At 33.6% G+C, this 53,746-nt stretch overlaps 6 protein-coding genes and 1 pseudogene across 7 annotated transcripts; 3 read left to right on the top strand and 4 right to left on the bottom strand.

The window, feature by feature from the left end:
* The first annotated feature begins 7,417 nt into the window (after positions 1–7,417).
* LOC110645504 (auxin-responsive protein SAUR72-like) lies at positions 7,418–8,336 on the top strand. Its single transcript, XM_021798704.2, has one exon. It carries the CDS (start codon positions 7,642–7,644, stop codon positions 8,161–8,163), a length of 522 nt encoding a protein of 173 aa, XP_021654396.1. The 5' UTR covers positions 7,418–7,641; the 3' UTR covers positions 8,164–8,336.
* A 6,770-nt stretch (positions 8,337–15,106) lies between these two features.
* LOC110645506 (omega-hydroxypalmitate O-feruloyl transferase) lies at positions 15,107–17,406 on the bottom strand. The gene is made up of 3 exons (XM_021798706.2): positions 17,223–17,406; positions 16,642–17,101; positions 15,107–16,270 (listed from the first exon to the last, which is right to left on the bottom strand). The coding sequence occupies exons 2-3, from the start codon at positions 17,080–17,082 to the stop codon at positions 15,413–15,415; spliced, it is 1,299 nt and encodes a 432-aa protein (XP_021654398.2). The 5' UTR covers positions 17,083–17,101; positions 17,223–17,406; the 3' UTR covers positions 15,107–15,412.
* A 2,579-nt stretch (positions 17,407–19,985) lies between these two features.
* On the bottom strand, positions 19,986–26,793 carry LOC110645497 (DEK domain-containing chromatin-associated protein 1). 2 transcript variants are annotated; one of them, XM_021798698.2, is made up of 11 exons: positions 26,082–26,793; positions 25,942–25,975; positions 24,731–24,810; positions 24,443–24,502; positions 24,180–24,290; positions 24,012–24,092; positions 23,839–23,910; positions 21,943–22,459; positions 20,767–20,864; positions 20,641–20,671; positions 19,986–20,549 (listed from the first exon to the last, which is right to left on the bottom strand). In XM_021798698.2, the coding sequence occupies exons 1-11, from the start codon at positions 26,535–26,537 to the stop codon at positions 20,383–20,385; spliced, it is 1,707 nt and encodes a 568-aa protein (XP_021654390.2). In that variant the 5' UTR covers positions 26,538–26,793; the 3' UTR covers positions 19,986–20,382. The 2 variants fall into 2 exon arrangements, with proteins under 2 accessions (XP_021654390.2, XP_057995111.1); XM_058139128.1 differs by having other exon boundaries at positions 21,907–22,459; positions 26,082–26,790.
* A 4,006-nt stretch (positions 26,794–30,799) lies between these two features.
* LOC110645502 (SWI/SNF complex subunit SWI3A-like) lies at positions 30,800–34,652 on the top strand (annotated as a pseudogene).
* Positions 34,653–38,420: 3,768 nt separating this feature from the next.
* On the bottom strand, positions 38,421–39,546 carry LOC110671903 (uncharacterized). The gene has a single exon (XM_021834526.2). It carries the CDS (start codon positions 39,372–39,374, stop codon positions 38,775–38,777), a length of 600 nt encoding a protein of 199 aa, XP_021690218.2. The 5' UTR covers positions 39,375–39,546; the 3' UTR covers positions 38,421–38,774.
* A 5,330-nt stretch (positions 39,547–44,876) lies between these two features.
* LOC110645486 (HVA22-like protein e) lies at positions 44,877–46,336 on the bottom strand. Its single transcript, XM_021798678.2, has 5 exons — positions 46,010–46,336; positions 45,885–45,911; positions 45,657–45,779; positions 45,399–45,568; positions 44,877–45,171 (listed from the first exon to the last, which is right to left on the bottom strand). The coding sequence occupies exons 1-4, from the start codon at positions 46,054–46,056 to the stop codon at positions 45,400–45,402; spliced, it is 366 nt and encodes a 121-aa protein (XP_021654370.2). The 5' UTR covers positions 46,057–46,336; the 3' UTR covers positions 44,877–45,171; position 45,399.
* Positions 46,337–50,145: 3,809 nt separating this feature from the next.
* Positions 50,146–52,325, top strand: LOC110645490 (palmitoyl-acyl carrier protein thioesterase, chloroplastic). Its single transcript, XM_021798682.2, has 6 exons — positions 50,146–50,813; positions 51,082–51,215; positions 51,324–51,437; positions 51,524–51,701; positions 51,791–51,859; positions 51,936–52,325. The coding sequence occupies exons 1-6, from the start codon at positions 50,418–50,420 to the stop codon at positions 52,164–52,166; spliced, it is 1,122 nt and encodes a 373-aa protein (XP_021654374.2). The 5' UTR covers positions 50,146–50,417; the 3' UTR covers positions 52,167–52,325.
* Positions 52,326–53,746: the final 1,421 nt, after the last annotated feature.

Raw genomic sequence — 53,746 nt, forward strand, 5'->3', positions numbered from 1 at the left:
GCACGTAAATGCCAAATATCCAAGATTGATATATGGACAGTTTAAGTTCATATCCATTACCAATTAGGAAGCTGTTAATTAATTTTCTTTGTGTTAAATAATTATATATGTAGGTAACTGTTCTACCCGAGGTGATGAGAATCCGTTTGTTAGATAAAAAGGGAAATCGGACTAATATACGTAGACATCATATTTTGACCGACCTTCGAAGTCAAGGAATTTTTAAACTTTTAACTTTCTTATCCGCTCTCAACCGATGTCCCCAATCACGAATAGCTTTTCCGAACTCGCCGATAGCTTGTCATTGGAACAAACCGACCTCAAGCTTAAGTTAGATTATTCTTCGATCTCTTGGTATTTGTCAGATGAGTTCAAAACAATATCCGGTCTCCAAACCATCCAATCTTGCCTACTGATATTCTTCGATCTCTCTGTACAAATATTGCGAAACTTCATTTGGCTAATGTTATGATCGGACTTCTCACTTGAATGCCCCAGATATTCCTTAAAATGAAGTTAAGGTTTCTATCCGGTCTAATGACGATTCCGGTCTTAAGAATTCAAATAAATGTCAAATCTTTGCAATTCTAATGTTCTAAAGTTTAACCCGGTATTTGGTCATGACTTAGTCCGATTTCATATTTACGTGTAATATTTTTCTGATATCTTATACTCTGATTAATAATCGCTTTCAAGTTTAATGTTCAAATACGTTCAATCAGTCAAGTACTTAGACAATTTGGACGCTTTCCGATCTCATTAAGAAATTGAACAAAAGAGGATTTCTATTCATTTCAAAATAAAATATATACAAGTCATTCAGCAAGTGGATCTCCCTCACCCTGCTCCCCAGGTACATTATCAACTCTCTGATCCCCTCCCTCTCTCTCCGGCTCCTCGTCACTCTCCTCTTCGGCCTCTGGAATGAGTTGATTCATCCAGGAGAAGTCCTCCTCGGGATAACGCTTCCTCAGCTCGGCCAGAAGGTCATTATGGGCGTTCACGCACCAGCCTCTTTTATTGTGCTTTCCTCTTCTTTGGCCTGGAACTCCTCTTCCTTGGCTTGGAGCTCCTCCTCCTTCGCCCGAAATTCCTCAGCAAAACGAGTGCAGTCGGCAGATCGACCAGCTCGGGTGACTTCAAGCTCCCGCTCCACTTTGACTACCTTCTCTTTGCAATGCTTCATCCGATCTTCTAGTCTGGTGATGTAATCATTGGCAAAGGAGAGTTGAGCTTGTGCAGTTGAGGCATCCTGAACCACTTTAAAAATCTCCCTCCTTAAGGCGTGGGCTTTCTCTCGGATCACATGTTGATTGGCAATAGCCTCCAAACCCAAGCTCATCGTTTGAGTTAAAATATCGTCGATGCTCTCCTCTGCCAACCTGTTCCGATCTTCTTGGAAGCAGATGGAGGCGCCCATGACCTTAGCTAGGCCAGGATTCCCTAGGGTGGAGCGGTTCCTTTCTAGTAATTGGATCAGGAGTTGAGCGCCCCGGGAAAGTGTCTTAACCGTAGGACCAGAAGACTCTCCTTCCACATTGGAAGAGATTGGAGGAGGAGGGGGAAGTGGAAGTTCGATCTGCTGAGGAGGAGGAACGACAACCTCTACTTCTGGAATCGGCTGCTCCTGAGGTCGGGGAGGGGAGCTCGGTACCTCTACCAATTCTCGCTGAGGAGTCTGAGCAGCAGTAATAGTGGCCTCCTTCATCGCCCGCACCTTTCGAGACTCCTCCCTCTTTCGCTTGCAGCTCTCCTTAGAAGTGTCGCCATCGACCATACCTGTACAGAGAAGAAGTTAGTGAGTTCTCTAAGATTCAGAGGCTATAGATATGGATTGTACCAAGACCGAGGTCAGAGAGCTGAAGCTTGTTGTCTTCATCGGTGATCAGCCGCATCATCCAATACTTCAGTTCGGCCATAACCGCGTCTAAGCATGAGAATTTCTGGGTCGATGCCTGAGACTTTAACTTTTTCACCATGGCATCTTCGTCCTTATTTAGGGTGATCTTCTTCAAAATCGAAGCGACCAGGTGTTGCCAACTCCGTGGGATACCCTCAAAGCCGTTCGAAATCTTGCTTCTCAATATAAAGAACTGGTTCTTCCAGTTCTTCAGCTAAGAGGGGAGATCGGTGAAGAGCCCGCAGTTCAGCTTTGTCTGAAAGAACCAAAATTCATCATCCTTCCTTCGGGTAAGCCTATGTAGCTCGGCAAAGACTTTAGCCGTTGGCTCCAGTCTCTTAGCTCTGCAGAGGCCACGGAAGGCTACTAAAGTCCGCCAAGAGTTCGGATGCACTTGAGCTACTGAGATATGGTGGAACTTTAGGACGACCTTGTAAAATTCGTCTAAAGGAAAACGGAGCCCAGCCTTCAGCTGCTCTTCATATAAAATGATGAGATCACCTTCATCAAAAAAGTGATTGGCCCGCTGTGGGCGCTGTGGCATTTGATCAGTTCAAAGGAGTCGATCCACAGATTGTATTCTTGACTTATGGATTGTAGATCGGTTTCTCTCAGGATGGACGGCAACTCATCAATTGGCAGGTTTTCTCTTTTCAAAGACGCTCCTCGCCTCGGTCTAGTGGCCGGACCAGTAACCGAAACGATGGCTGTATTGGGACGTCCGCTTGGCCTAGTCGCATCGCCTTCTTCTGAGATCCATGAAATATGGATGGAAGATAGGCTCGCAGCTCTCTGACCCTCGGCACTGCTCATTTTAGAAAAAAAACAAAAGAAATTAATCAAGAAAGGAAATCAAAACCCTTACCGGAGTATGATCGGTGCCTGAAAACTTGAGAAAATGAGAGAAAATGCTAAGACTGCTAGGGAAGTTCTGAAAATGATATAAGGAAACAACTAACTCACCTCTCCCCTATTTATACCCGTTTGAGCATTAAATGCTCGCAAAGTCCCAAGTGACTCATCGATTAGCGGAATCGAGTTGCTTTCTTGACACGTCGTGGGAAGGTTCCAGAAACATAATAAAAAATCGGATAAATGAGATCAGTTAACCAAAGGTCATCAAATTGAATAAATTCCCAAAGCAGGGATCAGATCGGTTACACTTATCAGAGATCAGAAAAATAACTAATTCAATAACAAAACAAAAATATTCAAATAAAATTTCATTTCATTTCCAAAAGATCGGATTACATTTGGGCGATCACAAAAGATCGAGTTATATCCTTTGGGCGATCTCTCAAAATCAGCATTACATTCTCCTCCGAATGTTGGCCTATGTCAAAGCCTAGTCTTGTGGCTGAATCAAAAGATGTATTTGATCAGAAAGCCAGCCACAAATTTCGGATAGATGTGTAGCTCATATAGGGTGACTATGACTCTTATGATATTGTGCGGAATCATCGTCGATGTCATCGGCCAGAACCAAGCTGCAGTCAGGACACTCGATGTGGATGGAAGCCAAATGAGCTTCAAGAGGCGATCACTAATATTAAGATTGAAATTAGTGGTCCTCTTGCCCGAGATCGGTCCACCGATTATATCGGTAGACCTATTCGAGATCGGCACGATCGTCACTTTCTATCTTGATTGGTAAATTAGTCTGGTTCCCTCACTGTCATTAGATGATGTCCTCATGGTTCTCTGATCGCCGGGGTCATCAATCTTCAGGCGAAGGACGAAGAAAACAGTCGAAAAAAGATCAAAAATAGCCACCATAATCAGAATTATCATCGAAGAAGCTAGAATGGGAGAAATGGGGCATTGAAAACAAATTGGAGGAGGAAAAGTGAAGTGTGAAGGGGATTTCCCGTTGGTACATATATATAGAGCCTGGGCATTTATTGCATACAGAAACCGAAGCGGATGCATCGGTAACTGAAGAATTAATTGCGTTGACCAATGCAAGTAAGATAAAAAGGAGAAATCTAGAATGGGAGAGATCGGGAAATAAGAAGGGACCCGATACGAGAGAGAGATCGGAAAAGGAGAGGGTCATAATAGGGAGATCGGAAAAAAATAAAGATCGAAAAGCACGTAGAGATTAAATAACTTTCAATCGACTCTCCTCATTGTCAGATCCGAGTTATTTAAAGCGTTACAGGCATGATCAGATCCTCACCACACACCTCATCTGCAGAAATGCCCACCTAGCCGCCAGACGCCAAAATAGTTAAGGCAGTCCAGTACATATCGGTCTCCACCATTGATCATAATTGTAAGGATGGAACCTGAGCCGTCGGATCAAAAAACAGATGACAGGTTCGGCACTTTTTATTCCCAGCCTTCAAATCCATCTTGTAAGGCAAGACCTTTAGCCGTTGGATTAAGAGAAGAAAGGACGGATATTCTGAACGGAATCCCGACCCTCCATTTTGATTCTCTTTAATTCCCAGAAATCAGATTATGTCATTTTGAATCTAAACCCTCCGTCTCCCCTGGTGAGATCCTGACCCTTCATTTTGGGCACCCGTTCCCTATAAATACCTGCATGCAATATTGTAGAAGGGACAAACAAAAAAAAGTTGATGGTGATTATAGTGGAAAGACTCTGAAATTTAATTCAATCTTGCTACTTGCCATTCTGAGCTTTCGAAGTGTGGAAAAACTTTAGAAACCAGTTTTCTTAAGTATTTTCATCAAAAGGAGCTCTAAGTCATGAAACTTCCATTTCCAGATCCTTTGCAATTATCTTTACTCCACCTCATTCCCACCGCTCTAGTATATGACTTTACCTTCCAAACTCAACTTCGTCTCGACCTGTCCTTGTTGTAAGTTCGAGTTTTTCGGTCGTCAACTTTCACCTTTGCCGGATTTGTGGGTACCGGAGTCAGCTCATCGGTCTCCTCAACTTCCCACAGGTAAGCGTCTAAACTGTTATTTTGTCGAATATCTTTGTTTTGTTTTCTCCAGTTTTCTTTTGAAATTTCTTTTTTATCCAAACGCACTAAATCTCAAAATAGATTATCTAAGCCAATAGTTATTTCCTGGGTCTTCTTTTTCTATTCATTCGTAAACTCTATTTATCATCTCTTAGTTTTCATTTTCTCCGAGAATAGATGTTCAAGTCATAGGCAACTTGTAGATACTCTAAAGGATATAGGCAGAAGTATCTTAACATGAGAGCTTCGGGCCTGAATAAATAAAAAATGACAAAAAAGATAAGTGTAGCAAAAGGTCGAATAGATCAGAAACAAGAATAGGTCAAATAAACAAGTTATGAGATCGGGCCTTAGAACGAAACTAGGCGAAAATATAATAGATCGGGAATTAAGATAAGATCAGATCTCGGGCGAGCGACTAAAAGAGATCGGATGTCGCAAATCAAAGAGTTTGGATAAAGTGATCACGTGGAAGGTCGATAAGGAGTTCGGTCTTTCATCCTCTATCTAGTTATGAGGTCCTGTAAGCTAGGAAAAGTTTACATGGGTTTCCTATGTAGACGGTACTCCATTCCCAAAAAAGAGGGGTCAAGAGAGACCCTTTACCTGAATTCTTAGTTTCAAAGTTCCTACAAACGTCATTCTAATAAACACATTAAAAGTTCGGGGGAGAGTTCTTACCCGAACTCAATCTTAATTTCTAACACGACACATTAAGAGACCAGGGGAGAGTTCTTACCCAGACTCAATCTAATTTTTAACGCAATAAATTAAAAGATCGGGGGAGAGTTCTTATTTGACCTCAGCTTAATTTTTAAACGCAAAATATGTGAAGATTGGAAGAGAGTTCTTATCCGAAATCTCTCGCTTAAATTTTAAACAGAATATACTAAGAGATCGGGGGAGAGTTCTTACCCGAGTTCTCAGCCAAAGTCTTAATAACATATGTGGAGATCGGAGGAGAGTTCTTATCCGAAATCTCCCATTTAAATTTTAAACAGAATACACTAAGAGGTCGGGGGAGAGTTCTTACCCGAGTTTTCAGCAAAAATCTTAATAAAATATGTGGAGAACGGAGGAGAGTTCTTATCCGAAATCTCCCACCTAAACTTTAAACAAAATACACTAAGAGATCATATGAGAGTTCTTACCCGAATTCTTGGCAAAAAATCTTAATAAAATATGTGGAGATCAGAGGAGAGTTCTTATTCGAAATTTCCCACTTAAATTTTTAATAGAATACATTAAGAGATCGAGAGAGAATTTTTACCCGAATTCTCTTAACTTAAAACCAAATTAAAATATAAAAAATTCGATATACGAATTAACCCCCTACAAAAGGTCATCTCATGTACTTATGTTCTTGGACAACCCTAAATGGTAAAATATTAAATATTCATTTAATCCGAATAAATGATGGACATCATCATTCCAACCCCCTAATTATCAGTTTTAAAGAGCATAACATTAAATCTGCTTACCCTCGTTGAGGAACGAGGTGGGGTGCCCAACACCTTTCCCACCCGTATGCAAATCCCGAACCTAGAATTTCTGTTTTTGAAGTGGTTTTTAGTTTATTTTTACAAACGGTTTTTTTTTAATTTCCTTCAAAATTAAAGTGGCGGTTCCTCACTTTTCCCAGTTCGGTGAGTATCCATCTAGGCGACCGCAAAACTCTTGCGACAATATGTATAGCTTAATTATTAATGAATGGATATATTTTTTAAAATTTCTAAATTAGAATTAGCATATAACACGAAAAAAATGCTTATTCAAAAAAAAAAAAGCATTAAATAACTGATACATAAGAATCCATTAATTAATATATTTAAATTATTGTTGGACTCATGAAGGATGTCTCATCCATTTACTTTATTACTCTCTAATTTATAGACTAAAATGATGAAACAGATTAAGTATTCAAGTGGCATCTGTGATGATTGAATGAATGTTACTGTGTGCGAAAAGAAACTAATTTAATTAAGGTAGAATTAAAATAATATAATAGAGTGAATGAATACAAAGGTTGTTCCCCATTTATAAAAATCAAGTATATATTAGTTAATTAATTAATGGCCCCTTTTCTTCTGAACCACAGAGATACAAAGTGGCGACTTCTAGGGAAGTTCACTATACCTACTCCCACTTCTGGAGCGATTTCTTTCCATGGAAAGAGCCAGTGAAAAGGCTTGTAGTGGGATTTCATTTTGGTTTTACCTGGTGCAAGTTCTCTCCAAGAAAGCTCCTCTGTTGCCTTTCCATTCAATTATATATCATCCCCCCACTGCATATATATTTTGACATAATTATTTAATCATATTAAATTTGTTGACATAAAATTATTTACTAATTTTCTTCTCCCTTATCTTCTTTTTCATTGCGCGCAGCAGGCGTTGAATAATAAATTAAAGATTAAATACTCAACAAGGAAGCAAGGAAGTGGGAGGTGGCCCCCTTAGTTTGCCATGATTGGTTTATTTAGACCAGGTTTATTCAAAATCTTGGAGCAGTTAGTGGCGTTGACAAGGCCATATCACTAGGAGTCGGTACGTGGGTATGGGATTATATATCACTGCCTCCTTTCCTTGCAAGCTACTACCCAAGTTGTGAACTCCTTTCCCCGGGGTTCTCTTGTCTTAGCATTTTTGTCCCTGCATTATTGAGAGTTGAAGATTTATAATAAAGACAAATTCTACGTTCATCGGTTTCTTCTTGTCTTGATATATCACTTCAATTTTTCTTAGGATATATAAGAGAGCTTTAATTTGGTATCTTTCTTTTGCCCATCTTGCTCCCCAAAGAATGGATATTGGAAAGGGTAACTGGAAGAGGAACCTGTTTCTCAAGGCATGGGAAAGGTGTCGATCTCTCGGTTCTGTTAGCAAGAAATCTGCAAGAAATATTTGCAACTCTTTTACAAAGAGCAAGTCATGGCACTGCACCACAAGATCAATCGAAGGAAATAATGAGAAGCAAAAAAAGAATTGCCAGGTAGCTCCAGATGGCTGCTTCTCAGTCTACGTAGGACCCGAGAAACAAAGGTTTGTAATCAAGACTGAGTTCGCTAACCATCCATTGTTCAAGTTGTTGCTAGAAGATGCTGAACTGGAATATGGGTTCAATAGCGAAGGTCCAATATTGCTTCCCTGCGATGTTGATTTGTTCTACAAAGTTTTAGCAGAGATGGATAGTGAAGAAGAGATGAGCATCCCTAGTTGGAGTCCATTAATCCTCTGCAGTCCTTCTCATCGCTCCATTAACAAAGGCTATGGTGCTTATAGACCATTCCATCGCGCGCGGTTGCTAAAGTTGAATCGATTATAACTGTATATTCAACTGTTTGTAAAAGAATAATATTTTCCCTCTTTGTAATTCTATGCACACATATATATACTTATATGTACAGCATATAACTGAAGTTTATTCTCGATTTTGGTTATTCAATACAGCAAATTACACATGCAATCTCTTTAAAATTGTGTGATATATATGCAGAATTTGACTGGTAATTATATTTGCAAATTGTAATTAAGGTATAATTAGAACAAATATTGTGATAATCAATATCAAACACTTATCAGATTTTTTTTCTTTTTAATTTATCAAATTTATGTATATACAAAGTAATTTAATGTCTGAAGTCTGAATGTTTCAATTATGTCAACTTTGGTTAGGTCTGGCGTAGAGAGAAGGCAACAAGCCTGCGTATTGGTGCTGGACTCCATCTGCCATCGATGTTTTTCAGTTCAGCTGCTCATGCAAGATAATGATGAGGGTGACAGGATTATACATCCTTCTTTCCCTGAAAATTAGTAAGATCAGGGAGGATTGGAGTTCACTCTTTGAAAGATTGCACCAATATATGAGTGAATTGCTTATGATTTTCCTAATAAATAGGGTTCTTCCTCATTTACATGAGCCTTTAAAATTTTTTTTCGTAGATGTCTAATACAAACAAAAATTAAACCCAATAATTACCGGAAGAATGAATTCCTGGAACCCATTTGAGTCCATTGTTAGCAATCGCATATGTTTTACATTGGCCTCTCTACAGTCAATAGACATGTTAGTAAATAGTAATTGCGATAAGATCGGTGGCAATCTGGATTGCGTAATTCCTATATTCGTTGCTACTTCAATCGCTTGCTACCTTTTAATTGGCGTTCATTCATTTTATGGACCTGTAGTACGTATAGTTCAGAGTTTTAAAAGAGAAAGCTTCACACATCAGGCAAATCTTGATATCTGAGGACATAGAAACCTCCCGTACTGCATATTCAATCTTATTGAAAACACAGGACAATCTCAGCATGAAGCTTGCTGAGATTGAAGATGTCAATCTCAGCAAATTCATGGTGTGAGAAATGAGAACTCAATCTTAGGTGGGTTTCGGGCTTTTAGGACGCTCCTATCAAGAAATGGAGGGAATTTTAAGGGCATGCCCGTCGCGGTTTCTGCCCATGAATTTACAAATTGCACGGCACTAATTCCGTCAAACATATAGTGATTCGTGCACAGTAATGGATAGGAACGACTGATTAAAAACTGAAATTATAACATTTTATCTGAAAATTTTCACAATCTGAATGAACATCTCTTTACCTCCTTGCAAAACGGACTTTAGGAGAGTATCATATCCGCTGAGAAAGTAAAAAAGTGGTGAAATTCAAGAACCTGCACCACCAAGGAACCTCGGGAACTCTTTTTACTCCAAGAATTTCATAAACAAGCAGGCCAAGAGACCCAGAATTAGTCTCTATTGCTTCTTCTATCACACCGTCCCCTTCAGCCTCCACAAAACAACCCCCCTCTCCGGTGCAATCCAGTGATTCACCATAATTACCTTTCCTCGAGAATTAATTCTTAGCCTACCGGCCAGTGGATAATAGTGAACAAGAACCTTTGGTAAAGAATTTTTGATGACTTCCACCGCGTCCTTATTGCCCTCAGAATCTGATTTGAAGCAATAAACAGTACGAACTAACATTGGAAACTGATTGGGTGTTTCCTCCGCAGGAGGAACCAGAATGGGTTCTTTTCTCTCAAAACTGCACTGGAACGCATTGCTACCACAAGCACTCGCCAATGAAAAGGACTCTTTCAGGTCTGGAACCTGGCAGGCATGGGATTAAAGATTACTCGGAAAGAACAAACTTTTTTTTAAGCTTAATTAAAAAAAAAAAAAAAAAAAAACTTAAAGACTCAGCGTGATTAGTCTAATAAAGATGAGATTTTTTTTATTAATCAGGATTTATGCCTGAAAAGAGATAATCTCGCGTACAAAAGTTGGCATGAGAATACTGACTCTCTAACCGTAAATACTGACTTCAACAGAAATATTGCCGATATATGTAATGTCAGAAATTCAAAATCAGAGATTTGCAAGTATATCTACAGAGGCATTTTATGGGTAAATTTTAGCGAGGGACTGAACAGAAAAATCTGCATAACCCAATTTTATCCAATATCTTTACATACTATCATATATATCTAATTGAATTATCATATGTATTTTTTTCCTTGAAAGATCGATATAATTCATTGAAGAAATGCCATTCATGTTGCATCACAGTAGTTACAAACATAACTTGTTCCATGAGATTAAATCTAAAAGAGTCTTCATGTAGAGTCTTTTGAGCTAGGGCATAGACTGCTCAATTACAATCTCCAGGCACGAAAGAGAAATTAACCTGCTGTAAAGAATTAGCTAAAGAAGCAACATCTTTGATAATTCCATTAATAATATCATTATAAACAACCAAGTTCTGCATTGCTTAAATAACAGCAAAGCATCCTCTCAATTGTGACCATGAAAAACCTTCACTCAATGTAAGACAAACAGCTTCTCTATATGCGAGAGCGTCTAAAATAAGTGGATATATCACAGACGCTCGGATATTTCTTACAACACCAAATCTAGTGATTGACCTGCATCATTCCTGATAATTGCTGTCACCATCCCCACCATTTTTCTTTTACTTGATGCTCCATCAAAATTAATCTTATAATAGAGTTCGAAGTAGAAAAGAACCATGATTGGGGAGGTGTTATATCCGAAATCTAAACTAAATCGATAGGAGAAATTACATCTTTGAATCCTTCGAAGGCATCCAAAGAGCAATGATTTTGGTTTGTTTTTGTATAGAAGTATATATATCAAGAAGGACAAGTTGCTAGATTGGTTCTGAAATTTATAACAGAATTAATTAGTCCACCCATTAATATCTGTTAGGCAGATTTTGGAATTTCAGTACGCCTTCTATCATCATTTCTTGATTATTTTAGATAATAGGTGTAGTTAATAGGGTTGCCAATAATTCATAACTAATTAATACTTTTTTTTTTGACAAATTAATATTATTTGCTGTTATTGATACGTTAAATATTCATTAAATAATAGTTTTAAAAGAAATACCCACTAAATCAATAAATTAATATCTGTTAATAAAATATAATCATTACCCATGTTATAAATAATTAAATCAAATAAAATTTAATATGGAAAATAAAAATAAAGATTTTAAACCTCAACCAGCGTTAATGATTGAAATTAGATAATTTTTTAATATTATAAATTAAAATAATTTTTTTTGGATTAAGCAAATAAAATAGCTAATACGATTTTACTGAGTAACTCTTTCAAAGATCAAAGATTTTTCCTTTTATAAACTTTATATTTTCAAATTGATGATTTTTAACTCTTATTAAACAGAAAGAAGAGTATAATGTAGAGTGGGCAGAACCATCATCAGACATAGGCTTTTAACTGCTTAACTTTCTAATATTCTCCTTTGGGCTTTCTTGGATTGGGCCATCCTCAGCCTGATAATTTGTACAGTTTTAAATGGGCAATTTATAAGACTACTCCAAAGCCCACGTGTTGTACAAAAACTTTTTTGAAAATGAAGACCAATTAATTTTTGACCAAATAAGTCCATATATTTTCTATCAATGTCAAATAAGTCCGTACTTAATAAAATATTATTTTTTCATAATTTTTCAGTTTAAAAATTATTTATTAATTTTAATTAAAATAAAATTAAAAACTAAAAAAATTATAAACAAAAAAATATAAAAATTATCATATTTAATATTTTATTATTTAAAAATTAAAAAATAATATTTTATTAATTATAAATTTATTTGGTCTTAATTATAAGGTACATAAGTTTATTGACTCAAAACATGATTATATTTTTTTTTGAAATTTTTATAGTATATATTAAAAATATTTTAAAAATATAAAAATAATCATATTTGAAATTATTCAACATTTTTATAAATAATATGGCATTTTAAATAAATTAAAAATAATATATAAATATATATAATTCAAATAAAAAATTATTGCAGAAAATTTAATTTATATATGCACTTCTCATATATATTCAGCTAACTGTATAGTTTCACAAGCTATTTGTATTTCAAAATCAGATCCATCCTTTGAAATTATTAAAAGACTTCTTGAATTTCAAGATTTTTCATTTTTTTTTACCTTATTATTGTGCGTTTTCTCTTTTTTTAGACTAAATTAAACTCTGTTTGACGTTTCAGTTTTTTTTTTTTTTTTTAAAAATCATTCACTTGATTAATTTGAAAATGCCACATAAATAAAACGACTGAAATTTATATATTTTTTTTGTGATGAAGCTTAGGCTTGAATTCTTGTTTTTAGTCCATGTCAAGTCATTTGCAAATTGGCTGGGACTGCGTTTGATATTAAAGCGCACCCAACTTTCCAAAACGAAGCTGCCAGGCAACTGCGACCATAAAATGAAGACAATTAGACAAATAATGTTGTACTTACAATTTGATAGCTAATTGCAGGCGGTAGTCGTGAAGGGGAAACTAACTTTGCTCTTCAATTCCGAAAGAGTAGCTTCATGAACTGCCGACAAAGTGGAAGATTGGCATCAACATCTGCTGATTATCAGAGCATTCATTGTGCTCAGTGACATCTTTTTCCACATATTACAAATTGCCTGGGATCAATATCAAGGAGTTGAGGTTTTTTAATTATCCAGGATCATATAAGTTGCATTTCTTGGATTCTTTTCTAGCTGTCCTTACTCCTGATGTGAGAGAATTGAATTTGTGGGATCTGTCTGCCTATGTTTAACTTCACTCCATTCATCATAATCAAATTAACAAAGCAATTTCCTTTTTTTTTTTTTTTCCTTTTTTAATAAAGAGAACTTTATTTAAATCAAATCAGAAGATACAACTTCACAAATAAAGAACAATTATCGTAACTACTCCGGAAGATCAGGACTAGAGCTAATTATCATAACCAATAAATTGACAATAGAATTTATTGACCGACACACGAATTGCAAAGAACAATTATTAAGCTCTCGAAGCATTAGCTTACTATCTTGAATGATACTACCAAAATATGAAAAGTCCAAATGGGAACAATCTACAGCATGAACTCTCTAACTTGGGAGTCAAATTTGAATACAACATTTTGCAAAGAAGCATGCTGACCTAGGAAAGAGCACTTGGAAGAGCCAAAGCTTCAGCGACACCAGTTTTTGGAGGCCCAAACACAGCCACTCGACGCGCATTCAACAAAGAACAAGAAATATCTCTAATAACTCATCCAGCTCCCAAATAATCTTCTCTTCGAAGCACAATAGCATCACAGTTGCACTTCAAGTATCCTGGCGGTGGTCTAGACCACTTTGAGACATTTGATGTGAAGGAGCAAGAGTAGTTCTAGTTGGACCTCTGACCTGAGCCTCTTGCCAATTGTGCCAAAAAGTGCGAGCAATACATATACAGGATTGGACAGGCACCTGATGATCATTGCACACAATGTCGTTCTTGTGCTGCTAAATGGACCATAAAGCCATGCAAACCATATAGAACTCATTTAACGAAAGATGCTCAGTGACATAACGCAACCAAGATACCATAAGTTGGACTGAAGTCGCACCACCAATCGGGACCTAAAGAGTCACAAGAAAGAGAACTTGTCAAAATTGCTCAGCAACACATAAGAAATAAAGAACAATGTCTCTCATTAGCAATATGACATATGCAAAGCAATTCTCTCGTAGGAACACAGTCATTGCACAAGCGCCAAAGAAAATTTTTCACTTTGTGAGGAATCTTCAAAAATCACAATTTCTTCCAAAACTAACTTAGTTGATGTCCCTAGTAGGCCTATTACATTAATAAAAAGCTTGTAAGCACTTTTGATAGTAAAAATACCCTTCCTTTCACCACTCCAATACCAACCATTAATACCAACACTAGTAGATATAAAAGTTTGGAGGATTAGGCTGCAATCCCATTCATTAAAAAATGAATGAATGAAACTCAAATCCCACGATCTATTATCATGAATCATAAGGTCAAAGACCTTCAGATTCCCAACACATTCGGCTTTGGAGTTGTGACATAAGGATTGTCCAAATCAACTAGTCATGGTTCATCCCAAACTAAAATAGAATCCCCTTGCCCAATACACAAAGGACAACTGTTCCGAATAAATGGTAAAGCCTTAACAATACTCCTCCATACATTATTAGGGTTGGATCCTAATGCAACCTCAAAGAGATGTGAGCGAGGATAATATCTCACCTTATAAATTTGGGCAACTAAGGACTGCGGATTAGTGAGCAGTCGCCAAGTTTGTTTACCTAACATAGGCAATATTGAACTGATGCACTCTTCAAGAATTGAGACCACCCAAATCCTTACTGGAGCACGTAAAAGATCAGAAAATATGCTTCTGTAAATATATTTATTTAAAGAACTTGAAACATTCTGTCTTGGAGTATTCCTGGTTTTTAATGAAAATGTACTTTGAATTTTAAACCATTAAATTTATATTCTCCGATGTTGATTTGGAAGACATTCTCTACAATGTTAGGACCTGTTTTTAGCATTGCTGTTAAAACTGCTATTGAGAAAATCACTTTTTTTAAATATACTAGTTAGAGAGTATTAAAAATAATTTAAAATTAAATTTGATAAATTTTAATAATAAGAACACTAAAATAACAAAAAAGTTTTTTTCAAACTGTTTTTTTCAACAGCGTCTAAAATAATTACTTTAACTCAATGTCAAACAAACACTTAGTGAAAGTACTTCTTTAGTTATATATTATGTGCGGAGCCTTGAAGTTCACTTTTAGATGATGCCATTTTATTGCTGGTGGTGACTGATCAACCAAATTCACTATATTATTCAGTTCATTATTATTTCAGCATAATTGATTTAAAAAAAAAAAAAACACAATGCAAATACTCCATTCAATTAATAAAACAGCAGCTTGCTTTATCATCGAAGCGTCAACTTAAGACTACAGACATAGATAAACAGGTACATATGCAGGTAAGAAATGCTAGAAAAGAAGCAGGAGACTTGAATTTGCACTTCATCTGTTATTTTTTTCAGAGCCCAACTTTACCATTGGCATTTCTTCCTCCAGCAGATATCATTAGCATGAAGAAGTGCATCTTTTGGCAACTGAAAACACATAATATACTTCCATAGAAAAATAAATAATAAATCAGGAAGACCTTTCCATTGGTATGAGCATCAAATGGATCTTTTGATTGTTCAGATCTGCATTAGTTCTTCGAAGATTTTCATGGCAGAAGCTGGCAAACCCAAAAGAACGTTTATGCTTTTCCTCTCTTCCCCATGAGAAAGGAAAAGAATTACTTCCTTCTCAGGCAAAGCAACAGGCCCTGATAAAATAGGCTCCCCGTAGCCGAAGTCTGTTTTGTGGAAGGATAGCCTAGACCAAGTCGTGATTAAAAGAGTTGCAGCCAGAGAAGGTCTAGCTCTTGTAACTTCAAAGTAGTCTATAGCCGATCTCATATAACTGTCATTAACCAATTTAACAGCCTCCTGAACTAATCCTACTGCAAAAGACAGATGATTATCCTGTAAATCGCCTGCTTTACACAAAGAATTTGTTAACACAATTCCATTGCCAAAGTACCCCTCAGGTATTGGTGGCACAAATCTAGACCGTCCATCTACAGCAAACAGCAATTTTGTTTGTTGATCAGGAAGCATCCTTAATGCCTGACATCTAGCTCTCCACACAAAGGCTGAAAGAGCTTCAAATGTAGTGCACTTGGCTAGAACTCCATCTTCCATGGCTTTTCTTTTTAGTTGTTCAAGCTTCTCAGGATCAAAACAGAATGATCTAAAAAGCATTTCTTCTTCATAGAGCTTGCTGGTATTTGATACATCTTCAATCTCAGCAAATTCATGGTGTGGAAACTCTATCTTAGGTGGGTTTCGGGCTTTGAGTATGCTTCTATCTAGAAATGGAGGGACCTTCAGAGGCAAGCCCCTTGCAGTTTCACCCCATGAATTCACAAATTCCATTGCACCAATTCCATCGAACATACAGTGGTTCATGCATAGTCCAAGGACAAATCCTCCACATTTGAATCTCGTCACCTGGCAGTTTTAAATGGGAACTCTTCAGAATTTCTAATTTTTTTCAAAGTTCTAGTTATTTCATAGAAACAACATACCTCAAGGTTATCATATACTGATCTAAGTTTACTCCTGAAAGATGACGGGTCCTTTTGGATTAAAAGCACAGTATAAACTGTAACTACTTTCCAAAACTTACTACTGTTGACCATATTTATATTTCAAGTAGACACTGGCAAATATGAGAAATAAACAAAGCCCCCAAATCACAAACAAGAACTTTGTGATTGATTGATTAATAGATAGATTGATACACTTAGGAACCTTGCTGATTAAAAAATAATAAAAGAAAAGGAAACTGAGCAGCAGAAATAGTTAGAGAATCCTCAAACCTGAGCCACCAGAGGAGGCATCTGAAGTATGTTCTGTGCACCCGGAATATCATAAACCAACTTCCCAAGTGTGACAGGGTCAGGCTTTGTGGTGTCTCCTATCTCAGTTATGGAACAGTTTGCTTCAGCTTCAACAAAAACAGCACCCTCCCCAGTGCAATCCACTATCAGCTTCCCTTCTGAGCTGATCGTCAACCGCCCAGCAAGAGGATAGCAGTGAACAAGAATTTTTGACAGAGCATCCTTAATAATTTCCACTGCATCCTCATTCCCTTTCACATCAGACTTAAAGCAGTAAATAGTACGAACAATCACTGCAATGTTCTGGTCAAGGTTAGAAAGGAAGTACAGACCCTTCTCTGTCTCCTCTGCAGGAGGAACCAGAGTTGGTTCATTCTGCTTAACACTAAGTTGAAAGGTATTCTCGCTACCATCTGCCATCGATGACACTTCTTAAAACCTGACACACCAGTGAATGAAGAATTGAAGATTAATGAATGAAGGACACATGCTACCCTTCTTGAATATAACAGACTATAGATTATAAATTGACATGGAATCAGATGGTACCAGAAACATACCTGCAACAGAAGAGTGCTAAATTGGAAACAAATGGGCAGCAATGAAATTACGTTTCTATATTCTCTTGAGAATGGTGTTGAATTTATATAGGAAAAGATGGGCCTGAAATTTGAAAACTATTTGTTTTGGTTAACAAAATGCTAAGATATGATGACGTGGACAGTGATGAATACCCATTTTGAAATAATTATAAGAAAAGTCGTATTGATGGAGGAACCTCACCAAGTTTAGAGAGAAACTGGTATCTTTTTCGAGACTTGTTTTAGACATTGTCGTTTCTGCAAATTGTGGCAAGGTCATATGGGTTTATGGTAGGCTACTTGCCAAGGAACCAAAATATTACCAGCAAGCAAGCCTGGCGTGAGAAAGAAGAACGACCCTGGAGTTGGTTGGTAGGGTTGGCGTCCAAAATTAGATTACTTGATCTACTTAATTAGTGTTTTTTTAACCCAAATGTGAATCCAGGTCTATTGTGTTTTACATAAGAAATTATGTGCTGCTGCATTTGATTTTGTCTATTATAAGACAAGGCAAAAACCCCACAGGGGTGAGTATTTGGTTAATCGAATCGAACTGAACCGAATCAAATTTTCAACTAATTGAATTATTAATCGATTCTAAAATTATTAACCGAGCCAAACTGAAATCAAGAGAAAACCAAAATTAATCGAAATTGAAAATATTATGCAGGTTACCGGTTATAACCGAATTAATCGAAAAAAATAAAATATATATTTCATATTATTAATTATTTAATAAAATATTAATAAAAAGATATTTATATTCTTTTTTATTTATAAAAAATAATAAATATGATTTAATATTAATAAGATAATAATTATAAATTAAATATTATTATTAAATGATAAAAATAATAATTATAAAAAACGTAATATTAATAAAATTATAATTAATATATTAATTAATTAAAATTCGGTTATTTCGGTTAGTTTGGTTACCAAATCAAAGATAACCGAACCGACAATTGAAAATAAAAATTTTTTGTTATTATTAATCAAAAATCAAATCAAATCAAATTTACTCTTACCGAAATAACTGAATTTCAACTATTCAATTTAGTTGCTTGGATATAACAAATAATGCACACCCTTACCCCAAGCTATGAAAAGTTAGTGGACACTCAACTGTATGCTGCTTCATTAACATCGTCCTTGGACATTCCACGAGGATGATTCATCAGACGGCTGTAATCCTGCATATGCATGACCATAATCCGGCAATCAAATAAAAGAAAACCCTTCCTTCAAAATCCCGAGTTAAAAGCATCAACACTCCCATTATAGTATGAGAGAAATGCTAGCAATATTTTTTTATAGTCTCTTTTGAACACTTTTCTCTTTTCATAAAGCCAAAATAAGGGTAAATAAAAATCATTGGGAGAGCCTATTAGTTGAAACTTTTCAATCTTAAATTTTCATTTTTGTTGAATTGGGGTACAATTCAACATTTTCAAGTAACACAGACCAAAATCTATGCAGAATCTGGGTGTCCCCAAGGTCTTAAAGGGCACGCCTACAAAACTTGCATCATGTGAAATAGTAGGATCCGCCACGGTGGAAACAAGGGCTAATTATGGAAACCATACGAACATTAAAGTGTAATATTGAAAATGAATCTCATCCGTGGATCTAAATTTACTAATCAAACTTGGCCATGCGTGATAGGGGCGCCAACACCTGCTAGAAACGGAGAACAGTGTCAGGCGAATAGCAAATAGAAATTAGAGTAATAACCATGCAAATATGACTAACGAATCTTAGATTAATTTGATGAAATTTGGTTATGTAAATGAGACATGCACCTCGGCTTCAACCATATTGCTTCACGGGCAAAAGAATTTCAGCAATTACCAAGTTTTGGCTACACAAAAGAAAACCCACAGGATAAATTCATTTCGTTCAACATAGTGAGAGTCCAAACAATTCACAATTTAATAACAAAAATCCTTGAGTCAAAGCCAAATACCACCTGGGCGTGCGCTCTAACTCACCAATGTTCAACTCTAAAAATGAATAAATTTTAATAACTGTCTCTGAATTTACTAGTTGTAATATTACAATCCCATAACTTAAAAATGTAACATAAAATCTCATCAATTTTTAAATTTTACACAGTAACACTCCTCTAACCTCCAATTACTAATTTTTCAATTAGACGCTGATCTGAACAGTTCCAGCATAAAATTTAATCAGTATTTCTCTCTCAAACTATGTGTAAATTGAATCATTTTTCTCTTTATAGACAAAATAATTTTTCATGCATAAACAAAATAATTTTATACTTTACATAAAAAAAAGAAAGAAATATTAACTAAACGCCATGCAAGAACTATTCACATCAATTTCTAAGTGAAAAATCAATAATTGAAAGTCAATGAGATTTTACTGTGCAAAATTTAAAAGTTTAAAAAATTTTATATTACATTTTAAAATTAAAAGACTAAAATGCTACAACTATATAACTTCATAGACAATTGCTAAAATTTATCCCACTAAAAGCAATAATAGTTGCATCCAAAGCACTAGATACAAGAACACTAATGGCATCATATGCAACAATTGGTAGCACCATTCGCATATTTCTCTACTAATATAAATTTCTTCATGATCATATGGTGTTTTAAGAGCATTACCAATCTCCCACGCCCACAACAGCTAAAAATCCAACCATACATGATGCTTAACTATTCAACTTCTATAATTAACTTGGAGAACACAAACAGTGATTCTCTAAAGGCACCCTTTGAGCCAATCAACATTATAAGGTTTCCATTCAATTAAATAACGATACTCATTCACTGCACATTTGTAAAGGAACAGTCAACAAATATATCTAAGACAAATTTAATGAGAAGATGAAGGGATTTTGGAGAGGACGGCGGCTGGGACAGAAACTACTAAAAATTAAGGTCAGCTCAACACTACTTGTACAAAGAAAAGAGTTCCTAATGCATATGGTACAAACCCTGCGATGTATTTTAATCAGGAAACAGTCATGTGATCCATATTGCGGCATTGGGCTTATCATCAGTGACTGCTGTTGAAACACCCCCCCAAAAAAAGGGAGATGATCTCTGGAGAATGCATGACCATACTTCCTGTTACAGAATGCTCAAGTTAATCACCAAATTGAATCAAACTATGCATCATCATCCCCATCTCCATCCTTGTCTGCATCACCACCAGCCTCAGCATTGTCCTCAGCTTCCTCCCCTTCTTCCTCATCAGACATATTGTTTATCACCTCCGTAATAATATCCTTTACTTCTGCTTTTCTATGCATAAGGTCTACACCAAAGTGGGTACCTAATATGAACACAATTATAAGTAGAATAAGTAGTAGTGTTGCTCTAGAAGTATGACAATAATTTACATAATAGTGAAAGATGAGCAATACCAAGTTGTCTGAGGATATCAGATAAAGTCGCCTGCACATTGATATAAACAGAAACTTTAGAGATGAAGTGACTTAAAAACTATAACCATTCAACTATTTAAGGCCAAGCAAAAGGCAAGACTTAACAGTATTGAAATCTACTTCCTTCAGAATATCCACTACAACTGCATACATATTCTCTCTACTGGGTTCCACATTAGCCTTCCTGCCAGATTTGGCTTTACCTAATTGTTGGACATAAAAATCAGTAGTTAAGCAACTTACATAATTACATGAGAGAGAGAAAGCAAGAAAGAAAGCCCCTTGACAATTAATTAAAATCAGAAAGGCAATGGCAAAGTAACTAGTAAATGAACCACCAATCTGCCATCATTAGAGGCTTATTTCAAATAGTATCTAACAAGAATAGGTAAATTTAAATCCATGACAATTATTGTACACATTCCAAGATATCTTTGCACTGGAAACTTCATAATGCTGAAGCACTATTTTCCCCTTAGAAGTCCATCATAATGAACTAGCATAGAAAAATCTCATTGTACAAATATAACCTCTTCCACAGGTTGGCTGCTTTTTCAACCCCTTCTTTGTTTTAATTGCTTTTTTTCCTGCTTGCTTCTTGTAACTTACCAAGATAACTCAATCCTTTACCATGATCCTATTTGGGATTGTGGTTCAAAACTTTTTTTTTTTTAAATAAATAAATAAATAAATGTTGTTCAAAAAAGCAATTTGAAAAAGATGTTTAATTGTTTTGAAGGTTTTAACTTCTTATGACTAAAACAAGTCAAATCCGACTTAAAACCAATTTTTAATAACCACTAATAAATTTAATGCGTTTTTTCTCAATAACTCCAACAATGCCAAACAGACCTTACCCCATATAAGAGTCTTTACAGTTCACCTTATTTTTCCATTCACTAAGTTGACTTGCAACAAGCTTCTAAAATTTGTTGTGGCAACAGTCACGTCCTTTCTTCTAACTCTTAACTATAAGTGCTTTATCTTTTCAAGTTCAATTATAGATATTTCCACAAATAACTTATGGAACCATTATAATGCACAAGGATATTGATGAAGTTCTATAAACGAAAAAGATAACCAAAACGCAGAACAATACTAACACATCTTTATCAGAAAGAGCTATAAACAAAACAGAAAACCAAAACGCAGAACAATACTAACACATCTTTACCAGAAAGAGACAAGCCATAACAATAAGAAACTAAAAATATCAAAATCAAGAATAAACAGAAAATAATGCACCTTGATCCTTTGCAGAAGCCTTTGATGGCAACTTGCCTGATTTTTTCTTGCTTGAGCCCTTGTCCTTACTAGGTGCACTTTGGTCTGTAAGACTTTCTTTTTCAAGTTTCTGTTTCTTAGATGTAGATCCCTTTGATTTAGAATGCGAACCAGAAGTTCCATCAGTGTCTGTAGCAACTTGCTTTGATGACAGACCAGAAGATTTTTTGGCAGATTTTGCAGGACTTTTCACAGGTTTTGCCTGCGCACTTTTCTTGCCAGGTGTGACTTTGTCCTTGCTTTTAGCCCCTGAACTTTCCTTCACATTTTTTTTGGATGCCTTCAGAGTTGGTGTCTGCACCTTGGGTTCATCCTCCTCTTCCTCTGATTTGCTGTCTTCATGATAGCTCTCTTCTTTTGGCACTGTCTCATGCTCTTCACCATCATCATCTTGAGAGTCATTTTTAACATCCTTAGCATCTGGTGATTCGACCTTATCATCTTCATCCTCATCTTCATCACCTTTTGATGACCGCTTCCGTTTTTCTCCAGCTTGGGATGTTCGCCTTTGTTTCTATGGAGCAAATAAAGACCAATTAATCCCATCATAAAACCCAGTACAAAATATTTACCAGAAAGGAGGAGAAAAATAAATAAAAGATAGATGAAGCAGCATTAAATATTATTTGCCCTTTGGTGAGGAAGGTGTGTATAATAACACACTAAAGCATATTTTTTCAACTTATTGAGATTTGGAAGTCTTATCACTGAGTTAACAATTCAATATGTAGCAAGAACATGAGACCAGTTGAATCATGCTGGTCAACAGTAAAAAAATGCATCAATGTACATTTAAAAGTCCAAATTAAGGCAATTTCAAGCATGGAGCTCATAGACAAAAATTTGTAGCTGAGGGTATAGACATTATGTATGGCATGTATCAGCAAAGCAATAGATTCACTTTTTTGTTTGCATGTGTATCTATATCATTTAGAATGCATAAGAAAAGAAATTCAAAAGCAAATAAATCTAGCTAAGCAAATACAGATTAAGAATGCAGAAGGAAGAGAAGTGAATGTATGTCATGTCGAGAGAGGGACAGAGGGCAGAAAAGTGTTTAAATGAAGGTATTTTTTCAGCCATCAGCAATATACTTCACTTGATACCATGATAACAATTATAGAAAACTGGTTACTCTCATTTTATTCACTTTAAATAGCAGCAGACTGATGGCCACACAACTGGAACCATCTGAATTCACCATGTAATGACAATAGAACCGAAATGAAGTAATTTTATTTGTGCCTTCAAAATTCAACAAAATTGAAGTGTTTTCATCAAAAGATTTACAATAAAATTAATTATGTACTTAAAATAAGCACATAACTATAATACAAGGCTGATATGATGTTCAAAAGTAACCAAAAAAATACACAAAGGATTATTAAATGAAAACAAGAGATTGTCTATAGGCAGTTACAATAAGTCATTGAAATGGATCCTTTATTATTCCAAGAGTGGTTTTAAAACTTTATACTCAACAACATAACAGGAAGCCAGTAACATCATCATAAAGTAGAAGCAAAGAAGCTTAACATATTTGTTCTGCAAATTGAACATATGCCTAATGCTTAGTGACCAACTACAGAAAAAAGCAATGCAACAAGTCTAGAGAGGAACCAACCAGATAAATCTACAATTACCCATACAACAAGACCATCCATTCCATGCATTTTAATTTATTATGGAACATCAAGGAGACATCACATTTAAATACAGAAAATTCTAAAGCGGAGGGAATTTCCCCAAAACTAACACTTTTCAAAAAATACCAATTGATTGTACATCATCAGATATCAATGTGCATCTTGAAAATATATGCATAAAATGATTTTAGCTAACTTATTTCATTATAATGCTTTTCATTCACAAATAAACTGCAAAAATACAAACTTTGGCTGGTGTAGCTGATGCTTCTCCAGGGCTTGCATTTTTTCCTGTTAAGACCTTACGTTTCTTGCCCTTCTGAAATCACAATGAGCACCAAATTACACAAACTCTCAATTTAACAATGAAAAACTGCTTAACATTATGGAATAAGCCAAACCAGTTTAAAAATATAGAACCTGTTCCTTATCAGCAAGCAAAACATCAGTAGTAGCATGTGGTGATTCCAAGAACTCCAATAATTTTACAGTGAGTTCTTCCTGAAAACATAACCCATACGAGAAATGTTATTCTTCACAAATTTAAACCACAAGAACATGGAACTTTGTGAAGTACTAACTACCAACCTTTTTCACAACAGCCTTATTTATTGGAACATTGAGCACATCACAAAAATCCACCAACTTTTCTTTAACACACTTGTCAAGCTTCTCCCTTACTTTTGCTTTTTGTTTTTCCTGCTCCACAGATGTGAAAGAATTAATGTTAAATCCACTATCAACAAAGAATGTGTTTGTGCAAGACAAAAAAAATGCAATGATACAAGAATGTATGTGCAAACAGGTCAAAGCATGCAAAATGGTAAGCTTTCAGCCATGAGATAGAACACCTCATTCTCAGCCCAAACATATCCCGAAAACTGGCCTATGTTTTTCTTCAAATTGTGTGCCTGAAAACACCAAAGTAGTAATTTTATGAAGCGAAAAAGAACAATCAATAAAAAAAAAAGAAACAAAATCAATTACAGCAAAAGATGAATGATGTTTTTATTTCACACAAAGAATTTGCATTCATGCACTTTTGTGCTGTGAATCCACAATCAACAAGGCAGAAATGCAGAGATAAAGACCCATTTTGCAAGGAATCAGACCCCACCAAAACCAAATTAATTGAGCACCTTTGCTTTCTTTCCAAAAAGTATTGTGTGAAGCATCTGCAGATTGTCATCAGGTTTTCTCTTGGACAACTTGAAAGCCACTGAAACATTTCACAATATCAGACAAAAAACAGGCCTGTGCTGCTGTAACAGCAAAGATGGGTAAAAGTAAATAACATGATCAAAACAAATTGTTCTTTTGGTAAACAATAAGAAATTATCTGCTCTTTTATAGAGCAAGAAAATCTGCTCCACATCAAGTATCATATGAAACTCAACTATCCTTTAGAGATAATACCTTCTGCATCCATTGACGCCAATGAAAATAAAGTACAATGCATTATGTCAATCAAAATTCTCTAGTGCAAGAGAGTAGGGACTGAACAGAGTTCGAATAACTTCTTAGGTTGACATTTCTTGGGAAAATTTTAAAGCTACAAAAGTGAATGTTTCCAGCAGAATTTAAACATGACCCCTAATTTAAAGGCAACCTCTAATTCCAAAATGCATTTACCAGGACAATTATACATAGTAAGGGAATTTACCAATTTCAATTAGTGTCAATGCAAGATGAGAATGTTGTTCTGATTTACATGTTGCTGGTTTGCCAATGATCAACTGTTTAAAGTCATTAAAAAAAATGGTACTTCTGTTTTCTGTAATAGAAAGAGCATCAACATATTAATGTTATACTTCATCATTAGTTGAGCCCTGGAATAATCAAAGAAAGGTCTAGAGTAACTTTCATGTTACTGTAAGTTATTCATGTAATACCTTCCTAATGCATACTGTGAATCCACAATATTGAGTAACAAAATGATTTTGCTTTTTTACACATTTGATAATATCAAAATTAATTTCCAAATCTTTATCATACTAAAGATATCAAGTATAACACTGGTACAAACATCAAAATTGTAATTTGTACATTTCATGGTTGGGGAACTCATTATCATGACATGATTAATACACTCCGTAGATTTTTAATAAGGAATGGCTTTAGTAGACTATGATCTTTGAAGTAACTTATATAATCTTCAATTATCATATTACAAGTTAATGAAACGGCAAAATGTTAATCAAATCAATTTTAACAGATGCAAGTCAAGCTCTAGTATGTTCTCAATAAACTCAAATTCGTGTGAAATGAAACCAATCGGTGAATAAATGTAACACTACAACCAATATCACTGTAAAAATGAAAATAATCCTAGAGTGCAACTGATGAGTACCATTTGGAATATCCTTGAGCTGTGTACCACGTCCCTGCAATCAAAAGATAAAAAAAAAAAAAAAACACTCTAGTTCACATTCAACCCTACCAAACACTCATTTACAAAAAAAAGAAAAAAAAAAAAAAAGAATGATTTACCTTCTCAATTGACAAGGGCTTGCTCGCTGATCTCCCAGGCTCTGGTGCAGAGTACCTTTCCACAGTCTTCCTCTCCCTGGTAGGCCTATCACTACTTGGAGTCACAGCCTCTCGCTTCTCTGTTGTTTCTTTAGTCCGTTTATTCTTCCTGGACTCGTTCTGCTCTTTCTTCCCAGAGCCCCTTCGTCCACCTCGCTTACCTTTCCTGCTTTCTCCTTCTTCTTTGTGGTCCCCTGCATCCTTTTCCTTCTCCTTCTCTTCCTCTTTTTCTTTCTCTTCAACTAGTTGCTCTCCAGGCTCTTCATTTCCCTGAGAAACCTCCTTCGAATTCCCTTCTTCCTCTTTCTTCTCAGCATCCACCGGTTGATCCTTTTCTTCTTGAGGTTTGGGCTCCTCTTTGTCCTCGACAGGAGCATCCTCGTCTGATTTCTTCTCCTCTAGGGTTTCACTGGCCATGCGAGAGAACACAAATCGAACAGAAAAAGGAACAAAAGAATATGAGATATTAAAACCCTAAGGTTGGGGGTTTAGGTGCAATAGACGTAGAGGTACAGATCGTAGAGAAAGAGAGAGTGATTTTTGACCTTGGTGATGGTGAGTGTGATTTAGGGATTGACGACTTTTTTTTTTCTTTTAGAGCGGGCTCCTCCAATAAGGAAATAGGAAAGGCGGGTTCAAAAAATATTTCATGCCAAAATTGAAAGCGGGCTTTTGGGTTTTTTTCTCCCGGCAATGAAAATATTTGGAGGCAACAAATCTAACACTCTACACCTCTCTGCGCTTAGTCATGGCGAGTTCACCGCGTGTCCAATTTTACTACTGCGCATTAAATAATTTTCTATACTGTAATTAAACTAATGTGATGTGTAATATTGCATGATTAAAAAATAATTATAAAAATTGCAATAATTTTTTTTTAATATTTAATGGTGATGTATTACAATTAATTAATTTAACTTCTAGCATAAAATTGAAATGATATTAAATAAACTTTTCTAGCAGCTAAATTTCAAATGACCCTTTCAACTGTTTCAAAAAAAAAAAAATTTCCTTTCAACCTCAACTTAACTTAATTCTTTTTTTTATAAAAAAAAAATCAATTAATTTTTTAATATGAATTGAGATGAATACAACTTCTCACGTTTTCAAAAAAAAAAAAAAAAGGTAAATTCTTTTAAGAATAAGGAAAGATGAATCATGTCCACTTAGAATATTTAGCTTTGAAGGATTGAACATACGTTTACAATTAAAATTTTAATTTATTTTTAGAAAATATCAAGTTCTTTTGATATTGTTATTCAAAATGATATTGAGCTTAAATTTATTAACTGAATAATATTAAAAAAGAATTTTAAATTAAGTTTAACATTCTTTAATTGTACAAGTTTTCAAATAATTAAATATAAGATTTAAATTATTTTTTAACATTATCTTGTTGAAAAAGCTCCAAATAAACCTTTAGATGCTGTTGGAAGATCATCCATTAAATTTATTATAATATAACAATACAATAATTAAATTTTAAAAATAAAAAAAATTGAAATATATTATGTTTTAAAAAAAAGTTAAGGACTTCATTATTTTATAATAAATAATTAAATTTTATAATGGCCAATAAATATTAGTGATCAAAGTTAATAAATTTAGTTCAACAGAAACAGATGTGTATATTATACAAAAGTGTAATTTTTTATTTGTATTATTTTATAATTAACATATATATTAGAAAATAAATGAAAATATTTTTAAGTTTTAATTAAATTATAAAAGTATATGGATGAATTTTTCAAAATAAAAAATATATGGATAAAAAAAAAGTATATGTTTAAATATATTTTTATGTATTTTTAAAATTTATAAATTTAAATATTAATTATAATATAATATAAAAATAAAAAAAAATACTTTTTTAGGTAAAATAAAAATAATAATAATTTATCTTTCCAACAAATAGAAAAGTCAATTAAATGATTTCCTTGGGATTAGTTGGGCCTCTGCTTTCCCAACACAAGTTTGGGCCAACACAAAATGGTGTCCAAGTTACAGCCTCTTCTCCAGAAAGCCCATTCTTCTTCTTTTTATTACTATTATATTGATACTTTATGACACTGTTAAAAATTTTAATCATTGATTTTAGTTAACATTATGAATAAATACATACTGCCATTTTTAAAAAAAATAAACCATTATTTATTTAATAATTCCCTCCATATTTGCTTTAAAAAATCCTCTCTGCATTAAATTGTACAATTGTAAATTGTCAAATTAGGGTATATTTTATATACAACAATTGATCTAATAATCTAGTGATTTAATTGAATTTAAATTGTGATAAATCTCACATTAAATAGATAAAAAATTAATAAATTTAATATTTTTATACATTAAAAATAGAATAATATTAATCAAACTATTTATGATTATCTATATTTTTATTTTTATGTGAAATAATATAATTCAAGCCAGTTTCAAACTCGAATCAATAGTTTAGGGCCATGATAGGGTGTAAACCAAAATTAGACCGATTAGCCATAGTTTCAGTTGATGTTGGCTTTGATTCTGTTGAATTTCGATTTCAATTTTAATATTTGTTTTTTTGTTTAAAAACAATTTAGCATATACAATAACTTCTAGAACTGTCATCTTTAAAAAAAATAATTTGATCCAGTTGGAACTTATGATTTGAACCATTGATTTTTTTACGTTTGAATATTAGGAGAAAATATTGACAAAAAATTTAACTTTTTAACTCAACTCAATTTAATTCAGCTAAGTTTTTATCCTAAAATTTTTGAGTTGACTATATAGATTCGCTTTTTCCACTTTAAATAATTTTGGATTAAATCTTCAAAAATTTATAATACTTTTATGTCATATTGTACTACTCACCTTCAAGTTAATTTAGGTCTAACCTTTTTTTTTTATTTCTATCATCTAACCTAATGTGCTCTACTTGTCTAACTGGAGCCTCTGTATATTTACGTTTCACATGACCAAATCACTTTAATCTCCTTTCTTTCAACTTTATCTAGTATAGTGTGGCCACTCATCCACTTTAACATTCTTATATCTGCAACTCTCATATTAGACACATACGACTCATTCAATGCCTAAAATTCACTACTAATTAAATTAAAATTTAACCTTCAAATATTTAAAAATAATTAAGAAAATATAAAAATATTTTTATAATTTTAAACATTTTTCTCCTTTCTAGAGTGAAATCTAACATTCATTTTCCTTTCAAGGAAAGAAAGAAAAGAAATTACCCCCTCTTAAACCGGTTTCTTCCCCTCCTCCTGCACTTACTCTGGTACAACCCTGTATGATGTTCTCACCTACCTCTTATGAAGCAGATTTTCCTCCATTAGCACAATAGACTGACCAACAGACTAAAATCTCCACCAGGCCTTTAATGCGAGATACTAATAATATATTATTATTATTATTTATCAAAACCTTATCAACTTGCTACTGATTTGATTTAAGTCATTTTTAGGCCTAAGCCGATAGTTTAAGGCCATGATGGGGAGTAAACAAAAATTATACCGATTAGCCATAGTTTTAGTTGATGTTGGATTTGGTTTTGTTCATCAATTATTTTATATTTAAATATTAGAAATAAATAGTAAAAGGAAAATTATTTTTTTAACTAATAAAATTGAAATTTAACCTTTAAATATTTAAAAATAACTTATAAAATATAAGAATATTTTATAATTTTAAATATTTTCCTCTGCTTTTTAAAGTGAAACCTAACATTAATTTTTCTTTTAAAATTTTACTTCTGCTTAACAAAACATAAACAGAGTGAAAAATTAAATTATTGGCTATCAAAATTTTATCTTTTCCATATATATATATATATATATATATATATATATATATATATATATATATATATATACATATATATATATATATTCCAAGTTTTCTCTAAAAATTATCACATTTCAATTTTTAAAAAGAGCTTTGCTTGCTAATTACTAGATTCTTTATGTTAGTTTATGATTTACTAAGAAAATCAATTACATTTAGTGACCATTAATTTATACCTTATAGCCATTGTTTTATAATCTATGACCATTAAATGATAAAACTTTGAATATCAAAGTTAATGGTGTATTTTTCTATTTAAAATTATTTAATATTTGAATTAAATTTAATTTTAATTTTTCTTCATCATCTTACTTATAAATGATAAGCATTTTATAGAATTAATTTGAGAACTATCAAACTTTTTATAGTTTCAAATTGTTATTTGATTTATTATATTTTTAATTATTTCTATTTAAATTTTATTGGTCTTAATCTCAATTTTTGTTTATATTTTTATTGATTTTTGATTCCTCTTAATATTATAAAGAAACTGTTGAATCAAAAATCAAGATAAACTTCAAATGTTGATTGTGCATATATTTTATTTTATAATTATTTTTTATTTACATTTATTATTTATTTACTAATTTTCATGATGGCTCTTTTATATTTTTTTAATATTTCCATTAGTTTATTGAGCAATGATATATTTTTATTATATAAATTTTAACTAATTTATTTTTCATAAAAATGGGTTATAAAAAGTGATAAAAAAATAATTTTATTGAAAATAAATTGGACATATAAAAATTAAAAATAAAATATTATAATTATATGCTATAAATTTAAATAATCAAATTATATAAAAAAATAAAATTATATAGATTTAGCGGCCAGTCATGTTCATATTAGTAAGTGATCCAAACACAAATTTTACATCGAGCAAATTATCCATTGTGGAGACAACGCATCACGACCCGGATCCAAGACCCACCCGGCCAGACAAACCAGAGCTTGATCTCTACACCATCCCCAGCTACTCCAGTAAGCGGCTTCGTCTCTCTTGTTTGTTTCACTAGATAAAAGTTTTTCAGAAAACCTCATAACTAGGGTTCTCCCTTCGGTTGTTTCTCAGGTTGGTTTGTGTGGGACGATATTCATGAAACCGAAAGAGCCGGATTGAGAGAGTTCTTCGATGGAAGCTCAATCACAAGAACTCCCAAAATCTAAAAAGAATACAGGGACTTTATCATCGATAAGTACGGTGAAGATCCTTCTAGAAGGCTCACTTTCATGGAGATTCGCAAATCACTGGTCGGCGACGTTACTTTGCTCCACAAGGTGTTTCAATTCTTGGACAAGTGGGGATGGATAAATTTCGGTGCCAATTCGACTCGCAACGATGATTTGGAGAGGGAAGAAGCCGACAAGTATAGCGTTGAGGACGGGCCTCCGAATGGCGTCCGGGTTGTGGCTACGCCGAATTCCCTGAAGCCGCTTTGGGTGCCTCAAAGTGAAGCTGGTAATGCGGAGATTGTTGAGAATGGGTTTAAGTTGACTCGTTTGACTTCCTATTTGAATGTTTTCGGAGAGCAAGGGAGGCAAAAGGGGTTTGTGTGTTGGAATTGTAGTGAAAGTTGTGATTCAGAGCGATACGAATATACTAAGGTATTAGAAATTGTCTTCATTTTTAGTTTTAGATGGTCTTACTTGAATTATCATATCATCTAATTTTATTTAACTTGCGTTCGTTGGGTTCTGTAATGTTTGTTTCTTTATGTCTATCTTATGGATTTCTTTTACTGATTGTACAATCTGAATTCTGAGCTTCATTTGCACTATTCAAATTGTTAAGATATAGTAGTTGGCTTGGTGCGCTAATTGAATTTTTCATTGTAATCTGATTAGGTGATTCTTTAATTATAGTGACCACCAATATAAAGCTTTGCTTCCTTGGTTAAGGTTATCCGTTCAGCACTAATCACAGGCCATTTGCTTGTCCTTGTGGAAGATTTAGGTGATTTTGCACTTTGCAATGTTGTGTAACTGAACCAACCAAGTGAAATTGCATAAAAGTTTTGTATGTTGTGAAAATAATTTAATTGCATTTGTAAAGTGCTGCTTCCTTGTGGCTCCCTTCCTTTTGGCAACTTTGGAAGCATTGTCCCACTCCTATTGTTTCTTGGTAGTGAATTTGTCTATTTTATTTTATTATATTTTGTCTTATTTTATTTCATTGCATTTCATTGTGTTCTAACAATCACACCAGCAGGGTCATTACTTACTTTGTATGAAATGTTTCGAAGATGGAAGTTACGGAGAAAACAAGTGCAGGGATCATTTCAAATTGAATGACAGTGTTGATAGCAGCACTACACATGAAGCTGTCTGGAGCGAGGCAGAGACTTTACTTCTTTTAGAATCTGTTCTGAAGCATGGGGATGACTGGGATCTTGTTGCTCAAGATGTTCAAACCAAGACCAAACTTGATTGCATTTCTAAGCTAATTGAGCTGCCATTTGGGGATCTCGTATTGAGTTCTGCATACATAAATGGTAATTCCAGTGGACTGAGTAGGAGCGTAAACAAATCAAAACAAGTTCCATTATCTTCAGATGAACATCAAGACACTGTAAAAAATGAGGATTTAATGCATGAGCAGACAAATGTGAATGAACAGAATGGAGATGCTGTGGATGAAGGTCCTCCATTGAAAAGAAAACGCTTTGCTTCTCTTTCAGATGCTGGTAGTTCTTTGATGAAACAGGTAGGAAGCATTGCCTATAAGCACTATCAATTGAAACTTTGAACCAGTCCACCTTGTTTGGATACATTAAATATTTGTATTTTTTTTTCATTTTTATTTTTTTTTATAGTTGGATGCATGAAATGTTTTTTGAAGGAATTGATTTACCTTTCCTTCTCCTATTATGATTGAAATGACTTGGCTATACTCAACTCAACTAAGCCTTAATCTCAAACTAGTTGGAGTTGGCTAAATGGGTATATTTCTTCCATGCCACTGGTTTTATGGTTACATCTTTGAAATAAACTATTAATGTTATATACTGTTCCTTAGTTTCTTGTTTTATATGATTCTGATTTTAGACTTCAAAATAAAAAATATTTGCTGATCAGTTCAGGTCGTGTCACTGTTCCTGAGATTGTCTGCTTATCCTAACACATGCAGATGACAATATGATATACTATGCAAGAGGATCATAAACAACTTCATGCATGTGAAAGTGTCCTAGATTCAATTAAGAGCACAGGATGGGTCATTTACCCTTTCTCATCATTGATGTGATGTGCATGTGCTGCTGTCATTGGTGCATGATTGGGCATTTCACTTCAGAGTCAAATAATGTTAGGTATTTTGGATAATAGTTTGAGTAGATGCTGCCGAACCTGGTGTGGATATGGACTCATCAAATATAAATTAGGATGCAGACTTCTTATCTTATGTTTTATGAGATGTAATTCACAACTTTTCTATTAGGTAGCTCATATTTCAACCATAACTGGCCCAGATGCTGCAGCTGCTGTGGCTGAGGCTGCTGTTGCAGCACTTTGTGATGAAACCTCATGTCCGAGGGAGATTTTTAATGGTAAGGATGAATTTCCAACTAATGGATTGTGGCCTCCCACTGTCCATTCCAAGCCAGAAAGGTGATTTATTTGTAAAATTCTCATCCTCTGATGCTCATAAGCATATTGTTTAGCTCATGATTCTTTGCTAAATGCTTTTCTTTTTACATTTTCTTTGTTAGAGCCCAGCAGATTGAAGACTCAGAGATAAAGGAGAGGTCCACTCAGTCAGGTAATTGCAGTTGTGCAAAGAATCTGGATGATTTCCTGGGGATAATTAAAACGAATAATGGAGTTTACCTATTCTATGATATATCATGTGTGCCTTCATGATACTGTGGTGTTTTTGTTTAGTAAAAGTTTTGTTCTGAAATTTTCCCTGTATCAACCATTGTAGTAGCATGTGTTGATCCTATAAATAGCTGCTTTAATGTTTGCTCAGCTCTTTCCCTTTGTTTATACTGCATACTTGTTAATCACAATTCAGTATCTATTTCAGAAGCTCAGGAGACATCTCCGGGGCAGAATGAAATGCCTCTAACTTTGCAACTTAGAACTGCAATTGCAACAGCTCTAGGGGCAGCTGCTATGCATGCCAAGCTATTGGCTGATAAGGAAGACCAAGAAATTGAAAACTTGGTGACAACCATGGTTGAGACACAGGTAGGTGTCAGTTTGCTGTTTCTGTTTCTATATTGTAGATTCTACAATGAAATACTTGCATTTTTGAGGCATGCAGTTGCTAATGTTTGTTCTTTGTATGGATCAAAATCAAGCATTTTGACAATCTGGAGCTCATAATGGAGAAGGAATATGCTGAACTTGAGGATTTAAGAGTCATTAATTGAGGAGCAGATTAATGTCTTTCAGACGGCAATTACTGCTGGCATGCCTAAATGGAGGGATCATACTTCTGTGAAATCCTAGTGGTAGTTTATGTTGATGTGGCCCTAATGCGTTGTAAAGAAGCGGTAACATGGACTAGATTTAACATTGATTTTTTCTGGAATACCATTGTGCATCCAGTGTATCAAATTTCTTAATCCACGGTAACTGAATAGTAATTAGGCTGACGAGCATGAACTTGGGTGCGACTAATTGCTTATAACCTCATGTGATGTTAATATCTATTTCTAATGCAGTTCACTTGCATTTTACTGCTGCTTTTCTTGGTGCAATATTTAACGTTACTTTTCCTCTTAATATTACAAGCTTGTAAATTGGTGTTGTGATGATTACGGCACTGTTAGGTCTTTTTTTTTTTTTCCTTGAAAATAACAAAATGGTAGATAGGATATAGAAGTTTGTTCCATAAATATGCCATAGCTATATAGAGTAGACTGCTATTTACAGCGGCACTTAGGGAAAAAAAAATTCAGTGGCATGCTGTCAAGGTGGTATTGATAGTCTTCTTATTTATTCTGATTAATTTCTCCTCATAAGATTACTGCTTTTGAGATTTAAAAAAGGCATAAAACGACACAACATGGTATTCTTATGAAGGCAGTAAAATTACAGAGTTTATTAACAATATGTGGTGGGGAAGTAACCTCACTTTTTTTGGAGGTAATTTTTCATCTGTTTTAGCAACACGCGGAAACACAAGCACTAGTTCTGCACTTAATAGTAGTGAAATTAGTTGTCTGAATTTATTACCCCAGGCAGATGCAGAACTTTCCCTGAAATCCTGTCGTATAGGTTGCACCGAGGTACTTTTCCAGCGGGGGCTCTTTTGCATTCAGCAATGCACTGGGCAAGGTGATGTGCATGGATTGAGTTGGATGCTAAATGCACCCTCTACAAAATTTGCATCCAAAATTAGGAAGCCCAGCGCGAGGGCTAGCATCACCACCACCACCACGCTCGACATTCCTCTTTTGCTTTCCATTACTAGCCTCAATTTTCTCCTTATTCACACTCGATTTCTTAGGCTACTAAAATTTTGTGTCTTGCAAAGAAGCAGTACATCCTACTCACATTTATAGAGATGACAGTAATCTCCGTATTAACCTAGAATCCAATCAATAAAATTATACAAGAGCATACCAAAATAATATGTTGTCATATTATTACATTAATATCCTATTTATCTAATAATAATAAAACTCATTTTACCAATTAAAAAATTGTTATCGGATACGAGTTCAAATCCGAGTTCAAAGTGCCCAAAAATGATTCCTGAACAAATTGGGTACTCAGCAAATAGAAGTGAGCAGAGCAGATGCAACGAAAATTGCTGCAGGCCTATTATCTACTAGAAAATAGAAATCCTCTTGAATCTGGGATTAGGAGTCAGGCCCATGCAACGTCTGGCTCATAGTGTTGCTTTCTCGTATAAAATGTGAGCCCTTTCACTCCCCATGTGGAGGGAAAACTCCAGTATGGTTGGCTCATATTCCGATGGTGACGAAGTTGAAGAACATCAACAACAAGGGCAAGGCCATAAAATGAATATCATCTCCAGCACAATTCTGCAGCCAATCACTTGCATCCAACGGATCAGCATGGTACCGCCCTTGTAATTTCATTCCTTTTTTGTCCTTTCCCTTTGAAGGTACTACGGCTTCTTTTTATAATTTTTTCATCCACATTCTTTCTTTCGTTGTTATATCATACCCACAAACACATCACAGTTAAGCTGACTTGTTCTTTCACCATAGACATCTCAGTGTTTCCTAGTGCAAAACATCCTGATGCTGATGTAATTTAATTGTCACTTGCAATGTATGGACATGTAACTTTCACATGTATATTGCTATCCCTCGTACCTTTTATTTAATCTGCATTATGTAGGAAGCTTCGTTATCCAAATGGGGGAAAGCTTTCTGCTGTATTTTTGGTGTTAGAATTTCCTTCATCCATACTGCACGGTACCGAGCTGGTTCTGTCAAGTACTTCTCTCCACGGCATGCACCCTTCAAAATTGTTTTGGCCCACTCTGGAGTGGACTCTACAGGCATGACGCTTATTTGGACCCAAAAGCAAAATATCTAGGTTATAGGTACAACTCGAAAAGACCTCCTTATATGCATGTAAAAAATGCTAGCAGAAGTTTACATCTCGCATTTCTTCATTCACAGCCAATTGGACTTGCCGATTTAGGAATTTTCCTCTTTATTTCTAACTGGATCAATCCTATAAACACTGTTATAACAGATTTCGTCACAACGCATAATTCTGAAGGAACACACAGGAGAGAAAGAGAAAGCACAGTGACATCAAAGATGTTGATGTTATAGCATGAATATTACTAAACTTATTTCATAAATATTGTTAAATAAAGTAGAATCTATTGAAATATGATGATAAAGCATGAGTATTAGAGAGATGGATCTGAGATATTCTCCCTGCGGGCTACAAGGGCTAAGCAGACTCCTCTCCTAGGTAAAGCCGAATGCTGCAGTAAAAAGATTGAGTCGTTATCCTGCTAAAATTTTCCATTTGTTTCTTTTGGACACCATTGAGTTATAAACAGCCTCAATTAAGCCAAAAGCTGCTGAATTGTGTAATCTTTTGATTGTATTCATAAAAATACAAATATTGATGGTGATGCAATAAATTATTATTATTATTATTATTTTGCATTAATTAGTATAAGATAGGTGAGTTAATCACCTCAACTATGCCAGAAGATGCACTAGTTATCAGAGGAATTAAAGAACCCAGGGGAATGACGTGTAAAGAGGCAAATGTGGCTACAAAAAGCATAGGATAAGAAGGTAAACAAAGGGGCAACTAAATTGAGGAATTAGTGGATGAGATCCATGATCAATTGAACAAGATGTATGGAATGAAGCTACAAAGAATGAAGTGTTTGTGGTAAGAGAACTTGAGTGGTCTTGAGAAGATGGTGGTGTGGCACCATTGCATGGCTTGGACACGACACGTAGTTTGGTGTTATGAAAATAACCTATTAAAAAACATAATACAAAGTGTTTTGATAAAACCTTTATAAATAATAATCAATTAAGGTCCGTTGGCCTGCATAATCAGTTAATCACCTACATTTTAATCGGTGAGATTTGAAGCAATGAGGACGAGGATGGTTGCATTGCACAACCGACAAACTTCATTCTGTTATGTGAGCAAGGATTTGCCATATAAACTCCAGGAGGGATTATTATCTCAGAAGATAAAACTCCGGGACGGAATATAATTCTTCTTTTAAGGTTGTATTTTTCTTAATCAATAATTTGCATGTAATGGCTCGGCTCACTAGTGATATTGTCCGCTCTGGACCGAAGTCCTCACGGTTTTAAAACGCGTTATTAAGGTTACAAACCAACAACTTATAAACTTAGCATTTTGCCGTGTTTTGTCGATGTGGGATTTGCTTAGATTGTTACAATCCACCCGACTTAGCGTTCTCGCTGAGGTTTGCCCTACCATCACTCAAGGTTGCACGCGGAGCGGCTTTGATACCACAAATGTAATGGCCCGGCCCAGAAGTGATATTGTCCGCTCTGGACCGAAACCTTCACGGTTTTAAAACGCGTCACTAGGGTTACCAACCACCAACTTATAAACTCAGCATCTCTCTCCTATTTTGCCGATTTGAGATTTGCCTAAGATGTTTCATTGTATCCGCTCTTTGTTTGTAATTGCATTAACTTTGTAGATGGAAAGTACGCCTTTTTTTTTTTTCTTGTTATTGTAAGTTTGTTTTTTAAGCATTCAAATTGAAGCACCTACATACGCGAGACTACATAGTTGGGTTTGAATTCTACAATGAAAGGATGTATTTGTTAGGGGGAAGAGGAGTTGGGGCAGGGGGGTGTGGTTGTTTACTTTGTTTTTTGCTCTATAGATGTTTGTTCTATTGCTCGAATGAACAGTGCCGCGATTTAGTATCGTAGGAGCCAGGAGGAGCATTTGGGATACAAGAAAGTTCTTTAATTTCAAAAGTAGCGTGAAAGTTCATCTATCTCCCTGTGGATGACCTATTAGGATTCTTTTCAAAATTAGATGAAGCTTATACAATGCTCAGAGGACACAATATTTATCTATGTCATCTGAAAGAGTGAAACCATGCTTCATATGCTTCCATGGTTGTTTGTACTAGGATAACTACATAAATCAAGCTAGGATTCTATCTCGATCTAAAGGTCTTATATATGACCAGCTATTGCTTCAATGCTCAGTAAAATGAAAACCAGAAGAGAGTCCCAGAATGTTAAAATCTAAAACCGAACCACCGATTATGCCTAGTTATTCTTCTCTTCCACCTGTGTTGTAACTCTTTTTCGGCCCCCTACATTTATGGCATTGACTTCGTTATATGTACTCTTAATCAAGTAGTAGTCTAGCTTCCAGCCTCCTTTGTCTGTTAACCCTGGCAATGAAATCATCAGCCCTTTTGTTCAACTCCTCAGCAGGCAAACTAGGCTCATCTTCTCCATCTAAATCCCCTCTTTCATTCTCCACTTCTAATTTTCCCTCATCCCAGACTTTCACTTCAATTTTTCCTCCTTCACAAGTTTTGCTAGCGTTTTCCTTAAACAATATCTCCCCTTCTCTCTCTTTCTTCTCCAGAAGGGTGGAAGAAGCCTGGAGGCCTCTTTTTCGGTTAATATACTCGTTATAGTATACATCGCTAGCTGCCGGAAGAGAGTTTGAAGCAAAGAATTTGGATTCTCCAATGAGGAGAATGATGATGAGGTTGCCAATTATGAAAATAAACTTGGGACTGAGGAAAACAGAACTGAATTTTGGAAGAGAGACAACGAGAGAGAGCTTAGTGCAAGAAAATAGGTAGGGGAACCAAAAGGGAGTAGAACAGAAGAGACTACAAGTTAACAGCATCATGTACAGGAGAAAACTGTCAGGGATTTGATGCATCTTGGACCTCTTAATTGCATGAAACTTTCGGAGCTGGATAAGATCCATGTAAGTGAGATGTTTTGAGGAGATTTTAGCTGGGGTTTGCTAGAAAATTTTGAATTTCACTCTATCCTTTGGAAATGGATTAGAGGCAATTCTGGGGAAAGAGATCAGAGACAAATTTCAAAGAAAAGTATTAGAGAATTGCCATCTGACTGAACAGAAGGCATTGTAAACGCTGAATTATATAGTGTGGGAAAAGAGGTTAATTTGGTAATATTTATCTGTTGTTATTTGACCATTTTTTTAACATGGGGCTGATGACTTTAATACTTAATGAAAAGCTATGCGAGATTGATTAGTGTTTATTGGTTACTTTGTCTTTTGGCTGTCTGCTTTCCACTTGGTGATTTAATTTATTTGAAGTAACATAGTCTTAAAAATAATTGTCAAGTGTAACCAGGGTAGACGTTGTCCTCTCTATTCTACTTTCAGGACACAGTGAAAACTGGAAATCTATCATTCAGAGGATTTTATTTCTCAATTGCCAACTGGTAACCTTTAGCTCAGACGTTACTGGGGCCATTGAAGTTATGATATTCATGAATATTAAAAAGTAGTTTGAGAATAACTTGCCAAAAGCAGCTAAGAGTAGTTGCTTAAGATCAAGGAAGCACAATGTATCTTATGACTGATAAAGTGAAAGGGGAATAAGATATATTAGAGGTGGCTCATTTTGGTTTCTTGGATTTGCTTTACTGATTATACCAATGCATCATTTCCTTACTGTGTGATAAAGGCTCAGCAAAGCCTTGGTGGTGCAGAGTAAGATAGATATTCTTCATTTCAGCATATTAAAGGAGAACCTAGAAGCTAGAACTCCACTTAGAAAAAAGAAAAAAAGAAAAGAAAAAGATAATAGTGTTTCTTTTCTTTCTGGGGTGGTCATTGGAAGAGAAGTGGAGGTTTTCTTAAGGCAGCTGTTTAGCTTTTCCTTTCATAATTGTGCACATTGTTGAGTGGAGAGAAAAGAAAAGTGGCACAAGGCGGGAGAAGTGGGGTATTTTTAGAGTCGTTGAAACAGTAGTCTTGCTTGCATATTGAATATAGCACGAGCAGAAAAATAAAAATCTCAGTTAACCTTAGTTATGATGCTTAAGCCTTGGTTTAGACTCTAGATCTTTTTTGTCCTTCGCCTTCAGAAATGGTATTGGTTTCAAATTTATGATTCCTAGCTGAAATTCGTTATAGGAAGCAGTGGACTTTAATCCCACTTTCTCCATCATCGTATTTCTGCAATATAGAGATATTTGTGATCTTCCTTTTTATATATGCAAAATAAATAGGAATAAAGAGAATATTTTCTCAATATGCCTTATTCATTTCAATTATGGAAAAGGTAAAATAAGATGATGCAGGCTGTTTATAATCACTGGTGTTTATTTACACTTCTCAAGTTTGTTGTCCATTGTTTTGGCTATAGAAATTAGAACACTTGCAAGCTTCCTTTCTCGGCAAAACTGCTCTGATTTGCGGATCCACGCAAGACTAGACATTAACAAAACCCAAGTATTATCGATAGTGGAAAATGTTATTTTGAAAGTAGACAAAGTTATTACACTAAACAGCGTCTTCAAGCCCTTAAATGAACCAATTTCTTCAATCGAAAAGGAAAAATCATTTATATTTCCTTGTGCTTGATGTCTGCATTTCTATAGGGAATCACTATCAACCTGTCTACTTTTGCGCAAGTCCATCGATGTTTGCATTTCTTATGATTTTGCAAAAAAAGTGTAAAATATTACTTCAAAATTGTTTTTTTTTTTTTTTTGGTTATTGGGTAGCAAAACGAACCAGGTGTACGCTTCAGATTTGTCAAGGGGAACTATTTGGGCAATCACTTTCGGTGAGGAAATAAGGGTTAGTGTTGGTTCAGCCGCGTGTAGGGTCGGCTTCTGGTTTGATTTTGGTTTGATTTTAGGACAAAATCAGTGGCTGGTTTCCCTATTTCAATTTCAATTCAAGGTGATTTCAGTGATGTGCTAAAATAATTTTTAAAAATTCTTCTTTTTCAAAAAATTTACAGTTCAAAGTGAATCGGATCATTAAGTGGTATAATCGATTTCATTATGGCTTTAAAGGGGAGAGATTGAGACATGTCCTTTAGACCATTGCGGTTTGAATCGGGGCCTGAAAACCATTTATGAAATCCGATTTCAAATTTAAATAAACTTATGTTGGTCTAATTTTAATTCAACTTAGACCGTGATGGAATCTAGTTGTGGGTAAATAGCATTAGAAGGTCAAAAGTAAAATATTTAATCATCACCTTTGGTTTTTCGTATCTATAATTTAGTTGCCTTTGTTGATTTTTTTTTTTTTGGAAAAGATTGAAAAGAAAGAAGAGCTTTTATTAAAGGGTAGATAGTGAATTCACTCGAAGGATCCAAATCATTTAAATTTAAATTTCATATAGTGGAGTGAAATGATGGAAGGAGAATGGTCCATGTATATATATGGAATCAACTGCTTCTCTTTTTTACCAGTTTTCCAATTTGCCATATAGTTGAGCAACGTTACATGCTCATGTACCAGAGGAAGCTTCCTCTTAAATGAGTTATATTATCAACTAGTATCATTAGTGGGCACGAGGGACGAATGGAGAGCAAAAGTGGCTTTCGTTAAATTAATATTAATGCATAATTATAGTCTATAAATGCCACAGATGCATATAGACTAGACGAAATTGCAAAGCAATAACCTGAAGGGGATGGTTTGGCAAAGTATGATTTACATTAATTAACAATGGATATAATCTTCAAAAAGAGAGACGGACATATGTAAAGTGCTTTAAGCACATGGTGTCTTGCTATGTATAAAGAGGATAACTTTCTTGGGCTCTGGAGACTGGAGAAACGATAAGAAATGCCTTCTGCTTAAAGGGGATATGGCATGGATAGGTAGGCAAAGTTTTATTCCTTGTGTACATGCCCGTATACGTGCCTGTACGCACGACTACAAGTATTATTTTACATATATTTATGTAGAGCTTGAAACCCATTATTCCGAATACCGATCTAAAGTTGAAGATGTTGATTTTTAAAGTGTATGGATTAATAAAGGAAGGCCTTTTTGCACGCAAGTAGGCAACAAATATTAATCGACCAAACCAAACCCTCCATCTGTAGGGTTTTTTTTTTATTATTTTTATCTCTCTCGTTCTCTCTCTTAGGTTTCGTCTCCCGAGTTTTCTTAGCTATGTTGAGCCGTCCTCTGCACTTTAAGTAGGAGAAGCCTTCTCTCCTCATCATTAGGGAGGCTGTAATTAGTTTTGAACTTTGTTTTGATTTGCAAGATGTGTGATCTAGAGAGGATTTTGTTTTTCTTGTTGCACAGCTATTGGTTGAAGATTCCATGTATGACATGGTTCTGTCCTCCTTGATGCTGGTTGTATTTAGTGTTGGTGGGCAGAGCAAGCATTCGACTTGTGAGTGGATTCCAAGGAAGGCAAATCGAGGATCTAGAGTTGCCATGTGAAAATTCTGTTGCTAGTTTTCCTATAGCTAGAATGCCACGGCCTCTACCTTCCTCCTTCCTCTATTGATGGTTGGTTCTGAGTTTAGTGGTTTTACCGGTGAAGATGTTATTTCTTTGGTTAATGAGTTTCTTTCTTGTCCTTGGGAGGTCATGCAAGAGTTACCAAGGTTTTGACAGAAGAAACTCTCCCTCTGATCTCCAGCGATACCTTCCAATCAATCCTGTTGGTGGTGGCATCCCATAATTTTAGGGTTAGGGTTTAACTGGATTAGGTTCTAAGCTGTGGATGAATCTACTCTAGATTGGTTTTCTTCGTAATCAGGCCTTAAACCTTTTATAAGCTATACTTTGCCCATTGAATTTTAATGCAATAGACTTACAATTAAAAAAAAAGCAACAAATATGAATTGTTTTAAAATCCATGGGAAAGGATTCCATTTTAGTGTAGAATAATTCTAATAGTGAATAAAAAAAATAAATGTGAATTCTCTTATCAGCTTATAATTATAGAGGAATTGTTTGATTCAAAATATATTTTAAGGGAATTTATTTCTTAAAAAATACGATATAAATATGTTTGATATATAAATTAATTTCTTAAAAAATAATTTACTTTTAAATTATAAAAAATAATTATACTTATAAAATAATTTAATGTGTAATAAATTAAAAAATAAATTAATAAATTATATTACACTTATCAAATTTCACGTAAGTAACTTATTTCTTTTATGCAAGTCCTACTTATTGAGTTTGATAATGCAAACAAAATAAAACTTTTTTCTGCACTTCTAAAAGAAAAAATTTTCTCTCTCTTCTCTCATAAAAAAAAAAAAATTGCTTTCTCCCCTGCTCTTCAAAATTTCTATTTGTAAACATAAGCGTATAATTATATGTTGGGTGTGTTAGCAATGGGCTAATCAAGAGGCATATTCGTTGAGCCCTACCGGTGTTTGATTGAAATTCTTAATGGATTCCATTCCTATAAAATAACAAATCTGGGTATAGGCCTGCTAGAACTAATTCTTCCTTTTAACTAAAAACGCTTCTTTTTTTTTTTCTTTTAAGTGAAGGAATTATTTAATGTAGCATATCAAGAAATTAATTAATAGGAAACTCATAAAATGGTGATTGTGTTATATAATATTGGAATTTTCTTTCAAAGACAGAATGCTGTGAATTTTGGGATGGAATGAGTAATCTTGCTGTATAAATAATATAATCATAGCCACAATTTGATTTAAAATTTAAAATTAATCCAAAATCAATTCAATTTGTAATTAAATTCATAAAAAAATAAATAAAATTTGAATAGTCGGGCAATGCATCCAAAGAGATTCAGCTGGGCCAATCTGCATATGGTCCTCTGATGTCTCATCCACTGTCCTGTTGTAGGGTTTCCTTCCTTTCCTCTGTGAAATGGTATGAATATGCTTGTCCGGTTGATGCTTAATTTTCCTCTCACAAAACGCCGCCGCCACTACAGAAGTGCTGTATTTCCAACGGCTATATATGATAGCAGGTTGTTTAATTATCAAAGAACAATCGTCCATTTTTGTGCCAAGCTAACGACCTATCATTTTTCTCAATTTATCGTTTCAAATTCAAAAACAACCATTCAGTCATCAAATTTAAGATTTTTCTGCATAACTATTTGTCTCATTCACGATAAAATGATTTCGTTTGTCCTTTTCAGACCACTTTCTATTAAAATAACACAAAGATTGAGGGACAAAGATGAATGAGTGACCACAATGAGCTTTTGTTGCCATTTGCCTTTCCTCTAGCAATTTGTTTTTCTTTTTTTATCCAACCTGTAGCAATAAGCAATAGCATTGAAGGGTTAATACCAAGTTATGAAACCAACTAAACAATGTCTCATTTCTTGTAATTGTTAGATGTTTACATCAGGTAATAATCGGTAATATAAAACTCGAACTCCAAATCTTTTCATTTAACAAATAATTATATAATTGAATGTATTCTCAAAAATCGCAAATCAAATAACATTCTCAAAAATCGCAAATCAAATAACAGATAGGTAAAAAAATTACATAAAGCATCGTTATTCTTAACAACCACAGCTATAGGAATCACAACATAGACGAGTATTACCATGATCTAACAATTACAGAAAGCAGATTGAGACTAGCGCTAGCAGTGTTTCAACTGGTAATAATTGTACATTAATTCAGCATTAAAAACGGTTTGCAACCAACTGAATGAGAAAATAAAGCACAACTGTATTTATATCCCCACACAAGCAAGCCACCAACACGTCTTCACTTAATTAGTCTTCTTCATCACAGTGAGGCTCATGCTTTCCCTGTCCATTCACAATAACTCATTATGTCAAAACAAACAAAATTGCTAATTGGTTCAAAGGGTTTAATTAAACACTATAGCTCCCTAAAAATTGAAAAATAAGAATGTCATGCGCACGCATGTGTTTATTCTTTTCATAAAGTTGAAGATTTAGGAGTGGTCGTTTGCTTCTTCCTTAAGGCATTAAGTAAGAATCTATTATAGATTATTTGCTAATTAACTTATTACTTTAGTTGGGCTTGCCACTACTGTGATGAGAATTATGCTGATGTCTCTCCCCTGTATATTTCTTCACATTTTCTCTCACATATCTCTCGTATATGAAAGCTGCTCCTCTGAACTGTGGAAGAACTAGCCATGCCACCAACACTAGCTTCAATGTGTACCAAATAGGAATCCTAAATATTGTGAGATATTATTAATTAGACTTGAAGAACAAGAAGAAGAAGTAACCCAGTTGATCAAATTCTGGAAACAGTCTCTTACCATTCTAAGATGAATTGGAAGACCATCTCGGTAAGAGTAAGAAAAGAATAGATGATCCAATAAGCAAGCCACTGTTCATCATCCATTTTGGAGGGGTTCTCTATGGCCATTACTGATGCATATCTATATTCAAACAGAAGCAAACCAAATTAAATTACACAAACTGTTTAATCATTTGGTGGCCATAAATAACTAATAACACAACGACGAGTACGGATGAATCCTTACAAGGGGTATAGCAACATCAAGACAGGCCTGCACATGATTAAACGAACACAGAAATTAGATAAAACCAGGAAAGAACAATATCAGATTAGAAAAGGAAAACCCATCTGGTGCCAATAATTAATTACCCAGAAAATGCATGAACATGAGTAAGCAACGTCCATAAACGACCCATATTAGCTGCTCAGTGGGTTCTAACTTGTAACAGAAACGGACACAAAAACAATCAGGAACTGACAACAAAAACTTTGGAGGTATTATGAACCAGAGGCCTGAAATTGGGAAGACCCTTGAGTTGAAAGGGGATACTTATATGGAGACCTGAGGATACGTGGCAAAGGTGGAGCCAGTATCGGATTCTGCCTTAACCGTGTCGAAGTAGATTTAGCACCATCCAGATGGGTCGTGATGAATGAATAATAAAGATGGAGACTGCCTGCCTTAATAAATCTTGCTTTAATCTCCATTTGATGATAATAATAAAATATTAATGGGTTTGTTCCTCTCCCCAAGCAGAAGCCACGTGTCATGTTTTTGATGTCTAAGTTAATGACGTGTGCCATGTTAAGACACTGTAACTTTGTTTTTTATAAAATAAATAAATCTTACTTTGTTTTATTATTATCATTAAATGATTTGTCAAGATTTTGATTTAATAGTGAAAAAAGTAATAATTAGGGGCGACAATTTAAATTAGCGAGTTGTATTTATATGGTGTCAATAAAAATTAATATAAACATGATACAATTAATAAATTATGTTAAAATTTTAAATATTAATATAATTTTTTTATGATATGTATTATATAATATAATATAATTAATATTAAATTATATTAAATGTATTAAATATGATATAATTTATTTAACATAAAATGATTTATTATATATAATTTAATGAGACATAATACATATTATATAAATAGATTCATGAGCTATAGTGGGTCAAGTGAATTAATACATCATAGGTCAATACGTTACACAAATATTAAATCATATCATAAATATGTTAAGTCAGATTAACATATTAATTCGTAGTACGACACGATTATATTCGTGTCATAAATGAGTCTACACAAACATAAATAAATACAATTTAAATTTTATATTTTTATATTATGCTTGCGAGTCGTACTCGTGAATCATGTCTAAAATTATCACCCATAGTAATAATGTAGATTTTTTTTTTGTCACTATGTGGTGTTTATTATATGAATTTTTTTTAATTTAAATTTACTTCATTGTAAAATAAAATAGATGATGAGACCGATTTAAAAAATATGAATATATTATATAATTATGTTTTAAATTCGTAACAAACTTAATTTAGGTAAGAATTTCTCTTGGTATATAAAAATCATAATACTTTATAAATATAATGGTTGTTATCTTTTATGTTCAATATTTACTTATTTTTTTTTATTTTTCTTTTAAATATCTTTATTATACATCACTTAATTGTCAAATTTAAAAATTATATAAGTGTGTGTGAAGTTATGTTATGAATCAATTTATTTATAAAATTAATTTATTTAATTTCAATATTTTTTTATTTTTTATTAATTTATTATTTAATTGATTTAAATTATTATTAAGTTATTGATTCCAGTTATGTATATTTAGTTTATAAATTATTTAATAATTACTCTTTTATACTCTAATAAAAAGTTGTTATTATTAGATAAATTAAAATATATTAATATATATTTATTACATATATTTATAATTTTATAACATATATAAGTATAATTTTTTTTACATTATCTTTATATTTTTAGATTATTAATATTATTTTAAAATATTATTAATATTACCAATTAAAAATAATATTTGAATATATTTTATTTCTTTTATATATATATATATATATATATATATATATATATCTTGATGTTTGGTTATGACTTTTTGATATTGCCAAGAAAATAAAATGCTAGCTGGCTGGGCCTCTAATCTCAATTAGAGGTGTGCAAATAGTCAATTCGGTTTCGAATCGAACTGAACTGAAAAAATTAAAAATTAAAAATTTTAAAAACTGAACCAGATCGATTAATAAGAAAAAATTGAATCGAACTGAATAAAACCGATAAATATCAGTTCGGTTCGATTTAAATCGATCAAACTGAATTTTATAAAATTTCATATTTTCAACTTTAAATATAAATAACAAAAATATAAAAACAAAAAAATTAGAAATCAAAACTCAAAAATCTTAGGATTCGATTCGGTTTTCTTTGATTTTCCTTGATATATATATATATAATTTCAGTTAGGTTTGATTTTTTTTATTTTTTTTGAAAATAATCGAACCGAATCGATTAACTAAAATGATCAAAAATTATAAATCAAACCAAACGGATTAAATTTTAAAACTGAACCGATTGAACTGAATTAACTCAATTTGATTCAACTTTTGATTTAAATCGAATTCTGCTCTTCCCTAACCCGGCAACAAGTAAAGGGGCCATAATTATTTATTATTATATTAAATACAACATTATATATCTATTAAAGTTGAATCGAAATCCAACCAAAATTAATTTCTCCATTGGATTAACACTTTTTCAGTTGGATTTTACTGATTTTGATTTTATTTACTGAACCCCACTAAGATTTGGCAAATCTCAGTATAATTGACATATATCCAAAGGACCATCACCTCTTTCACCTGTTATTGCTTAAATTTTAAAAATACATTTTTCTTAAGAATATTATGTAACACTGCCTGATGCTCTTTGCCTAAAAATTTCAACTAAATTAGCTCAAAAGATGTGTAATAATAACTATAATTATTGAATACGTAAACCTCATACACATAAAAGCAATACATCACATATTTATAAATAAATAATTTTTTTTAAATATGAAAATTTTATTTTATATAAATGTGAAAAATAAAACATATACACGTAAAATTACATTTATAATTTTAAAAGGTCTCTAAAATTTTATTGAATTAATTAGAATTATACTGAATTAATTTTTTTTACAAATTTGTATTGTCACGCGCTACTTATAATATAAAAAGTGTCATATTTTATAATTATAATAATAATTATTTTTTTATATTAATTATTTAATTTTTTATTTATTTTTTAAAATTTTTATAAAGCCTCTGTAATTAAATTTATTATATTATTTTTTGCGTTAATTAAATATTTATATTACATATTATAAATATTATATATTTAATTAATATTAATTTAATTATATATATATATATATAATAAGTGTCACAGGGCAGCATTAACACTAAAAAAATCTATACAAGGAAACTGTTTATTTTATAATAATAATAAAATAGACTGATAATTAATAATTAGCAATTTAAAAGAAAGTTGGGCTTTATATATATATATATATATATATTATCATGCTTTATAATTATATTATAGTTATCTTTCATGTTAAATATTATTTCTATTTCTCTTATTAAATTTTCTTTTTGTTCTTTTTAAAATATTTTTATTATTTTTGTTATTACTTCATTTTCTATAATTAAATGACTAAAAATATTAAATATATTTAAAACAATAAAAATTATCGTACAATCTAATAATTTCAAATTATTCAATATTTTTAATTAATATTTTATTATATGGCTTTATTTTTATTATTTTTATCATAAAAGTTTCACTAAGAATTTTAAGAAATTAAAAAAGTTTAGACATAAAACAAAAAAAATTAAAACATAAATTTAAAATATTATTTTATTTTCATATATTCAAAATTTTATATAAATTAAAGTTATTATTAGCTCTCTCTCTTTTATATATATATATATATATATATATATATATATATATATAAAGAGCATGTAAAATTTTAATGATATTGCATATAGCACTTTTTTTAAATAATAAATGTGATTTTTTCATGGTGCTGTCATATATTACTCTCTATAAAGAGTAAGTCTTTTAACTCTCTTGTATACTAATCATTTGATTATTTAAAAATATATCTATATATATATAAATTTTATAATCATTATTATTAATATTATTACCTTAATTTTTATTATTTTATTATTATTTTTAAAATAATTTGGTTGTCAAATTTCAAACAATACTCACAAAATTATAGGTTTTCCTTAATTAAAACAGGGAGAACGTACCCTGCACCGAATAAGATTTTCTCATTTTCTACCCAAATGGAGGAAATTATGAATGAATAATCAATTAATCATTTGGATATATGTAAGTAAATGGCAGTCCCTCAAACCTTTTAGACAAAACCCATTCAAATATTCCTACACATTTGCGTGCAAGCAAAGATGGCGGCCTCTCCAATTCTCTCCCACCCATCAGAGTGGTTGAGCTGCTAATTACCTCGCTTCTTCTAGTAACCCTTTTCTGGATTTCTTCCATTCTTTTACTCTTCCTGTTATGTTCTTCGTAACTATAGTTAGACCAACCAATATTTGAAAATAAAGAACTCTCTTAGACAAAGCAACCTTAGCTACAAGCTTCACCTCCTCTTTTTCCAAACTTCATCTGTGGTTCTTTATATTTTGGTATTAAAGGGATGATCCCTTGTGATGACATCAATGGCTGCAATGAGCAGCGTTAAAATATATTTTCCGGCGAATTTTCACAAGGCGGAGGAAAGGAATGAAACGATGGCCAAGGCAGGGATTTCTCCCTTTAATTTGATTGCACAGCAAATTCCAAGGCGTTTCGTGATAGCGAGGGCTAGGAATCCTCAAAGCGTGGACGTAATCAATGGAAAAAAGTTGAACGGTGTACATGTAACAGAGACTCAGGATATAGGGAAGATGAATATGGATGATATTGTTGAGCAACCTCTTCACACGTGCTTACTTGGTAGGTTTCTGGAGGAAAGGTTGATCTATAGACAGACCTTCATTGTTAGGTCTTACGAAATTGGACCTGACAAAACTGCCACCATGGAAACATTGATGAATTTCCTTCAGGTTTGTTGGCTTTTAGGCCATTAATGTTCAATAACTTCTAATCATAGTCAGAACTTTTGAAATTTTTCTTACTGCATTTACAACTTCTATAGCAATTCTATTCAAAACATCCCTGGACTGAAATGCACTGGAAATTGACAGCAACAATCTATTCCACTAAATTAACACAAGATATGAAAGTTTCTTAAGCACTGAGTAAATTAAGTTTGAACAACAAAGATATCCCCTTTTCTGACGCGACCCCCTATATACGTACGCACCACTGCAGGAGACTGCACTTAACCACGTCACAAGCTCTGGGCTTGCCGGAAACGACTTTGGCGCTACCCGGCAGATGAGCCTCAGAAAACTCATTTGGGTAGTCACCCGCATCCACATTCAAGTAGAAAGATACAGCTGCTGGTACGTTTTCCCCCATTAATTTTTCCTAGAAAAACCTGCCTTATCTTTCTGATTACACATAGTTGATTAATGTCTCAGTAACTAATTCTAGAGAACCGGATATGACAGGGGAGATGTCGTGGAGATTGATACCTGGGTTGATGCAGACGGGAAAAATGCAATGCGCAGGGACTGGATAATCCGAGATTATAGTACACAAGAGATCATAACAAGAGCAACAAGGTGCAGCCTCTCCATGTTCCAAAGTGAAGTGCAAAAATATGATTACTGATTCGATTAATTAACTCATATTATTTATTTGAATGCAGTACATGGGTGATAATGAACAGAGAAACAAGAAAGCTATCAAAAATCCCAGAACAAGTCAGGCAAGAGTTGGTACCATTCTATACAAATAGGATTGCAGTTTCTGGGGAGAACAACGATGTTTTAAAAATCGATAAGCTTGCTGATGAAACTGCAGAAAGAATTCAATCTGGCTTAGCTGTAAGTATCATAAAAATTTGTAAACTGCAACTTCAGCTTCTTATGGGATGGCAGGTAATTAAATTGATTACTATACTGTTTCACTGCAGCCAAGATGGAGCGATATGGACGCCAATCTGCACGTAAATAATGTCAAATACATTGGATGGATCTTGGAGGTAATTTTCTAATACCCAGCAAAATAAATTCATTAGTTCAAATAAAATTTACTAAACTTGGCCATGTTAAATACAGAGCGTTCCAATAAATGTCCTGGAAGATTACAATCTCACAAGCATGACCATGGAGTATCGACGTGAGTGTCGACAATCGAATCTGCTAGAGTCCTTAACAAGCACAACTGAAGATTTGAATAATAATTCTTGTAATCGACAAGCAGACCTGGAATATACGCATTTGCTTCGCATGCAAAACGATAAAGCAGAGATAGTACGAGCAAGAACAGAATGGCAATCCAAACTATAATGTGATTTTTAACATGGAACATGCTTGTCTTTCTTGTGTAATTCGTTTGTTGCTATAAATTAGGTAGAACAAAAATAAATGGGCTTTGCACATTTTTTCAAGCACATTAAATTTGATACCGAAAAAACTATAGGAGTTTGTTTCCTATAGCTGCGAAAATTACTGCAAAATCATACAGCTTCTAGCAATAATCTATGGAAAGCTTCATGTTTATAGATCCTAAATGATCCAAAAATCATATATGGGGCACGAGACGCAGATTGAATATCTTCAAGCCCACAAATTTGTATGGAGCCCTTTGGACATTTAGGGACATGGCAGCCTTTGCCCTTGCAGACAAGGTTTAATTAAGTTGCACCCTAATGGGCCTAACCACTGACTGTAAATATTACATTATATTTATTTTTTTGCATAAAATATATATTTATTTTTTATAAAGTGTCATCGTTTTTATATTAATTTAATATATTTTAAATTAATAATAATTATTTTATAAAAAATAAAATTATATTTTTTTTATAAAATTTTTAAAATAAAGTGCGTAAATTTTATAAAATTTAAATTCCTTCACAAAATAAAATAATATTAATTTATTTTAAACAAAATATATATTAACATAAATAATTAATGCACCATATACATATTCAAAGGATCATCAACTAGGGAGTTGAAGAACAGAAATATGCCTTCATTTTTCCATGATGATCAACAAAATATATTTGGAAATGACATTTGACCCGAAATGATTCAGAATTACGTTTCAATAATGGTCTTTTAATTCTTCACCTAAACACTTTCTTCTGTAATACTGCTAAGCCAATGCCAACCCCTACATCCATTCCTTATTTGATCTTTGAGTAAATACTAAATAATAGATAACATATGATTAGCCATTTAAATAAATATTTAACATTGGGGCATTCAGTGCTGCATGCCATCCTTTCATATTTTGCAATTGTTCCAAAATATATCCCAATCCAAAGTGGAATTTACCATTATAATAAAGCTGATATGTTTACAATGTCGAATGTATATAGTTCCACAATAGTAGCAAACGTTGGAGTTTTGGTCTACCTTTTGTGCCCGTATAATGTTATTATTTATCATGGATGTCTGAATAATGATGGCACTGAATTAATGGCTGTTCGTGTTGTCCACTTATGTCTACGATATATTATGTATTATATACAATATACTAAATGGTCCAGAAGCGTAGGCTGGCTACATAAATACGGGACAGGACCACCATCTGACTTTAGTCGCTGTCACTGACCATATTTCCTTTTTTTTTGTGCCGTAAATCTGACATAAATAGCTGTAATGTTACCCTCCATGGCCGTGCCCACCTACGGCTACCGCCTCCGATCATATTTCCTTTTTAACTTTCCATCTATTATTATTGTTATTATTTTAAATATGGTGGATATGAAGCTTGAACCAAGCAAAATAAACCTTTTAAAAAAATAGCCAAGTTTAATTTGTTTTTAAAAATTAATTTAATGAGAGAAAAATATTTAAATTTTAATAAGAAACATATAATCTCATTTCAAATTAATATGAAATATTAATAAAAATCGCAG

The sequence above is a fragment of the Hevea brasiliensis genome, chromosome 17, assembly GCF_030052815.1.
Source record: "Hevea brasiliensis isolate MT/VB/25A 57/8 chromosome 17, ASM3005281v1, whole genome shotgun sequence".
Classification (NCBI taxonomy): domain Eukaryota; kingdom Viridiplantae; phylum Streptophyta; class Magnoliopsida; order Malpighiales; family Euphorbiaceae; genus Hevea; species Hevea brasiliensis.

What these genes read in the sequence shown, in the direction of transcription:
- LOC110645497 (XM_058139128.1), bottom strand. Translation starts at nt 26,537, where the DNA reads ATGGCCAGTGAAACCCTAGAGGAGAAGAAATCAGACGAGGATGCTCCT. An exon ending in ATAAGGCTGTTGTGAAAAAG is followed by an intron (nt 24,093 to 24,179) that starts GTTGGTAGTTAG and finishes TTATGTTTTCAG; the next exon opens with GAAGAACTCACTGTAAAATT. An exon ending in CATCAGCTACACCAGCCAAA is followed by an intron (nt 22,460 to 23,838) that starts GTTTGTATTTTT and finishes TTTGCTCCATAG; the next exon opens with AAACAAAGGCGAACATCCCA.
- LOC110645486 (XM_021798678.2), bottom strand. Translation starts at nt 46,056, where the DNA reads ATGGGTCGTTTATGGACGTTGCTTACTCATGTTCATGCATTTTCTGG. An exon ending in CATGTTCATGCATTTTCTGG is followed by an intron (nt 45,912 to 46,009) that starts GTAATTAATTAT and finishes AATCATGTGCAG; the next exon opens with GCCTGTCTTGATGTTGCTAT. An exon ending in TTGATGTTGCTATACCCCTT is followed by an intron (nt 45,780 to 45,884) that starts GTAAGGATTCAT and finishes GTTTGAATATAG; the next exon opens with ATATGCATCAGTAATGGCCA.
- LOC110645504 (XM_021798704.2), top strand. Translation starts at nt 7,642, where the DNA reads ATGGATATTGGAAAGGGTAACTGGAAGAGGAACCTGTTTCTCAAGGCA.
- LOC110671903 (XM_021834526.2), bottom strand. Translation starts at nt 39,374, where the DNA reads ATGGATCTTATCCAGCTCCGAAAGTTTCATGCAATTAAGAGGTCCAAG.
- LOC110645490 (XM_021798682.2), top strand. Translation starts at nt 50,418, where the DNA reads ATGACATCAATGGCTGCAATGAGCAGCGTTAAAATATATTTTCCGGCG. An exon ending in GTAGAAAGATACAGCTGCTG is followed by an intron (nt 51,216 to 51,323) that starts GTACGTTTTCCC and finishes CGGATATGACAG; the next exon opens with GGGAGATGTCGTGGAGATTG. An exon ending in GAATTCAATCTGGCTTAGCT is followed by an intron (nt 51,702 to 51,790) that starts GTAAGTATCATA and finishes GTTTCACTGCAG; the next exon opens with CCAAGATGGAGCGATATGGA.
- LOC110645506 (XM_021798706.2), bottom strand. Translation starts at nt 17,082, where the DNA reads ATGGCAGATGGTAGCGAGAATACCTTTCAACTTAGTGTTAAGCAGAAT. An exon ending in TGCCTCCTCTGGTGGCTCAG is followed by an intron (nt 16,271 to 16,641) that starts GTTTGAGGATTC and finishes TAAAACTGCCAG; the next exon opens with GTGACGAGATTCAAATGTGG.